Raw genomic sequence first — 57,595 nt, 5'->3', positions numbered from 1 at the left:
CGGGGCTGGGAAATTAATGACATCATTTTTCAGGTGTGAGTTAGTGTTGTAACACAATGTTCAACAAGTCATAGAATCACGTAGGCTATGCCTGTGTAGTCAAGATCATGACATCAATGACTAAAGTTGTCAGACTTCATTATAAATGACTCTCATGTCCCCACCCCCTCACTCTCTCTGTCTCTCTCTCTTACACACACACACACAAACAAATGACACACACACACACAGAGAGAGGCATGAACATTGTTCTTCATAATGAGGGATGACATCAATATTTTGTCTAAATGGGGTTATTTTCTGCTTATGTGTCCTTATTTCTACGCCAAACCCACCACTGGTGTGCGTGGCCAAAGAGCTCTATTTTCATGTCATCCAACAAATGTAAACGCCTGGAGTTTTCTAAACGGCACTGGTACTTGAATTGGAACCGGTGCTATGGTCAGATGACATGAAAATAAATCTCTTTGACCACACACCGGTGGTGGGTTTGGCATCGAAATAAGGATGCATAAGCAGAAAATAACCCCATACCTACTGTAAAATATGGTGGTGGATCAAATCAAAGTTTATTTGTCACGTGCGCCCGAATACAACAGATGTAGACCTTCTTTGATGTTATGGAACTATTTTGCTTCCACTGGTCCTGGGGCCTTTGTTAAGGTCAATGGCATCATGAACTTTACCCAGTACCAGGACATTTGACCCAAAAACATGGTTGTCTCTGTTAGGAGGCTGAAACTGGGCCACAAGACAATAACCCAAAGCACACATTACAATTCATAAAGAAATTGTTAATTGACCACAAAATCATAATCTTGCAATGGCCATCTCAGTCTCCGGACTTGAACCCCATTGGAAAAATGGGTTTGAACTGAAGAGGGCAGTCCATATGCGCAGACGAAGGATATCAAGGATCTGGACAGATTCTGTATGGAGGAATGGTCTAAGATCCCTCCCAATGTGTTCTCCAATATCATCAAAAAAATGTTAAAGGCTCAGTACCATTATCCTCGCAAGCTGATGTATTGAAACATGGGTTTTGACCAATATATTTTGACCCATATATTTTTGGGGAAAAATAGTATCACTTCTTAAACAAAATCTCTTTCTCTGAGCAATTGTATTAGTATAAAATAATATTATTGTGCTTTTTTTGTGCTAACAATATAGCTCAGTATTTGTAATATTTATTTTATACAATCGTTTTTGCTAATCTTTTTCAAGGGTACCAAAAATTTGGGACCTGACTGTATATCGTAAAAAAAAAAACTAAAAAAACACCCTTCATGCTGTATGTGTGTGTATTTGTGTCTGATAGACACAGGCCTTATTTGTAGGTTATGTAGGCTAGGTCAAGAAGAGGTTGAACAATGGCAGAAACGAAATGTTCTAGTTCTATAACTACAATGACACAATCGATTTTATTCAAGCTTTCACTGTTACATAATTTCAGCACAACGCTGGCTTGTAATAGGCCTACCTACCACTGTTATCACCGCCTCCCACCCCGTCGAATGACATTGGAGAATACCACTTTATACTGCACACGTGCTCAAAACGAAGCTTAATTTGCTGGCTGCCTTACAACATTTTGCTTGCCATTGGTCTGGAATGATGTCATCCACTGCACAGACCACAGACCCCACCTCCATACAGCACCGTCTGTCTTAGTGTCTTCCTCGCTCTCATTCACATATACATCCGAGAGCACATTGACACATGCACAAGCACTGACACTGGTGTGGTGTAAGCACTTTTTATAGTGGTGTTATTTTTTTAGTTTTTATTATCAATAATAGATGCTTAGTGTCGTAGGTCCTCTATTTTTATATGCAAGCTTATTCTTGCACGGAAAACGGATCCGCAAAATATGATAGGTCCTCCAGTGTAGAAGAGGATACCGTTAACCAAAGAAATGTCTGGACAACATCAATGAAAATGTAAATAATTATATTACACGGAGAGCATGAAGATACAACGGAATTGTCAATCCTAACGTAAGTGAGTTTATTTTAAACCTTTAACGGCGTAAAGTATCCTGACGAACAAGACTCATGCCTGATTTACAATTACTCTGAATATTATAGGCTATTGTTGACACATGAGGATCCAGCACTATGGCTACGTGTTACACACTTATGCATATAAGAAACACGCCAATGCGTTAGAATGCAGCCTGGTCTCACAGACTGGTCTCACAGACTAGACTCCAAACTAGTTTTCCCTTTCCTGAGACGCCGGACGCTATATATCCTTTTGACGCGACACTACGAATCAATTTGATTAAATTCACCTTCATTACTTAAGAACTGCCCAGCAGAGGATAATACCACCAACCCTCAATCTCTGCAGACTTTGCCAAAATAAGTTATATTATTTATCAGGACTGTGGGAGTGAAAGTGATACTAGATGATGATGATTCATTTTCCATGGCCTAATGCTGGAGTTGTGGGACATACATGCTACAAGGCCATAACCATTATTTCTTATGTATATTTTAAAACCATGGTTTTCTTATTAATTATTTACATGATGTGCGTTTTTGCAAGTCACTATTCAATACTAGTATGTATTCTAATTTTGGCTATTTTTATATAGCCTAGGTCTAATCATTTCAGCATATCTATATCCTATATGCGAACAAAGGGCAAACATAAAACGCCGCTCATGGAGAGGAGACTGCTTCTTCTTCCCTGTCATTCACAGAGAGACGGGACCCTAAGCGTAATGATGTGCGACAATGCGCAAAATAATTTCATTCCCGTATGATTCCACCTTATTAAAGTTATTGTCCTCCTCTGTTATTAGCAGTAAATGTATTATGTTTTTTTCCACCAATGCCCGTTGTTATTATTCTCCTTACCTTGCAGGCGCAGCATGCCGTTATTTGTCCACAGTAAACAGGGATAAATAGTATTGCAGGTAGGTCTTTGTGTGAACGTGTAGATAGGTGACCAGAGGTCACGGAAGGCTTCAAATAATTTCAGCAGTAGACTGATGTGCCACAACAGATGATACAGTGCATTCTGAAAGAATTCAGACCCCTTGACTTTTTCCACATTTTGTTGTTACAGCCTTATTCTAAAATTGATTAAATAGTTTTTTTTCCCACCTCATCAATCTACACACCATAATAACAAAGCAAAAACTTGTTTTTAGATTAAAATGTATTACAAAAAACTCCCGGAAATATCACATTTCCATAAATATTCTGACCCTTTACTCAGTACTTTGTTGAAGCACCTTGGGCAGCGATTACAGCCCTTGATGCACAGATAGTTTTAGGTCTCTCCAGAGATGTTAGAAATGGTTAGAGTCCGGGCTCTGCCTGGCCACTCAAGGACATTCAGGCACTTATCACGAAACCATTCCTGTGTTGTCTTGGCTGTGTGCATAGAGTCGTTGTCCTATTGGAAGGTGAACCTTCGCCCCAGTCTGAGGTCCTGAGTGCTCTGGAGCAGGTTTTCATCAAGGATCTCTCTGTACTTTGCTCCGTTCATCTTTCCCTCAATCCTGACTAGTCTCCCAGTCCCTGCTGCTGAAAAACATCCCCACAGCATGATGCTGCCACCACCATGCTTCACCGTAAAGATGGTGCTAGGTTTCCTCCAGGCGTGACGATTGGCATTCAGGCCAAAGAGTTCAATCTTGGTTTCATCAGACCAGAGAATCTTGTTTCTCATGGTCTGAGAGTCCTTTAGGTGCCTTTTGGCAAACTCTAAGCGGGCTGTCATGTGCCTTTTACTGAGGAGTGGCTTCCATCTGGCCACTCTACCATACAGGCCTGACTGGTGGAGTGCTGCAGAGATGGTTGTTCTTCTGGAAGTTTCCCCCATCTCCACAGAGGAACTCTGGAGCTTTGTCAGAGTAACCATCTGGTTCTTGGTCAACTCTCTGACCAAAGCCCTTCTCCCCCAATTACGCAGTTTGGCCGGGTGGTTCCAAACTTCTTCCATTTAAGAATGATGGAGGTCACTGTGTTCATGGGGACCTTCAATGAAGCAAAATGTTTTAGTACCCTTCCCCAGATCTGTGCCTCTACACAATCCTTTTTCTGAGCTCTACGGACAACTGTCAACTGTGGGACCCTATATATGACAGGTGTGTGCCTTTCCAAATCATATCCAATCAATTGAATTTACCACAGGTGGCCTCCAATTAAGTTGTAGAAACATCTCAAGGATGACCAATGGTCTGGCCACTCTACCATAAAGGCCTGATTGGTGGAGTGCTGCAGAGATGGTTGTCCTTCTGGAACTCTGTTATAGTGACCATTGAGTTCTTGGTCACTTCCCTGACCAAGGCCCTTCTCCCACGATTGCTCTGTTTGACCGGGCGGCCAGCCCTAGGAAGAGTCTTGTTGGTTCCAAACTTCTTCCATTTAAGATTGATGGAGGCCACTGTGTTCTTGGGGACCTTCAATGCTGCAGAAATGTTTTGGTACCCTTCCCCAGATCAGTGCCTCGACACTATCCTGTCTCGGAGCTCTACGGACAATTCCTTCAACCTCATGGCTTGGTTCTTGCTCTGACATGCACTGTCAACTGTGGGACCTTATAAGGACAGGTGTGTGCCTTTCCATCATGTCCAGTCAATAGAATTTTTCCATAGGTGGACTCCAATCAAGTTGTAGAAACATTTCAAGGATGATCAACGGAAACAGGATGCACCTGAGCTCAATTTCGAGTCTCATAGCAAAGGTTCGGAATACTAATGTAAATAAGGTATTTCTGTTTTTGTTTTTTTGTTTTTGCAAAGAAATCTCAAAATTGGTTTTCGCTTTGTCGTTATGGGGTATTGTGTGTAGATTGATGAGGAAAACATTTATTTAATCCATTTTATAATAAGGCTGTAACGTAACAACATGTGGAAAAAAGGGAAGGGGTCTGAATACTTTCTGAATGCACCGTATGTGGTGAAAGATCCTAAAAAGACAGACAGTGCCTTGTGAATCCAACATGGTCCTCTACTTCAGAGCGAGACTAATCATCAGGTCACCTCTCTACATTCACCTTTGTGACATTCAGGGACAGAATTTCAAAAATGTTCTAGCCATTCTATCGCCCTTAAAAATGATCACATAATGGTATAGCGGGTGGAAGTCTGTCTTCTGCACATCCGAAGCATTGTATCTATTAGAGGTAAGCCTATGATCTTATTCTGTAGCAAAAACATTACTTTTACACCCTTTATCAAGCCTCCACATTCAGAACATCTTTTCACACAATGTATGTAGGACTACTGGCTGCAATTGTAGATATGGTGACAGTAATGGTCAGAATGGCACTCATGAACAATGATGATGATGACAATGATCTCTAGAGGCATTGCTTGCTGCAAGCATTTGCTTAAGTATGTTTTTTGTGATTTGCACTGTGTTTTTGGTCTGACTGTTCTTTTGACAGTATGATTAAAAAGGACCAATACACCGCTACACTGTGTTGATGTATGTGCTGATGAGGTGTTTACAATGTGTGAGTGAAAAGTGATCAGAGTGATGTTGACTTCCACCATGACAAAACTGGGTCAATGTAACCCCACCCCCCTCCACCACAGGCTACGAAGGCAAGGCTGAAAAAGGGAAAAAGATGAGGATGCCATCACCAAGCTCTGTGCGTGGACGTATGCATGTGGAAAACGCAAGCATGGTGTGCTTTGTCTATGGGTCACTATGTGTGTTGCTTGGGAGTGAATAATCATTAGTGCCTTTTGCCATGTATCTTCCTCCTGTCTAGTCTGTGGTCTACCCTGTCACGTCATATTCTGTCTTTATATTGCTGTCCTCCCGTCTCTCTATTTCTCTCCCAACCTTTCTCTCTGTCTTGTTATCTCTCTGTACTGCCCTGTCCCAGAGAATCTTCTTTAATGCAACAAAAAAAGCTCATTAATGGGTTTTGTCATCGTAAGTAGCGCTTAGTAGATGACAAAAGTCTTTAGTACCAATGAGAATTAGGCATCAATTTTACTGTCTTTATTTAAAGGGTAGAATAACATGATAATAATAATACAATATCTAAAGCTTTGCCCAAAATGTCCTCTCTCCTCCAGTCTGTATTCAAGTATTTCATGACGAAGTGCTTATTTATAGGTTACGACACGTACATCGATGGTCATTCAGTGCCTGTGGCAGTAACAGCCAGCTCTCTAGTCTGTTTTGCTATGGTAAAGGGCCTTCTCTAACAGGGAGATATATTTGTCTTATTTATTTGGTTCTACCTCATTTCTTCAACCATTCGATTGAGCTAACTTCAATTTCAACAAAGTGTTCTTAAAACAGTGGTCTCTGCCCTGTTTTGGCAAAACCATAAAGGCTGTATTTTGGTCTTTTGGTTTTGATTTCATTACTGTCTGTTTGCTGTATTTTCTTTCTAAATCCAATGGATTATATATGTATATTAAATATGCTTCGCATATTCTTCTGATCGCTCACTACGGTGGTCGGCAGCAGTAGTCAAGTAATAGTCACGGGGATGTCTTCTTCTTGAATTCGAACTCTGCAACAATTTACATTAAATGGCTTTATTATGTGTTATCTATAAGGGAATAACACATGTAAATACCTTGTGTACTAGGTATGTATAGAGACTGTTTCATAGTATTGCCCAAAGAGCGTTTTGTTCAAGATAAAACCAAAAGCAAGAGCAAACGTGGGAATTGTCCATAACACCATACTCCATACTCCATACCTGTTGCAAGGTAGTTACATAGCTTGGTTGTTCCACTGGTCATTACTCTGGCGTAGGACAGATGTGATGTAAATGTGGCTTCAAATTCAAAAAATGTGATGATGTTGATGCCAACAGTAATTTGAAAATGTTTTCTGAATACAATCTTGACATTGTTTCTCTGTTTCTTTCTCCCCTATCTCTTACACACACACACAGCTTTGCGTAGACCCAGATGCCTCCACTCCCTCTTGACGAGCGCATAGTGGTTATTCAGCGCCCTAAAAACTTGGCCCTACCTGGGTCCTCCCCACAGCCCCACTCCCATATAACAGCCCATAGCAACAAACTTCTCTCCCGCCCTTCTCATCCCCACCCTCCTCAGTCTTACCCCAATCCTCCCTCCTCGAACTCACTGTCTTTGGAATGCAAGCGCAGATCATCATCCCGTCTGCAGAAAACCAAGGTCGACAAGGCCATTGTCTCAGAGGGTACCAGACACACCCCTAGCCACTGTCACAGCAACGGGACAGTGACTCTTGGCCCTAGACCACACCAACACACACATACCATCGACATCAAGTTATCTGTGAACAAAGGAACAAAAGGAGGGGGGCAGAGCAACTCTTTAGTTCGCAGTGGGAGTGTGAAGGGGAGCAAAAAAAGGGTTTCGTTGCGCTTGGATCCAGGATACGGGGAGAAAAACACTGGAGGAACATCAGGGAAGCCTGGAGGAGCAGCGCAGCAACTCCAAAACCATCCACAGAACCAGAGACAGGCCTCACCAGGCAGTCACCATCAGAATCATCTGGCTGTATCCCCGGGAGGAGTCTTAGAGTTTGTCCCATCTCAGAGACAGCAGTCCAAGTCCAGAAGAGAGAAGGTGCAGAACGTGTCCTCCAAAGTCTGCTCTGCCAGCTTCCCCCCCAGAGGTGCCCGGGAAGTGCCCTACGTGGGTAACAAAGAGAATTCCAAACTGGGACCTGTCCATCAAAACCCCAACCCCCACAGCCTGCCCGGCCACCACAACTCTGTCCCTGTGCCCCATGCCGCTGTTCTAAACTCCCACTACCCTGTCCCCCCTCCCTCCCACCACCCCCGTGCTCCTACCTCGTTTCAGCAACCCCTCAACCAGCCTCGTCCATCCCGCGGCAGGGACCATCGTCCTCAGATCCTCCACGGCCTACCCCTCTCTCCCTGTTCCTCCCGTGGGGGTTTCCCCAGCCCAGACCACACCTGTACCATCGACTTCTCACATCCCTTCAGCTGTGGCTGCTGGAAGCTGGTCCGCTGCAGGGGGGGCAGGGGACGTTCTGCTGGCTGCCAGAGGGGTAGGGGGAGTCCGTCTTCCTCTTTCTCCTGTGGCCACGGCCACGGGGTTGTAGGTGTGAACCACAGAGGGGGCGCAGCAATGGGATTAAGAACTCTTGGGGGATGTTTGTCCACAGCCTCCACCACCAACACCTCATCCTCCAACAGCACTGTGTCGGACTGCCGCACGGGCTTGCTCAGACCCCTGAGATGTGCCTCCTGCTCCGGGGAGGCTGGCGCCTTTGAGAGTCCTGCTGCATTCCGCAAAAAACTGGTGGGGGGATGTCTGCCCTGTACCCCACTATCCTCCTCAGCCCCACTGCGAGCCTTACAGAGTTGTGTGAGTGGCTGCAACCCCAAAGCCAGTCAGGCCGGCAGCTCTACCTGCAGCTATTGTAGCAGCGACCCTATAGTTGTCACCTTCAACCCCTGTCGGGGCGGCAAGCCCCCTGGGATGGGCAGGGGTGTAGGGGCAGGGCCCCCCATGGGAATATTCCCCGCTGATGATGATGATTACAGAGTGCGCACAATCTGGCCCGAGGACCTGGCGAAAAAGATGACCAGGTCTAAAACCCAACAGAACCAGCAGAGCTGTGCAGGGATGGCTATGGGAGTGGGGAAGACAAGTGTGGGTCAGAACCAAAACAGCAGCAACGGAACCAGCCCTGTCACCCTGGACTGTAGGAACCTATTGGAGTTCACCCGGAATCAGATAACAGACCACGCTGGCCGACGCCGTCTTCAGCAGGGCAAGATGGCCGTCCTAGATTTTATTGGGTCTGGGCCTGGGCGAGATCCAGACCAGGACTCCCTAAAGAGGCTCTGGAACAAAGGTGGGGAGTCAGGAAAGGTGGATGGCATGGGGCAGGAAGGCAATATTACATACCCTCGCACCCCTTCCCCCCGCACGCCCTCTCCCCAATCCCCTCCCTCCTTCTCACCCCCACCGTCAGCTCCCAGCACTCTCCTCAAACCCAAACCCAGACAAAGAGATGCAGACGGACGCCATTCCCTCCCCTCCGCCCAGTCCCTCCACCTGGTCCTAAACTCACTCAACAGAGAGCAGGACGAAGAGAGCGGCAGAGGTAAGGCCAAACATTATACACTGTTTTTTGTTTCAGTCTCTTAGGCTATACTTCTGCCGATTTTTGATGGGGGACTTTTTTGACACAGATAGTTACAGAAAAAAAATCCCCAATTGAGAGACCAGCTTTACTGTCTGACTGCATAAATTACAATTTTGGGGAGAAAATCTCTTTCATCCTATTCTTATTTTCTTGACTGTCTCTCTTTCTCTATGCTTCCCTCGCCTACCTTTTAAATCTACTTCCTTTCCTGCCAATCTCATTTGATATGTTATTCTAACATGTTGGTTGTTTAAAAGGAACCCGAGGATAATGACTTAATTATAGTCTGGGCTCCAGCGTAAAAAGGGACAGAGAGGAGCGAAATGGAGGGATGGTGATTGGAACGCAAAGAGAGCTGATAAGAGCGGGAGATTAGAATAGCTGAATTAATTAAAACAATTCCCGGGGAAATTGAGTCGCTGACACTGAACCCTGTCGGTGGGAGATTAAGCTGTTCTCATTTAAATGACAAAGCCCAAAAAGCTAAGATGTATTCTCTTTTCTTAATAGTTACATAACTGTAGCCTCCTCCACCCTGTTAAGTGACTGAAGGATCTGTTGATGACATACAGTATAGTATAAAGAATCACAAGTTTCAGAAGCTTTTTCATGTCTGTACGTTTCCCTCCTGTTAGGAGAACATGTATGAAATTATGAAAGCATTAGCAGTTCCTCAGAGCTGCAAACTTCTTTGCTCTGCAGGAGTAAAGTGAATGGCAATGATACTCCTACTCAACAAGAACCATAAATGAGATATATTGTACACTTTCATTGTCTCTCCGTCATTCACACATCTCTTCATAACTCTTTCTATCTCTGATGCTTGATTTCTTTTCTCTGTGTCTAACTCTGGTATACTTCAGGGTGAATGCCTGTCAGTGATCCAAATCAAATTAAATTGTCCTTTCTAACAGCAATCTCTCACTGTGTTGTGTTGTCCTCTCCCAGTGCACCTCACTCTGCCACTCTCCTCCTCGCTACCGGCTTCCTTGTCAGATGAGAATGGGATGACCCCTGATGTGGAGAATGCGGTGGTCAGCCCCATCCTACCCTTCCTCTTCCTGGGCAACGAGAGGGACGCCCAGGACCTGGACCTGCTGCTGCGTCTCAACATCGGCTACGTGGTCAACGTCACCACACACCTGCCCCTCTACCACCTCGGCTGCGGCCTGGTACGCTACAAACGGCTGCCGGCTACCGACAACAGCAAGCAGAACCTACGACAGTACTTTGAGGAGGTGTTTGAGTTCATCGGTGAGTTGAGCAGTATCTACCTAAGGGGTGTCAAACTCATTTTGCCCCAGGGACTGGTCTTCTATCTGTAGTTTGGGGAATATTCTATGCTCCCTGACTGTCTACCTTTCATTTCGGTGATTATTAGCAAGCCTGACACAATCAAGAAACTGTGTCGCCATCACTCATCCATATACAGTTGAAGTCGGAAGTTTACATACACTTAGGTTGAGTCATTAAAACTTGTTTTTCAATCACTCCACACGTTTCTTGTTAACAAACTGTAGTTTTGGCAAGTCGTTTAGGACATCTACTTTGTGCATGACACAAGTAATTTTTCCAACAATTGTTTACAGACAGATTATTTAACTTATTATTCACTGTATCATAATTCCAGTTGGTCAGAAGTTTACATACACTTAATTGACTGTGCCTTTAAACAACTTGAAAAATTCCAGAAAATGATGTCATGGCTTTAGAAGCTTCTGATAGGCTAATTGACATCATTTTAGTCAATTGGTGGTGTACCTGTGGATATATTTCAAGGCCAACCTTCAAACTCAGTGCCTCTTTGCTTGACATCATGGGAAAATCTAAAGAAATCAACCAAGTCCTCAGAAAACAAATTGTAAACGTCCACAAGTCTGGTACATTCTTGGGAGCAATATCCAAACACCTGAAGGAACCACGTTCATCTGTACAAACAATAGTACGCAAGTATAAACACCATGGGACCACGCAGCCGTCATAACGCTCAGGAAGGAGACGCATTCTGTCTCCGAGAGATGAACGTACTTTGGATCAAAAAGTGCAAATCAATCCCAGAACAACAGCAGGGGTCTTGTGAAGATGCTGGAGAAAACAGGTACAAAAGTATCTATATCCACAGTAAAACGGGTCCGATATTCGCATAGCCTGAAAGGCCACTCAGCAAGGAGAAGCCACTGCTCCAAAACCGCCATAAAAAAGCCAGACTACGGTTTGCAACTGCACATAGGGACAAAGTTCGTACTTTTTGGAGAAATGTCCTCTGGTCTGATGAAACAAAAATAGAAGTGTTTGGCCATTATGACCATCGTTATGTTGGGAGGAAAAAGAGGGAGACTTGCAAGCCGAAGAACACCATCCCAACCGTGAAGCACGGGGGTGGCAGCATCATGTTGTGGGGGTGCTTTGCTGCAGGAGGGACTGGTGCACTTCACAAAATAGATGGCATCATGAAGAAGTAAAATTATGTGGGTATATTGAAGCAACATCTCAAGACATCAGGAAGTTAAAGCTTGGTCGCAAATGGATCTTCCAAGTAGACAATGACCCCAAGCATACTTCCAAAGTTGTGGCAAAATAACTTAAGAACAACAAAGTCAAGGTATTGGAGTGGCCATCTCAAAGCCCTGACCTCCATCCTATAGAAATTTGTGGGCAGAACTGAATAAGCGTGTGCGAGCTAGGAGGCCTACAAACCTGACTCACTTACACCAGCTCTGTCAGGAGGAATGGGCCAAAATTCACCCAACTTATTGTGGGAAGCTTGTGGAAGGCTACCCGAAATGTTTGACCCAAGTTAAACAATTTAAAGGCAATTCTACCAAATACTAATTGAGTGTATGTAAACTTCTGACCCACTGGGAATGTGATGAAAGAAATAAAAGTTGAAATAAATCATTCTCTCTACTATTATTCTGACATTTCACATTCTTAAAATAAAGTGGTGATCCTAACTGACCTAAGAAGGAATTTTTACTGGGATTAAATGTCAGGAATTGTGAAAAACTGAGTTTAAATGTATTGGGCTAAGGTGTATGTAAACTTCCGACTTCAACTGTACTTACATGTTCATATTCTCGTTCACCCCTTTAGATTTGTGTGTATTAGGTAGTTGTTGGGGAATTGTTAGATTACTTGTTAGATATTACTGCACTGTCAGAACTAGAAGCACAAGCATTTCGCTACACTCGCATTAACATCTGCTAACCATGTGTATGTGACAAATAAAATTTGATTTGATTTGTATTGTAGGGTCCATTATAATTTCTCCAAAGTTTCGATTTGGTTTTAGTCATTTTAAAGTATATTGAGTTCGCCCCCCCAACACACATTTTGTTGTGCTACAGCCAAAATCAAACATTTATTAAATTGAAACTATTTTTTATCACCGGCCAATGCACAATACCCGATAATGTCAAAGTAGAGTTATGTTTTTCTAATTTTTTTTAAATTAATAAAAAATGTAAATCTATAGGGTCAATAAGTATTCAACACCTTTGTTATGGCAACCCTAAAGTTCAGGAGTAAAAGTTGCTTAACAAGTCACATAATAAGTTGCATGGACTCCCTCTGTGTGCAATAATAGTGTTTAACATTATTTTTTTATGACTACCTCAGACCAGGGAGGTTTACCAATGCCACGCAAAGAAGGGCACCTATTGGTAGATGGGTAAAAATAAAAAAAAGCAGACATTGAATATCCCTTTGAGCATGATGAAGTTATTAATTACATTTTAGGTGGTGTACACCCAGTCACTACAAAGATACAGGCGTAGAGGAAGGAAATCGTTGCCATAGAGGAAGGAAATCGCTCAGGGATTTCACCATGAGGCCAATGGTGACTTTAAAACAATTACAGAGTTTAATGGTTGTGATAGAAGAAAACTGAGGATGGATCAACAGCATTGTAGTTACTCCACAATACTAACCTAAGTGACAGAGTGAAAAGAAAGAAGCCTGTACAGAATAAAAAATATCCCAAAACATGCATCCTGTTTGCAACAAGGCAATAAAAAAAATGTGGCAAAGCAATTCACTTTTTGTCCTGAATATAAGGTGTTATGTTTGGGGCAAATCCAATACAGCACATTGCTGGGTACCACTTTCCATATTTTCAAGCATAGTGGCTGCATCATGTTATGGGTATGCTTGTCATCGATGAATTCACATTTCAGCAGGATATTAACCTAAAAATAAATCTACACTGGAGTTGCTTACCAAGAAGAGAGTGAATGTTCCTGAGTGGCCGAGTTACAGTTTTGACTTAAATCTACTTGAAAATCTATGGCAAGACCTGAAAATGGTTGTCTAGCAATGATCAACAACCAATTTGTCAGAACTTGAATAATTTTTAAAAGAACAATGGGCAAATGTTGCACAATCCAGGTGTGGAAAGCTCTTAGAGACTTACCCAAAAAGACTCAGCGCTGTAATCGCTGCCAAAGGTGCTTCTGCAAAGTATTGACTCAGGGGTGTGAATACTTATGTAAATGAGATATTTCTGTATTAAATTTTCAATAAATTTGCAAAAATATCTAAAAACATGTTTTCACTTTGTCATTGTAGGGTATTGTGTGTAGATGGGTGAGCATTTTTATTTATTTAATCCATTTTGAATTCTGTCTGCAACACAACAAAATGTGCAATAAGTCAAGGGGTGTGAATACTTTCTGAAGGCACTGTACATGTATAAACTGTAGATTTTTTTTAAAACTCAAAACACCCGCTGGCCGTATTGGACCCCTTTGCTGGACCGGATCCGGCCCGCGGGCCGTATGTTTGACACTCCTGATCTACCTTCATTTTCTATCGCATCCACTCTCCCCATTCCTGTCTTTCAGTCTTTATCTGTCTGAGCTTAGAAGTATTTTAGCACTGAGATAAGGAGAGGATCATGATGATTTGTATGTGAAGTCTTTCCTCTGATCTCGTTCTCCGAAGTTTTTGACTGGAGAGACATTTAGGGAGCTATAAATGGATCAAAAGGGAAGATGGGAGAACTGGAGAGTCAGATCCAGAAAAAGCTGTGGAATAGATGAATTCCAGTGATCATCCTTGACAGGAATCTGATAGCCACCTATTTTCATCCACAGAGGAGGCTCACCAGAGTGGGCGAGGAGTGTTGATTCACTGTCAAGCGGGCGTGTCCCGTTCGGCAACCATCGTCATCGCCTACCTGATGAAGCACACCCTTATGACCATGACTGATGCCTACAAGTATGTGCGTGGCCGTCGTCCTGTGGTGTCTCCCAACCTCAACTTCATGGGTCAGCTACTGGAGTTTGAGAGGGACCTCAACTCTGGGGTCACTCCTCGCATCCTGACCCCCAAACTCAGCGGCCTGGAGACCCAGGTCTGACAGCAGGATACGAGGAATGGAGGGGAGGAGGAAACCAGCATTGGGCCAGCCATAGTTTTGTGAAGGGGAAATGAAAGGTAGAGCGATAAAGAGGGGAATTCTAATTGACAGAGTGTCCCTATTGGCATAGATTATGAATAAAATATTGAAATAGTGCACTTTCTATAGATTATAGGATAAATCATTTGATTGGTTAACTCATAAATAGTCCCATTTTTGGTCAACCTAATCCTCATCCAATACCATTTGTAATTATGTGCCAAGTTTTTATATAATGCTTAGATATCATTATTTACCATGATCCACTGTAATCAGATGGCTCATTTGATGCTTGTGGTATAGAGCATTACAGAAGTTAAGGAAGTGCAATGAGTCCTGGTCTGACTCAAGGCTGTCATTTACAAAATCCATAATGCATGCAGAACCAAGAATAGAAACAACTATAGTGACACACCACCATTCAGCTATGACAACGAACACTATCCATAGCCCCAGAGAGGGCATTCCAATGCACTTTATCAATTTATCAATATGTTTGGTCGTTTCAACTGAAGTGGCCCAGTCCCCACTGGGTCGAAAATGTCTAAATTACATTAAATATATATATATATATATATACTGTATCTTGGGAGTTGTGCAATAGAGCAGCTTGTGGCTGGTGGAGGAGTGACCGAGGTTTAATATTGCCAATTCTTAGGAAAATGGGGTGAAACCAGAAACCTACAACTCAGTGAATGAAACCAGATCTGGTGCCAATAGAGGGATGGTCAAGAGCAACAATACACAGACAACACTGAACAGATTCAGCAGACTGTTATTGAACAGAACTTAGTCATGGATCTATCTATGTTGTCTTTCCAACAGACAATGGTTGAAAAGATTGAAAAAGATGAACACTGCAAAGTGTGTGCTTTAATTAAGACACACAACTGCACCAAGATGTTGTTCTTTGAGTGCCCTCCTTGTTTGTGGAATATTTCTTCTGAACATGTTTACTATTGCATATATACAAGTACAGAGTATTTATTTTTATTGATGTGTTTTGTCATATATTTTGTGTTCTTTATGTCACTGCTTATATTTTAACTTAAAGAATATACATTCTATACATGTATGTATTAAAATGTATCATTACTGAGAAGGAAGTCGAGGAAAAAGAGGGAATATAGAAAATACCCTTGATCATTTCTTGTAATTGGGAAACATACAGTAGTAATGAAAATCAGACTTGAAAGATAAGATAAAGGCAGCAGAGAGACAATACTTGTCAACTTGTCTTCCTTTCGTTTATGGCCTAGATAATTATTTTAAAAAATGGTTTGTTTAAACAATACGTTTTCAAAGCAGTTGATTTATATTAGACTTATTCAATGAAATCCTTTGATTGCCATACCGAGGACTTTGAGGTCCTTAGTCAAACTATTAGGTTGGGAATGAAAATATAATGCAATGTTCAACTATCCTAGTCTTTAGATAGTATCCAGGCCTTTATCTGCCTTGTCTGTCTGCCTGTTTGTCTGCTCATCTATCTTTATCCTCCACCCATCCTAGTCTTGAGTTAATTAGTTCTTCCTGATCCGTTTATTCCCTCAAGCTGTATTCAGCTATACCATGTTACTGTGTGTATACCATGTTACTGTGTGTATACCATGCTCAGGATAACAGAAAGGAGCAATCCTTTGTAGCAGACAGAATGATACCTCTCTTACTCTTATCTTCTGACGTGTTGTTGTATCCCTTCTTTTGCCCTCCAGTGTCTGCTTTGTGCTCCCATCTGCCTCTGTGGAGTTTGAATCTCTTTTACTACAATACTATGCATTGTTCTTGTTAAAAATATGGATTTGATCCGCGAAAACAATAACAAAGCTTTATCATTGAGTTCACTGTGAATCACACTCTTCCTGCATATTGTTTAGTTCTCAGCCTTGGTCCTTAAGGTTAAACCCATCCAACTTGTATTTAATATGGTGAGTTGTCAGTCGCCCCTTGAGCTCCTGTCTGTCAGACTGTGGCTCCTGCTCACTAGTTTTACATTTACTGATCCTTATCGCACAATTTATTCTGTGATGCCCAGCCAAGTTTGATCTATTACAGTCCTGCTATGTATCAAATTTTGATATAAACTGAACAAAAATATAAACGCAACATGCAACAATTCCATTCGATTTTATGGAATTACAGTTCATATGAGAAAATCTGTCAATTTAAATAAATTCATTAGGCATTAATCTATGGATTTCACACGACTGGGAATACCGATATGCATGGGGCAAACCACTCGCCAACACAACGCTATACACGTGGTCTGCGGTTGTGAGGCCAGTTGGACGTACTGCCAAATTCTCTAAAACAGCTTATGGTAGAGAAATTAACATTCAGTTATCTGGCAACAGCTCTGGTGGACATTCTTGCAGTCAGCATGCCAACTGCACGCTCCTTCAAAACGTGAGACGTCTATGGCATTGTGTTGTGTGACAAAACTGCACATTTTAGAGTGGCCTTTTATTGTCCCCAGCACAAGGTGCACCTGTGTAATGATCATGCTGTTTGATCAGATTCTTGATATGCCACACCTGTCAGGTTATCTTGGCAAAGAAGAAATGCTCACTAACAGGGCTGTAAAGAAAATTCGGCACAACATTTTTGAGAAATAAGGTTTTTGTGCATATGGAATATTTCTGGGATCTTTTATTTCAGCTCATGAAACATGGGACCAACACTTTACATTTTGCATTTATATTTTTGTTCGGTGTAGATTATATCAATGATCTCTAGTTGTTCCCACACACTATTTTCTGATTATTGATGATGACCCCTATAGATGGTGGTTTCATTTGATTTAGGTGCATTAAGGCCTAGTTTGTCCCCAACCTCATACCAAAGGGTTCAGTTTGATGAGGGAGCTCTGGGATTGGCTAGACAAAACCTAACTCGTGGGTGGGTGTTGCTGCTGTAAAAAATAACAGAATATATGTGTATTTAAAACTTGAACTTTTGTACTTGAGATTATGGCTTTCATATAAGTGTTCCCAAAGGATTAAGAGGTTCACTCTTAATCATCCTATTCCATAAGTGTTTAGCTGTGAAGGCATAATTTCCCACAACACATTTTGATTGAAAACTGCCAGTAGCCCCTTTTCCAGATTTATAAACACATTTGGTATAAATTGCAAGAAATCTGAAAACCAAGAATGCCTTTGGTTAAGATGTATATAGTTTGGTTATCCAAAGCAATGTAGCATCAATTCATATTAAATTTGCAGTTGAATAGTTTCTAAATACTTGATTGATTCTGGGATTTTTCTCCTGCCTACTTCGTAATTATGTGTTGATCTATATTTTTCTACATTTCCATTTGTTCATGACGTACACACATTTGTGTGTACCTGCATCTGAGTGAGTTTTTGACTGTGGATCTCAGTTTTGTATGAGTAAATGGTTCATCAGTGCTTCTTCCAGTCATCTCTACCAGGTATTTCCGAAATAATGACCTCCAGCTGCCCTCTGTCTTGCTCTGTATTATTCAATCACTCATCAGACCTCACTGAAGGTGTGCCGTGTGTCAACACACCATATTCCACTGTGACCTCCACAATTAGTTTATTTTCCTGCTGTTCTTTTCAATTTGATCTGAATGACATCATTCCAATGGGATCTATTGTGAATGAACCTTGTCAAAGTGATGCAAAGCGGGTGTCCACACAATTATATTGCATTCAACTTTTACTTTACAAAAAAAAGTTGGGTTTACCCAGCCCTCAAGCTGACCTCAGATGCTTCTCTGAGGAACAATTATTAGATTGTACATTAGATCAAGAGAAGAAAAAAGAAGTGTATAGGCTTCACTTTAATCTTTGATGGCTTCTTGAACATTCTCCCTTTAGTTCACGCAAGGCAAAGGGAAACAGTCTCAATATATAGGACTCGTGATGAGTAAAGAATCTTCCATTTGTAGTTTGCACATGAAAAGAAACGCAAACAATTTAAACAATTATTGCTTTGTTGTATGACTTCCTTGTAAATCTGTTAATTGATGAGTTGTGTGAATTTACATTTATTCGTGTATGTGTTTAAGGCTTGTTTTCTATTGTTCTCTAATTAGAGACATCCTCCTTTATAAATGATGAGGGTAATAAATGTCTATAAGATGTGGAAAACCTATCATTAGATCTGTAGTGTTTTTATCCTGTTGCTCCGCTTCCTTGGACATCAAAAGGTCAGTTCCGCCGGCCTCTAATGACACTGCTGTAACCCTCTCAGTTTTCCAACCCGTTGAACAACTGAGCAGATAATACTATTTTCATTTTGTAATAATTGGGTCCCCTTCCATGTATGTACAGTTTTATCTACTTGTAACTTTTATCAGTGATTCTTTGTATGGAGTGCACTGTGATTAATAAGATGCTGCTACACTACATGGCCAAAAGTATGTGGACACCTGCTTGCCGGACATCTCATTCCAAAATCATTGGCATTAATATGGAGTTTGTCCCCTTTTTTGCTGCTATAACAGCCTCCACACTTCTGGGAAGGCTTTCCACTAGATGTTGGAACATTGCTGCTAGGACTCGCTCCCATTCAGCCACAAGAGCATTAGTGAGGTCGGGGACTGATGTTGGGCTTGCAGTTGGCGTTCCAATTCATCCCAAAGGTGTTCGATGGGGTTGAGGTCAGGGCTCTGTTAAATTCTTCCACACCGATCTTGACAAACATTTATGTATGGACCTTGCTTTGTGCACGGGGCATTGTTATTCTGAAACCGGAAAGGGCCTTCCCCAAACGGTTGCCACAAAGTTGGAAGCACAGAATCGCCTAGAATGTCATTGTATGCTGTAGCGTTAAGATTGTAACTAAGGGGCCTAGCCCGAACCATGAAAAACAGCCTCAGACCATTATTCCTCCTCCACCAAACTTTACAGTTGGCACTGTGCATTGGGGCAGGTAGCATTCTCCTGGCATCCGCCAAACCCAGATTCGTCCGTAGGACGGCCAGATGGTGAAGCGTGATTCATCACTCAAGAGAATGCGTTTCCACTGCTCCAGAGTCCAATGGTGGCAAGCTTTACATCACTCCAGACGACGTTTGGCATTGCGCATGGTGATCTTAGGCTTGTGTGCGGCTTCTCGGTCATGGAAACCCATTTCATAAAACAATTCCTGTGCTGACGTTGCTTCCAGAGGCAGGTTGGAACTTGGACTAACTGACTTGTTGGAAGTCACGTTGAAAGTCACTGAGCTCTTCAGTAAGGCCATTCTACTGTCAATGTTTGTCTATGGAGATTGCATGGCTGTGTGCTCGATTTTACACACCTGTCAGCCACGAGTGTGGCTAAAATAGCCGAATCCACTCATTTGAGGGGGTGTCCACATACCTTTGTATACATAGTGTATGTTAGACAGGCATGATCAGAGTGTCACATTCAGTTGATGGAAGGTGGTAAATTTCACTAAGGACGACTGATACGAACTGGACATGCATGTTCTCAGTCCTGCTTATATTTCCTCTGATCAATTCAGATTGCGGTGTACCTGCTCAATGCCACGGTGCATGAGGCTGGATGTGTTGATTAATATCAGTATGGCCATGTGCACATGCATACAAACTGTGTGGTTTTCATCAAGTTCCTCGTTGACGATGCAGAGGGAGGATCTTTCTGTTTGAGAACATTCTAAACATTCCAACCTCTTCTGTCCTACACCTTACTTTGATAAAGAAACTGTAATATTGCTGTTCAACGGCAATAATATTCAGTGATATTAATACCAACAGTATTAATTAACAGTTGATTACATGATTACAATACTGTATGTTATACTGTATGTGTGTTTTACCCATTGTACATAAAGGACGGATGAGTGGAAGGTAGAGGATAATGATTCTTTACCCATGATTACACCCCTAAACATGTGCAGGACCAAAACAGACGGCTGGAATATAAAACCAACCACTGTGCAACATTTCTGGTAAATATGAAAAACCAGAACCGTTTATTGGAATAAATATTTTTACATACAAAACCATGTGAATCTTTTGTTTTTATTATGTTGTGACAAGACTTTCTAGTCTGACGTTTAATGGATGAATGGCACAGACTTGAAAAGTTCATATCGATTCATCCATTGTAGACTTTGTTGACTGGAAACATGCACAAGTGATATGTGTGTGCTGGAAGGTGCCATGAACCAACAAAAAAAGCGACCAATATAACGGCACATTAGTGAGTGATACTCTGAAGCAGAGGCTGCCGCTCTCTCCCCATCGACTGTTGGACTTTCAAGCCAGGAATGCCAGTTTGGAAATTATCGAACAGTTACATTATACAGTCAATGGGACTGTCAGATTGCCATTGATGATTCTGATTTTCACCCAACCCGGATGCACCCTGTCCATCATTACATAAGTGTTGGTTGGGAGGCAGGGTGGTGTGATTAGGCTCCCTGGGGGCAGATCAATCAGCAGCTCCACTCTAGGACTCACATCTACGGCATGTGGTCTGTGTGACAACAGCCTCTCCAGCCAACAATACTAGACAGGTACAGGCATAGTGAAACTGTCAAACACTTGATGTTGCCTTGCCCTGGACCTCTGTCCTTGATGAAACTTTGGTTCCATCACTGCATACAAACTGATGATTTTCAGGGACGAGAGGAAAGGGGCTGCAACAGGTTTCAGCGAGTGAAAGGGACAGGGAAAGGGGGAGGGATGGAGTGCCACAGACCAGCAAGGAATCAATGGGTAGAGAAATGATACTGATACTGGTGCTCCTCAATGCAGTTATCATGAAAGTGCTACAACTAAAGCCTTAGAGGGAGGGAGTTTTATTCAGGTTTGCACAATGTGTGTTTCATATAACCTATGACCTTCAGCTGCAACATTTTTTTCATCTGTAGGCTACTGTACTGATGTGTTATAGCTAATGTCCTCAAAAAGTACAATATATTATTATGAAGTTGCGCTTATTATGTCTAAATCCATCATTCAAATCATATAGTCAAGTACAATTCTGCAATCAGAACAAAGTAAATCCGAACGTAGATGTTCAACAACTAAGCTAAACAAAGGTTGTCTGTGATTTGTAAATACAGTGAGATCTTTTTTTACAATAATCCTCCTGCTTTGAGGAGTTTGACTGTTTGTGTATGTGGTGGGCAGTGGCCCTATATTTCAAAACCTCATGACAGACGTGCATTCACCTGTTGGTACAGTGTATTTAGATATCTTAGGCCTATGGGTGTGGTTTGCCTTCTACGTTGTTTGCGTCAATCAATAACTTGCATGCAAATGTGCACCTGTGGAGAACTCACATGCAGCGGCTCCCTTGCATGCAAATCGGTTTTCTTCAAGTTCGATGAGTGATAGTGTATATCTATTTATTGAACACAATGCCGACCAAAGCTAATAACTAACATCATTATTTTGATTCAAAGTTATAGGAAAGAATATGCACAATTTTGTTTTTCCTTTTCCTACCAAATGGATGAAGGCGCCATAATCTTTTTGAATCTTGGGATATTGATTTGTTGACTAGCCGATTATTGTAGTTTGATGGAGTTAATTTTCTCAATAAATAATTTAGATTAGGCTATGTATCATTAGGTTTTCGAACTACTAGAAGACATATACTGATGTATGCTCTCTACTCAGCATCATGTTTTCTCTGCCTCAGCCTACAGTAAATTATTTCCAAATGTATTCAATGTAACCTATATTTTATTTGTGATTGTTGATAATGTTTTGATTCATGGTGGCAGGCATAAGTTCACAATGACAGAATGTAGACGTAAAACTATGTGGTTAATAACCTTGAAATACGTATTACATGGGAATTATATATCATGGCTCACATCAACACCATTATCCCAGAAACCCTGGACCCACTCCAATTTGCATACCTCCCCAACAGATCCACAGATGATGCAATCTCTATTGCACCCTTTCACACCTGGACAAAAGGAACACCTATGTGAGAATGCTATTCATTGACTACAGCTCAGCATTCAACTCCATAGTTCCCTCAAAGCTCATCACTAAGCTAAGGTGTCACGGTTGTCGTTGGGAAAGGAGGACCAAAATGCAACAGGAATGTGGATGCTCATCTTTACGTTTATTGAAATAACGAAGTGAACACCAAAATAACAAAAGAACGAACTCACGATCAACGAAACAGTCTTGAAAGGCTTACTCACGCTAAACAAGAAACAGGCAAAACAAGAAACAATCTCCCACAAAATACAAACCCAAACACACCCTAATATATAGGACTCTCAATCAAAGGCAAAGAGACAACACCTGCCTTCAATTGAGAGTCCCAACCCCAATTAACTAAACATAGAAACAGATACACTAGAGTAAACATAGAAATACATGAATATGACACAGTGCCCAAAAACCCCGGAATACATAAATCAAATGCCCTTCTACAACAACCACCACCCCGAACCACATAAAACAAATACCCTCTGCCACGTCCTGACCAAACTACAATAACAATTAACCCTTATACTGGTCAGGACGTGACCCCCCCCCCCCAAAGGTGCAGACCCCGGACACACCTCATAAATAAACAAAACCCAAAACAACAACAAAATCCCCCTAAACTAAAGGGAGGGATGGGAGGGTGGCTGCCGTCACCGACGGCACTTGTGCTACACCCCCCCTCCCCAACCCACCTATGCAGGTGGTGGTTCAGGCTCCGGCCTACTGTCCTCCAGAATGCCGACCGACTTAATCCGATTCGGGCCGTAGGCAGACACCCCTCGTTCCAGATCGTAGGCTGACCTCCTCCTTTCCACACTGTAGGCAGACTCAATCATTAGACAGTTAATCACTTTAAGTTCTGAATTGTCAGGCTTACTCAGTTCAGGGTTGCTGCTAGACTCCCTTGGTTTCGGGTCATCGGCAGACTCCGGGCAGACGGGCCACTCTGGCTGATCCGGGCAGACGGGCCACTCTGGCTGATCCGGGCAGATGGGCCACTCTGGCTGATCCGGGCAGACGGGCCACTCTGGCTGATCCGGGCAGACGGGCCACTCTGGCTGATCCGGGCAGACGGACCACTCTGGCATCTCCGGGCAGACGGACCACTCTGGCATCTCCGGGCAGACGGACCACTCTGGCAGCTCCTGACTGACGGGCAGCACTGGTAGCTCCTGACTGACGGGCAGCTCTGGCGACTCCTGACTGACGGGCAGCTCTGGCGACTCCTGACTGAGCCGACGCACTGGAAGCCTGGTGCATGGTGCTGGTACTGGGGTTATCAGCCTGGGAACACGCACCTCCAGGCTAGTGCAGGGAGCGGGAACAGGACGAGTCGGACGGGGCTGACGCACTTGAAGCCTGGTGCGTGGTGCTGGTACTGGACGTGCCAGACTGGGAACACGCACCTCCAGGCTAGTGCGGGGAGCGGGAACAGGACAAGTCGGACTGGGCTGATGCACTTCCGGGTCCGCACGAGAGACAGGAACTGGAAACCCAGGGCTATGGAGGCGCACAGGCGGTCTTGATCTTACCTCCTGCACAACCCGTCCTGACTGGATGGAACTTGTAGCCCTGTACGAGCGGGGTGCTAGTACAGGGCGAACTGGGCTGTGCAGGGGCCTGATGGTTGCCGTGCGTAGAGCGGGAGTAGGGTAGCCTGGTCCTAGGAGGCATACCGGCGACCAGACGTGCTGCGCAGGCATCCTCCTACCAGGCTGGATGCCCACTCTAGCACGGCATCCGCGAGGGGCTGGAATAACTCGCACCGGACTGTGCGTGCGTATGGGCGAGATTGTGCGCACTTCAGAAAAACACGGCGCCCTCCACTCCATACGTTCCTCCATATAAACACGGGTAGCTGGCTTATGGCTCACCCTTGGCCCAGCCAAACTACCCGTGTGCCCCCCCCAAAAAAAACGTATACTGGTCAGGACGTGACATAAGGACCCTGGGACTAAACACCTCCCTCTGCAACTGGATCCTGTACTTCCTGATGGGCCGCCCCCCAGGTGGTAAGGGTAGGTAACAACACATTCGCCACGCTGATCCTCAACATGGGTGCCCCTCAGGGGTGCATGCTCAGTCCCCTCCTGTACTCCCTGTCAACTCATCACTGCATTGCCAGGCACGACTCCAACACCATCATTAAGTCTCCCGATAACACAACAGTGGTAGGCCTGATCACCAACAACGATGAGTCAGCCGATAGAGAGGAGGTCAGAGACCTGGCCGTGTGGTGCCAGGACAACAACCTCTCCCTTAACGTGATCAAGACAAAGTAGATGATTGTGGACGACAGGAAAAGGAGGACCGAGCACGCCCTCATTCTCATCGACAGGGCTGTAGCGGAGTGGGTCCAGAGTTTCAAGTTCCTTGGTGTCCACATCACCAACAAACTATCATGGTCCAAACACACCAAGACAGTCGTGAAGAGGGCACGTCAAAGCCTTTCCCCCTCTTGAGACTAAAAAAATTTGGCATGGGTCCTCAGACCCTTTATATGTCACTCCCTTAGGTTTCTTCCCCAGTCGTTAATGTTTCTGTATCCGTGTCATGTTGGTGCACTGTTTGTGTTTCTTGTTGTGTTCGTTTATTTATTAAATGTATTCACTCCCTGAACTTGCTTCCCGACATTCAGCGTACATCATTACAGAGAGTCAACTTATTGTACATACATTTGGAAGCTACACTCACGGGAATATGAATACTTTGTACATGAACGATCGCTCAATCGGAAAATAAATGCAATGTATATATTTACACATAGATATCTTTGTCGTCTCTCTGTTGAACTCGATGGTTCTATGGGAAGTGGTTGGATGTAAGTCTCTGGTTGTCCACCAGAGGTCACAATGTCCTTCTTAATTAGCTTCTTCTGTCTTGGAGTGTTCGTTAGGATAGATACCTCAGGTGTACCACGTGGTGGTGAGAGGGATCTGTCCTTCCCTCTCGTCTTTGGTCAAATGTCCTAGACTACTTTACATACACAGCTCTAGTCTTTACCTTCTTCACTCGTTGAGAGTTTCAGAGGGTCTTACCATTTTCAGCCTCCCCTCCACACTGTCTGGTGTTGTAGTGTTAACCATTTCACCGTGTCGGCCACGGCCTCACAAATCAAATCAAATTGTATTGGTCACATACACATGGTTTGCAAATGTTAATGTAAGTGTACTGAAATGCTTGTGCTTCTAGTTCCGACAGTGCAGTAATATCTAACAAGTAATTGAACAATTCCCCAACAACTACCTAATACACACAAATCTAAAGAGAGGAATAAGAATATGTACGTATAAATATATGGATGAACTTCATAGGCATGGTGCAATAGATGGTATAAGGTACAGTATATACATATGAGATGAGTAATGTAAGATATGTTAACATTATTAAGTGGCATTGTTTAAAGTGACTAGTGATGCTTTTATTAAAGTGGCCAGTGATATGAGTCTCTATGTAGGCAGCAGCCTCTCTGAGTTAGTGATTGCTGTTTAGCAGTCTGATGGCCTTGAGATAGAAGCTGTTTTTCAGTCTCTCGGTCCCAGCTTTGATGATGCACCTGTACTGATCTCGCCTTCTTGATGGTAGCGGCGTGAACAGGCAGTGGCTCGGGTGGTTGATGTCCTTGATAATCTTTTTGGCCTTCCTGTGACATTGGGTGCTGTAGGTGTCTTGGAGGGCAGGTAGTTTGCCCCCGGTGATGCGTTGTGCAGACCGCACCACCCTCTGGAGAGCCTTGCGGTTGAGGGCGGTGTAGTTGCCGTACCAGGCGGGGATACAGCCCAACAGGATGCTCTCGATTGTGCATCTGTAAAAGTTTGTCACGGTTTTAGGTGAAAAGCCAGATTTCTTCAGCCTCCTGAGGTTGAACAGGTGCTGTTGCGCCTTCTTCACTACACTGTCTGTGTGGGTGGACCATTTCAGTTTGTCTGTAATGTGTACGCCAAGGAACTAGGGGGGTGCTCCCTCTGCTGTTTCCTGAAGTCCACGATCATCTTCTTTGTTTGTTGATGTTGAGTGAGAGGTTGTTGATGGGGGTCACCTTGGGGGTCATGATAGGGGCTGCACCAAATGATTGATGTAGTATAATAATTTATTATGCTTATGTTGTATTAATAGAAGGGGAAGGGCTATAAGACCCTCCCCCACTACATTTATAGGGTCCTGGACCACAGATTAGCAATATATATGCATTAAGGTTTAATACTGTTCCACAGTTCTTTTCTAGTCTCTGCCTCCTATAAGAAACATTCTGAGCAGATGTGTGAGCCATTGCATTCAAAACAAGGTGTCTGTGAGAAAGCGCCTCAAGGCTAAAAGAGATACAAAGACATAGACCCCTGCAGGGGAGTAAATAGAGAAGAGACAAGTCAGACCCACCACTGTAAGCCACACGGGACTGGAAAATTACTGCTGAGCCCTTAGAAAACACTGGACTATTGTTTTCTCCTGCAAGTTTGTATAACTGTATATTACATCCCTAGGGGTTGACTGCAAGTATATTAAAGCAACTTTGACCTTTTTTATTTTGCAGAACTTACTCTGAAACATACGTGCTGTGTTTCCGTTGTCAACTTCTGTCTGCAATTGCATTTATAAAGGTTTGATTGATTTAATTAAAGAAGATATTATCTGATTGCTGATTTCACCAATAAGCCAATGATTGACAAGGAACAAGGAACCTACCCCGACATTGTTTTCCTAACACCACACTCCAAGTGCTCACACCTCCTCCCTGTAGGCTGTCTCGTCGTTGTTGGTTTTTCCTAGCCACCGTCCTTCTACACCTGCATTGCTTGCTGTTTGAGGTTTTAGGCTGGGTTTCTGTTCAGCACTTTGAGATATCAGCTGATGTAAGAAGGGCTATATAAATAAATTTGATTTGATTTGATTTAATCAAGCCCTCTACTGTTGTGTCGTCTGCAAACTTGATGATTGAGTTGGAGGCGTGCATGGCCACGCAGTCATGGGTGAACAGGGAGTACAGGAGAGGGCTGAGCACGCACCCTTGTGGGGCCCCAGTGTTGAGGGTCAGCAAAGTGGAGGTGTTGTTTCCTACCTTCACCACCTGGGGGCGGCCTGTCAGAAAGTCCAGGACCCAATTGCACAGGGCGGGGTTGAGACCCAGGGCCTCCAGCTTAATGATGAGCTTGGAGGGTACAATGGTGTTGAATGCTGAGCTGTAGTCAATGAACATCATTCTTACATGGGTATTCCTCTTGTCCAGATGGGATAGGGCAGTGTGCAGTGTGATGGCGATTGCGTCGTCTGTGGACCTATTGGGGCGGTATGCAAACTGAAGTGGGTCTAGGGTGGCAGGTAAGGTGGAGGTGATATGATCCTTGACTAGTCTCTCAAAGCACTTCATGATGACAGAAGTGAGTGCTACAGGGCGGTAGTCATTTAGTTCAGTTATCTTTGCCTTCTTGGGTACAGGAACAATGGTGGCCATCTTGAAGCATGTGGGGACAGCAGACTGGGATAGGGAGAGATTGAATATGTCCATAAACACACCAGCCAGCTGGTCTGCACATGCTCTGAGGACACGGCTAGGGATGCCGTCTGGGCCAGCAGCCTTGCGAGGGTTAGCATATTTAAATGTCTTACTCATGTCAGCCACGGAGAAGGAGGGGGGGATGCAGTCCTTGTTAGTGGGCTGCGACGGTGGCCCTCAAAGCGGGAAAAGAAGGTGTTTAGTTTGTCTGGAAGCGATACGTCGGTGTCCTTACGTGGCTGGTTTTCTTTTTGTAGTCCGTGATTTCCTGTAGACCCTGCCACATACGTCTCGTGTCTGAGCCATTGAATTGCAACTTCCCTTTGTCCCTATACCGACATTTCGCTTGTTTGATTGCCTTGCGGAGGGAATAACTACACTGTTTATATTCGTCCATATTCCCAGTCCTTTTTCCATGGTTAAATGCAGTGGTTCGCGCTTTCAGTTTTGCGCGAATGCCGCCCTCCATTCACGGTTTCTGGTTAGGGTAGATTTTAATAGTCACAGTGGGTCCAACATCTCCAATGCACTTCCTTATAAACTCACTCACAGAGTCAGCGTTTTCAGCGGATATAAAAAGTCTACACACCCCTGTTAAAATGCCAGGTTTTTGTGATGTAAAAGAATGAGACAAAGATAAATCATGTCAGAACTTTTTCTACTGTTAATGTGACCTATAATGTGAACAATTCAATTGAAAAACAAACTGAAATCTTCGAGGGGGAAAAATGAAAAATAAAAACCTTACAATAACCTGGTTGCATAAGTGTGCACACCCTCTTATAACTGGGGATGTGGCTGTGTTCAGAATTAACCAATCACATTCAAACTCATGTTAAATAGAAGTCATTACACACCTGCCATCATTTAAAGTGACTCTGATTAATCACAAATAAAGTTCAGCTGTTCTAGTAGGATTTTCCTGACATTTTCTTAGTTGCATCTCAGAGCAAAAGCCATGGTCCGCAGAGAGCTTCCAAAGCATCAGAGGGATCTCATTGTTGAAAGATATCAGTCAGGAGAAGGGTACAAAAGAATTTCCAAAGCATTACATATACCATGGAACACAGTGAAGACAGTCATCATCAAGTGGAGAAAATATGGCACCACAGAGACATTACCAAGAACTGGACGTCCCTCCAAAATTTATGAACAGACGAAAAGAAAACTGGTCAGGGAGACTTCCAAGAGGCCTACAGCAACATTAAAGGAACTGCAGGAATTTCTGGCAAGTACTGGCTGTGTGCTACATGTGACAACAATCTCCCGTATTCTTCATATGAATGGGCTATGGGGTAGGGTGGCAAGACGGAAGCCTTTTCTTACAATGAAAAACATCCAAGCCCGGCTGAAGTTTGCAAAAACAAACATCAAGTCCCTCAAAAGCATGTGGGAAAATGTGTTATGGTCTGATGGAACCAAGGTTGAACTTTTTGGCCATAATTCCAAAAGGTATGTTTGGCGCAAAAACAACACTGCACATCACCCGAAGAACACCATACTCACAGTGAAGCATGGTGGTGGCAGCATCATGCTTTGGGGCTGTTTTTCTTCAGCTGGAACCGGGGCCTTAGTCAGGGTGGGGAATTATGAACAGTTCCAAATACCAGGCAATTTTGGCACAAAACCTTCAGGCGTCCGTTAGAAAGCTGAAGATGAAGAGGAAGTTCACCTTTCAGCACGACAACGACCCAAAGCACACATCCAAATCCACGAAAGCATGGCTTCACCAGAAGAAGATTAACGTTTTGGAATGGCCCAGCCAGAGCCCAGACCTGAATCCAATTTAACATCTCTGGGGTGATCTGAAGAGGGCTGTGCACAGGAGATGTCCTCGCAATCTGACAGATTTGGAGTGCTTTTGCAAAGAAGAGTGGGCAAATATTGCCAAATCAAGATGTGCCATGCTAATAGACTCCTACCCAAAAAGACTGAGTGCTGTAATAAAATCAAAAGGTGCTTCAACAAAGTATTAGTTTAAGGGTGTGCACACTTTTTCAATTGAATTGTTCACGTTATAGGTCACATTAAAGGTGGAAAAAGTTCTGACATGATTTATCTTTGTCTCATTATTTTACATCACAAAAACCTGGCATTTTAACAGGGGTGTGTAGACTTTTTAAATCCACTGTAGATCGATGTTATTCTCTGAGGCTGTCCAGAACATTTCCCAGTCTGCGTGATCAAAACAATCTTGGAGCATGGATTCTGATTGGTCAGACAAGCCTTGAATGGTTCTAGTCACACATACATCCTGTTTGAGTTTCTGCCTATAAGACGGTAGGAGCAAGATGGAGTCATGGTCGTATTTGCCGAAGGGAGGGCGAGGGAGGGCCTTGTATGCATCACAGAAGTTAGAGTAGCAGTGATCAAGTTTATTGCCCGCGTGAGTGCTGCAATCAATATGCTGATAGAATTTAGGTAGCCTTGTTCTCAAATTTGCTTTGTTAAAATCCCCAGCTACAATAAATGCAGCCTCAGGATATATGGTTTCCAGTTTACATAGAGTCCAGTGAAGTTCCTTGAGGGCCGTCGTAGTGTCTGCTTGAGGGGGTATGTACACAGCTGTGACGATAACTGACGAGAATTCTCTTGGGAGATAATATAATATGGCCGGCATTTGATTGTAAGGAATTCTAGGTCGGGTGAGCAGAGGACATGAGTTCCTGTATGTTGTTATCATTACACCATGAGACATTAATCATGAAGCATACACCCCCGCCCTTATTCTTCCCAGAGAGGTGTTTATGTTTGTTTGCGTGACGCATGAAGAAGCCCGGTGGCTGAACCGACTACGACAATGTATCCCGAGGGAGCCTTGTTTCTTTGAAACAGAGAATGTTACAATCTCTCATGTCTCTCTGGAAGGCAACCCTTGCTCTAATTTTGTCTACCTTGTTGTCAAGAGACTGGACATTGGCGAGTAGTATAGTCGGAAGCGATGGGCGGTCTGCACGCCTACGGAGCCTGACCAGGATGTCGCGCTGTCTGCCTCTTCTGCGGCGACGTTGTTTTGGGTTGGCTTCTGGGATTAGATCCACTGTCCTGGGTGTTGGTCCGAACAAAGGATCCGCTTCGGGAAAGTCGTATTCCTGGTCGTAATGTTGTAAGTTGACGTCGCTCTTATATCCAATAGTCCGTCCTGGCTGTATGTAATAACATTAAGATTTAAGATTTTCTAGGCTAACAATGTAAGAAATAATACATAAAAAAACAAAATACTGCATAGTTTCCTAAGGACTCGAAGCGAGGCGACCATCTCTGTCGGCGCCATCTTGTTAGCCATCAAGTTCTCTGGTCTAATGTACATTTTGTTAGCGAGTCCTCTTAAGCACTCTGGCCTTGGAGGTCGTTTCGTCATGTTGACACGAACTCTGAGCTCACTTGGGCATGGCTGCTGACTGGGCACAAGTTTGCATGAAACACAATTCTCATTTTGAAGGCAAAAATCACATTGCTATCTTCATAACAGTATCATCTAATTTGTACAACATTTAGATGTAAATCTGATATATACCATGTGAAAGCTCTTAAAGATGTTTCCGTTATAACGTCTTTCTGATCATTTTAATGACAATCACAAAATAGACATACATTTTCCATATTCCATCTCTCATCATTGCCAACATTCGGATGTTGAAATATATTGTCCCAGTGTCCCTCGTTTGATGTTGAAGTTTTTGGCGGCAAGAGTCACTCTGTAACAAAGGGATTTTTACCTTCATGATACTGCAGGGCAAGAGAGAGAAAGTTAATAACCGGCTGTTAAGTCATAGAACTGGCCGAACTCCTCCCCCCTCTCCTCTCTTGTGGGAGAGAGGGGGAGTCTGGCTATCTATCAGCCATTGCCAGTTGATCTGGCACCTTTGTTCCTCACCAAGGGGAGAGAGTCATGACAGAAGTGATGTCAATAGTATATTTAGATATTGAAAAAGCATATGATACAATGTGGCGGTAAGGTCCACTGATTAAATTGAATGGAATTAGTGGGAGATTATAAACTGGGTGGTTCGAGCCCTGAATGCTGATTGGCTGACAGTCGTGGTATATGAGACCGTACACCACGGGTATGACAAAACATTTATTTTTACTGCTCTAATTACGTTGGTAACCAGTTTATAATAGCAATAAGCCACATCGGGGGTTTGTGTATTATTGCAGATATACAGTTGAAGTCAGAAGTTTACATACACTTAGGTTGGAGTCATTAAAACTAGTTTTTCAACCACTCCACACATTTATTGTTAACAAACTATAGTTTTGGCAAGTCGGTTAGGACATCTACTTTGTGCATGACACAAGTAATTTTTCCAGCAATTGTTTACAGACAGATTATTTCACTTATTATTCACTGTATCACAATTCCAGTGGGTCAGAAGTTAACATACACTAAGTTGACTGTGCCTTTAAACAGCTTGAAAATTCCAGAAAATGGTGTCATGGCTTTAGAAGCTTCTGATAGGCTAATTTACATCATTTGAGTCAATTGGAGGTGTACCTGTGAATGTATTTCAAGGCCTACCTTCAAACTCAGTGCCTCTTTGCTTGACATCATGGGAAAATCTAAAGAAATCAGCCAAGACCTCAGAAAAAACATTGTAGACCCCCTTTTTGGAGGAATGTCCTCTGGTCTGATGAAACAAAAATAGAACTGTTTGGCCATAATGACCATCGTTATGTTTGGAGGAAAAAGGGGGAGGCTTGCAAGCCGAAGAACACCGTCCCAACCGTGAAGCACGGGGGTGGCAGCATCATGCTGAAGGGGTGCTTTGCTGCAGGAGGGACTGGTGCACTTCACAAAGTAGATGGCATCATGAGGAAAGAACATTATGTGGATATATTGAAGCAACATTTCAAGACATCTGTCAGGAAGTTAAAGCTTGGTCGCAAATGGGTCTTCCAAATGGATAATGACCCCAAGCATATTTCCAAAGTTGTGGTAAAATGGCTTAAGGACAACAAAGTCAAGGTATTGGAGTGGCCATCACAAAGCCCTGAGCTCAATCCCAGCGAACATTTCTGGGCAGAACTGAAAAAGTGTGTGCGAGCAAGGAGGCCTACAAACCTGACTCAGTTACACCAGCTCTGTCAGGAGGAAGGGCCAAAATTCACCCAACTTATTATGGGAAGCTTGTGGAAGGCTACCCGAAACGTTTGACCCAAGTTAAACATATACCACACCCACTCAGGCATTATTGCTTAAATGTATAACTGGATTATGTATTTCTTTTTTGACCGAACCTTCCAGGTCAGGGTGGGATTGGAGATATCAAGAGAATATGACGTGGAAAATGGAACTCCACAGGTTGGTGCTATTATCATGGGGTTTCAAGTTATCTTTATCTAAATCTTGCTACATGTTGTTCACTAACAAAAATGTTAAGGAAGATGTCAATGTTCAATTATATGGAGAACGAATGGAAAGGGTAACAGAATTTAAGTATTTGGGGCTTTGGTTTGATGAAAAGCTGAGATGGAGGCGTCATATTACGTGTATTGAGACTAAATGTCAGACTAAATCTTTTCTGAATATTTATCGTACTTTGATGAGATCGTCCATAGATTATGGGTGCTTTGTAAATGGTTCTGCGGTTTTTACATTGCTGTTGTGCCTTGATAGGATGCAAGTGAGGGCACACAGGATGTGCGATGGTGAATTTAAAACTACACCGGTTGAGGCTTTACAACTGGGGAAATTCTCCTAGTTAAGCTAGCATGGCACACTGGGAAAGACTGAAGGGTAGGTGTTAAGCGGGCAGGTGTTAAGGAGTGCTGTTTGGCGGGTCATGTTTTGGAGGACGCATGACTCAACCTTTGCCTCTCCCAAGCCCATTGGGGAGTTGCAGCGATGAGACAAGATTGTAATTGGGAAGAAAAAGGGGGTAAAATACAAAAAAAGAGGGGTTTTGGCCCATAGATTAGACAAAGAGTATAGGAATATGCACTCAGAGAAATAGTTATAGGGCCATCTGTGGCAATAGGAAACGTGCCACCGTGGTTTTATACAAAACCACATGTTGATCTGAGCCTGACAGAAGTAAAGAAACAGTGGTGTGGAGAAGATAATGTAGGAACAATAGTGGACCAATATATTAGTAATCCGTTTTATTATTGTCTTGCGGTATATACAGATTGTTCAAAGGATCCCATGAATGGGAAGACAGGAGCAGGTGTATTTATTCCTGAGTTCGACATTAATCTATGCAAGAGATTAACAAATTATTTTTCTGTATATTCAACAGAAATGGTTGCGATGATTGTTGAATGGAGTGGATAGAGGAGGTGCAACATAGAAGAGTAGTAATATGTTGGGACTCTGCATCAGTTTTATGTAGTTAAAGATCTGGAAAGTCCGAACATGAGGATTTATGGTTAGAAATAATGATGCTGTTGTTGGGTTTACAAAGAAATGGTATTGAAATATATAGTAGATATAATAGCAAAAAGATCAGTGAAAAATAATATTGTGGATTTACAGGTGCAGTTGGGTGGAGGGGAAATGAAAACATTGATTCAGAAAAATGGGTTTGATTGCTGTCAGATAATGGGAACAGAAGGGAGGAGGTTATGTTGTGTAGGATGAGATTAGGGCATTAAATTAATCTTTGAAATTGATAGGGAAACATGATGCTGGATTGTATAATGGCTGTATGGTAGAGGAAACGGTTGAACATGTATTATTATTTTGTGAAATGTATGATGTAGAAAGGGAGAGGTTGTTTGACAGGGTCAGATAGGTTGGACGGGAATGGGGAGTGGTTGGTCTTTTGGGTGGGGGTAATGGGAGTAGTGAGGTTTGAAGGGAATTCTTTTATTTGATTAGAAATTCAGGGTTCGTTAAGAAGAGAGTGTAGTGGTATAGATAGGTAGTTGTCGGCCTCACACTCCAGTACAGTAAGTGGCGATGTATGCACCAGTCAGTTGGTTGTGATTCGTTAATAAAACTTAAAGAAGAAGAACGAGGTCAAATCATGACTTCAGTGCTCTTCAGGTCAGAGCTCAAGAAAGAGGCCCGAGTGAGAGATATACTGCTTGGATTCTTTACCTACGATAGAAATAAGCTGAAACAATGATGTAATTAATTTCATTATTCTTTTGGCCAAATTTCATATTCACAAATGTAAATTTACAAACAAAACACCACATTTTCTTACCTTACAAAAATACATTGAACTGTATTTCAAGACAATTAAATACTCTACTAACAAAAAAGCTGTTAGAATTATAAGTGTATGTATGTCCCTTAAGGTCCTTGTGTAATGTGATGTTGTACCCCCTAGCCCAATTGTCCTTTGTATATTATTTATATATACTTGTGTTCCCCCATGTACGTCCTGTATTGATTTGTTGTTAATAAAAATGTAAAGAAATAAAAAAGAAAGAGGCCCGAGTTCCTGACTTAGAATTCCAAGTTCGATGACCTTTCAAAACGGTTTTCCCAGTCGGAGCTTGTTCTTTTTTCCGAGTTCCCAGTTTACTTGAACGCACTGAAAGTATTTGCTTTCAAGAAACTGATAAATCGGTTAAAACATTTTTTTTAATGAGGTAAAATCATGACGTCAGTGCTCTTCAGGTCAGAAAGAGGCCCGAATTCCCGACTTGGAATTCCGAGTTTGATGATAGTTCAAAACGATTTTTCGCAATAGAAGCTTGTTATTTATTTTTTCACTTCCCAGTTTACTTGAACGCACGGAAGTCGGATTTTTTCGTTTTTTTTTTATTTTCGAATATCGATGTAGCATTCAAAACAAATGGGAACTCGGAACTGGGAATCTCCGACTTCAGTGTGTTCAAACAACTGGGAAAAATCGAATTGAACAGTCATCCAACTCGGAACTCGGGCCTATTTCCAGAGCTCCGATTTTCCGACCTGAAGATCACTGACGTTATGCTTTGACCTCGTATTTTTCCGAGTTCCCAGTTGTTTTGAACCAAGCATAAAACCAAGGATATGACGTTTCATATGACACCGGAAATAAATCCCAAAAGGTCTTAACAACAAGTCGTCCATTCATTTACAGTGTGATTGTATTGTTATTCACTCATACGTAAAGACTAGCTTAAAAACATTCGTTGGAGATTGCACCAAGATGGGGGTTGACTAGCAAGCATTTTGATTATAGTTAAACGTTTTCCCTCTGGCCAGCTAACGTTGTCGCTGGCACGTTAGTTGCACAGACCGGTAAATTGGTGGTACTTCTTTTAAACTAGTTAACGTTAGACAGCACTTTTAGTTGTACAGCACATAACAAGGAAGATGGGGTCGTCGAAGAAACACAAGGAGAAAGGCCGTGATAAGGATGCAGAAGAGCGTCACCGCGAACACAAAAAACACCGTCACAAGGACCGGGAGAGGGACAAGGAACGAAATGTTACCCGAGAGAGGGAGAAGAGGAAACGGTCCAGATCGAAGGAAAGGAGCGGACGGGGTTCCGAGAGAGAAGGTCGCAGTAAAGGCGAAAGGAGTACTGGGGAGCCTCGCGTAAAGAAAGAAAAAGTGGAGGCCGTATATGAAGAGAGTCCAGGTAAATGCACATGGCAGGCAAATATCCTGGCTTAAACAATTACATACATACATAATTAGAACCAATCAGTGCGCAAAACACTCATATGGTCTGCAGGTATGATATTAAAGATGCTATCTTTTCTCCTGTGTTTTTCACTTCAATTGTAATTTTCCTTTTAGGAATTGGACCACAGTCTGCAAGTGGAGATGCCTCACTTAGCATTGAAGAGACAAAGTAAGTGACAGACATTGAATGATGGTGCCCTGATGATGGTGTAAGTAAATTCGGAATAACTTTCTAATCTGTCTGTCTTTCTTTCTTAACAGCAAGCTGAGGGCCAAGCTTGGTCTGAAGCCTCTGGAAATGACTGACACAACTAAAGGTGAGAAACTTGAGCCATATGGTGTCTCTGGCAAACATGTAAAAGACTCCCTCAGCCCTCAAATTAAGTGGATACTCCTGATGTATCATGATGTATGATGAGTGGACACTTGCAGGGTGAGGGAAGAATTAATTAATTTTAAATGGACCGCCTTTGCCTGGAAATTTGTCACTCGTTAGGCCCACAGTTGTGTTTTCAGTCATCATGGAACCACCGGTAGTGTGTGTGTGTTTTATGAGCTACAGTTCATTATGATTGCATTTCATATCTTGGCTAGAAGACAACACATCAGCACACATTGAATGCTGGCCATCTGATGATATCAGGTAAATTGAAAATTACAATGTAGAAGTGTGATGTCAGGGAAAATAGTATGCACTAGCTAATGTTTCCAAAAGCTAACCAAACAAAATTACTTTTACGATATATGTTTGTGCATTAGTAACACAATTTCTAACTTATTTACATTTGTTTTTACTTACACTTGCATGTTGACTTTTCCATGTTGGTGTTCATTTTCGGATTACTTTACTTAGCGGATGTGGAATCATAGCAAATTGAATTATGGGGTGTTTCAGGCCCCGGAGTGAAAAGAATTGTACACTTGCAAACTTGATTAAAAAACGGGGGCCGACTTCCCTTGCTTGGCTAATTGTTTGGACCGGCGGCAAAGATGGCTGTGGGGATTCCCCCATGGGCATAAGGTGTGGGTAAGGGGAGGAGGGTGTGTCTTTTGTGTTTGAAATGCAGCCCATGCCTGTAGTAGTGAGGTCATGTGTGAAAGTGTGGCTGATCATGATTTGACTGGCTCACCCGTCTGCTGCCCCAGAGCTCGGTACGAAGGAGCAGCCAATGGTTGCGGAGACTATCAACCCTGTGTACATCAAACAGCAGAACGAGATGAGGGAGAAACTGGCGGCTATGAAGGAAAAGAGGCTTCTCAATAAGAAACTGGGGTAAGGTCTAACTGCAGGAAGGTTTTGGCTGCACATACTCCACCAACTTGCACTATATTGATAACTGATCTAATTAATTTTTTTAATTTTCTCACCCTCCACTGTTTTTTTCTTCTTCTTCAGGAAAGTGAAGACTTTAGCAGAGGGAGACTGGCTGGACGACACTGTAGCCTGGGTGGAGAGGAGCCGAAAGATGGCCAAAGAGAAAGAACTGGCAGAGAAGAGAGTGAGTAGGGAGGGAACCATGTGGGGAGGAGGAGGGCTGAGAGATGAAGTGAGATGCTTGTCTTAGTTATGATTTTGTACTCAGTGTTTGACTGGTTCCTTTTGATTTGCTTGCTTTCCCTATCAGGCCAAACTTCTACAGGAGATGGATGAGGAGTTTGGTGTGAGCAATCTGGTGGAGGAGGAGTTTGGCCAGACCAAGAAGGTAAAATCTGCCCTCTTGTGTTGAATATCTCATCTGCTCAACTTATGATTGTGAAGACACTGTCTTCTGGTTTGTGTATGAGTGCAGGCTAAATTTGAACAGCATTCAGTGAATCTGCCAGTTTCCCCCCTATGGAGTTTGAGACCTGTGACACCATGCTTGATGTCTTGGTTCTGTGCACACTGAGTCGTCGCGCTATCTGACGTTAGAGAATGCCTCTAGGTCTTATGTTGCTTATCTTTGTCATAGGCCGCTTACAGTTCTCGGGACCTAAAGGGTCTCACTGTGCAGCATCGGATGGAGTCATTTAACGAAGGGGAGACTGTCATTCTCACACTGCAAGACAAAGGTGAGAGGAGGTTGAAATGTTAACATTAACACAGAAATATATCAATGAAGACTGTGCTTACACCAGACCCTCATCAAACACTACTGTATATAGCCTGTCTTTTTAGTGTTGATTTTATTTCTTTAGTTACCTATTGTTCACCTAACACCTTTTTTGCACTATTGGTTAGTAAGTAAGCATTTCACTGTAAGGTCTACACCTGTTGTATTCGGCGCACGTGACAAATAAACTTTGATTTGATTTGAAACACCCACACATTTGGCCTTTGTCTCTCTTTCAGGTGTCCTTGAAGAGGAGGACGATGTACTTGTAAACGTGGGTCTAGTGGACAAAGAAAAGGCTGAAAAGAATGTGGAGTTGAAGAAGAAAAAGCCTGATTACAAAGCTTACGAAGAGGATGAGAGTGTCGATGACATGGTTACGGTAAGAAAAGAGAGTTCGTCTTCATTTCGGGAATTCTGTCATGTCGCTATCCTGCTTAACTCAATCTCACTGACCAATGTCCACCTCTGCACTTATTCTCTGCAGTTCAAGCCGCGCACTGTGCTGGGAAAGTATGATGAGGAGATTGATGGAGAGAAGAAGAAGAGTTTCCAGCTGAGCAAAGGGGGCTGTGCTGAGGGGGAAAGGGAACGGGAGCTCCAGGCCATCCGGGAGACCCTGAGGAACCAGGCCCAGTCTCTGGAGATGCCTGCTCTCGCTATTGCCTCAGAGTACTACACACCACAGGAGATGGTGAGGGTTGTGGGGAGGTGCTGCTCTGGAGAGGGCCTGGGAAAGCTGTCTTTTGGATACGTTTTCTCTCAGATTTCATGTGTAAATGTGTCTACTTTTGAATGCTGAGTGTGTGTTTTTTGGGGGGAGATTTGTTCACACACAATATGAGCTCTCATTAATGGTAGTTCACACAGATTCTTACTTCTTTTGTTGTTAAAGGTGGGCTTTAAGAAGACCAAGCAGCGCGTCAGGAAGATCAGGAAGAAGAAGGCGTTGCCTGACGAGCTCCAGCTAGACGACACGCGCAACACTGACTTCGGCTCCAGGTTCTGCTCCTCTCCGCTTCAAGTGGAATATGACAGATGAGCCATCTTAGTTTCAGTCTGACTCTTTCTCTGTCTCTCCTTCAGGGTTCGGGGTCGGGGTCGCAGGCAGTTGGATGAGGGCCAGGAGGTGTCAAAAGAGGGTGTCATCATACCGGGACTAGATGTACCCCAACAGTCTGATGACATCAGGATGGCGGACATGGACATCAGTGATGATGGTGAGGGAGACATCTGTTAGTGGTTTAGTGATGAGCTAAACAAATGTATGATTCACTCATGCCTGGTTTTGTTTAATATTATGACAACGCTTACGCTTTGCTCTTCCTTCAGAGGACTTCACCCCCACTGAGCCGACTGTGCTGGAGGAGGACGAGGCAGAGCAAGATCTGCAGAAGCAGCTGGAGAAGCAGAGGAAGCTCAAACAGAAGCAGCTGGAGAAGCAGAGGAAGCTCAAACAGAAGCAGCTGCTCCAAGACTCTGGGGAAAAGGTGTGAGCATTCTGTTCAGAAATGTTCCTCTTTACTTTACTTAAAATATCACTGTGGCCAAAGATTCTATCCGGTGTGTTGATCCCTCATTTGACGACTGAAAACCTCAATAAAATTACCATCAAATCTGTTGTGCTATTTAGTCACCAATAAATGGTTAAACATTGTTCTCACTCTCTTGTGCTTCAGGTGGCAGAGCAGGTCCCATGGCTTGCAAGAGTGGACGGCAGTGACGACGAAGACAACAAGAACAACCTGAACATTGTATTTAACGCCACCTCTGAGTTCTGCAGAACTCTGGGTGACATCCCCACCTACGGCCTGTCAGGAAACAGAGAGGACCAGGAGGATATCATGGTGGGTACATTGTAAGAGATGTGATATAGCTAATTGTTTAAAAAAACAAATAGATATATCATTAGAATTGGCTCATAAACAAGGAAACTATTACAATTGTATGCTCAGTAGAGAGACTTGACATATCCATGAGCTCTGTGTGTTTGCACTCGAACACTCTATGGTTTGTCTGTATCAACTGTATCCTTCTGTTTATAGGATTTCGAACAGGAGGCGGAGAGAGATGGGGCCGGAGGATCAGACTCGGATGAGGATGAGAACGTTGGCTGGAGCATCGTCAACGTGGATGAGGAACAGAAGCAGCCTGATGTGAGTGGCATCCTCCTGCCTTGTTGTCTCTTCCATTTTCCCAAGCATTTACCAGTAGTGCTGATTGGAGTCCCCAGGTGGGTCATTTACAGAATAACGTACTATGATTAGGGCTGTGGCGATCATTTCATATTGTCGGCTGGTGATTGTCATGCAAAGAACTGACGGTGTCAGTAATTGACCATTGACGTAAGCACGTTTAGCATCCACTGATGCAGACTTTTGGAACATCTACATTTTAGTCGAATAAATCCATTTACTATAGCCTACAACATCACAATAAATGCATTATTTATTTTAGACCGGTCTAAAGAAACATGATGAAAATGTAGTGTATTTCAGAAGAACAGAATAGCCTACTCTGAATTGTCCTTTATGTTAGGCCCTGATCTGGCTATGACATATGGGTGGGCTACACTAGTTCATTGAGCAGACAGGATTTGCTTAGAATTCCGTGGCTTTCTTTTATAGTATGAGGAATACAATTGAACATAGCTCAATCAAATAGAGAGGATATTTTCTACAAACGATTTCCGAGGGAGTGCGCTATTCTGTGTTGAGTGGTTAACAAGGAAACAGGTCCTCCTATATGCTTAATTTAGAGTTATTTATGCAACTTTAGTTGTGATTAGGTTATGTTTAGATTTTTTTATACATTCTAAGTCTGCATGATGCGACTAATGACTTGAAAAACATCACATGAAAGGCATGAGCTCTGCTCTGTTTCTTCTGCAGGCTGCACATACCATCAGTCTGATTCCCAATTTGGCTAGCACTTGATAATATTCTCACCCATCGGACTGTTCTTAATTTAATGTGGTCTTTACATATAGCCTACTAATAAAATGTGTAGAATTATTTTAGATTTGGAATGGCCCCCCTAAAAAAACAATCTGTATCCTGCACTCGAATAGCGAATGGAAGTTACATGCTTTATTTTTTTTTATATACGAGCATAGGCAGCACATCCATAAGGCTAGAGGAAGCTATACTGTCCTTAAAGTAAATGTAATTAAATTGCCAAAATTATATAGCCTAAATAACCTTCTCTGTTTAAGATGAGGGATAATTGTATTTATTTGTTTGAGCATGGCCTTATTTCTTTTACAGCATATTGGATGACTGTCATTCATATTTCATTCACCCAGCTCAATGTAACATCCATAGGTTTAGGCTACTACATGGTACTCAGATTCTCCCTTTACCCATCGTGAGGTTGCTACAAGCTAGCCTATGAAGGAAAGTTTACAACATAGGTGCACAGGTCGAGAGAGAGAAATTAGAGTAATCAAGGTGACAGACGGTGTCACATTCAATACCACCTTGCCTGCATCTAGCTGATATAGGGTGTAATCATTAGTCCAACAGTTGCAAACGAGAGTTTGTATTGAACAAATTCAGCTATGTTTTTCCCCGTTTGCTTCCGTTTTAAGAAACGTTTTTCAACAGAATCGGCAGAATGAATACACCCCTGGTCACACGCGAACACCGTTCACTTTCATAGCAGCCACAGCATGATCACATAATTCCTAATTCTACATGCTCTCCTCTTTTCACCTTTTTTTCCTTTGCTTGTGGACTTCATTGCACAACAAATCAGCTGTCTGTGACCAGGCGCAAAACTTTCCAAGTCAAACCTTCATATCATAACCGTTACACACAGGCTACATCGTTGTCCCCATAATAGCTAACGTCATAGTCAACATAGCTGCTAGAACTAACGCATTCGTAAACCTGCTACAATCATGCAGTAGTGCATAGTCAGCAAGCAGCAAGCGGTTACACAGCCAGGCCCCGGTGGCAATACATTTATAAAACCAAAAGCTTACCTTGACTTGGAATAATTCCAGTGTTGGATAGCCATAGCCAGCTTGCTGACATACCATCCCTCTCTGAGTAGGATAACTAACTAGCTTCATTCGCTTGTTAGTGGGAAAAAAATGAAATATAGAACTAATTAATTTCTTCAAAACTGTTCAACTATTGTCTCTTTGAGACAACTACTCACTGCATTTTATGCACTGCTAGCTATCTGTAGCTTATGATTTCAGTACTAGATTCATTCTCAGATCCTTTGATTGGGTGGAAAACATGTCAGTTCATGCTGCAAGAGCTCTGAATGGTTGAAGGACATCCTCTGGAAGTTGTCATAATTACTGTGTAAGTAAGTCTATGGAAGGGGGTGAGAACCTTGAGCCTTCTAGATTTTGTGATTTAAGTCGATGTACCCAGAGGAGGACTGAAACTAGCTGTCCTCTGGCTATACCATAGTGCTACCCTACAGAGTGCTGTTGAGGATACTATAGACCTTCATAGCAAAATAGTGTTTTAATCAATAGTGTTTTAATATAGTTTTATCTAAAAAGGGTAACTTTTAAAAATATGTATGTTTCACTATTTTTATGAAATTCACTGAGGAGGATGGTCTTCCCCTTCCTCTGAGGAGCCTCCACTAGTCTATACAGAAATAAATAAAATAATTCAAAATAGGCTACCAAAGCATGATTTGGCCACAGAGGATCATTAGCTTCTTTCCAAAAAATAAGTTGTGGATTGTTTTAAGTCTCATTGCCTACAGTCGGAAAGAAAGGCAGTGCACGCAATATGGGCAGATTGAGTTGTGACTGTCTGTGAGAAGTAGAGGCCAAGCCAGTCATATAGCAATATTTCAAAATGCAATCGCAGGAAAATGGTTGTTTGGAAAGAGAAGACAATGAAAATACTCATGTCTTGTTTTTTTGTTATAAAAATTATCAACTCTGGCTATACTGCGTTTCGCTCAATTATCTTATTGGCACCAGCAGAAAGCCTTGCAATATCCCTGGAGAGTGCACTCTGCACATATTCACTACTCATCATTGTTGTCAGTGCTACTTAAGTTTGTTTCTGGACAATAATTTCCTCCTCCAGTTTAGATGGACGTCATTTCCTATGTGTCTCCCCTTCTCGTAGGCCTATTATATAAACAACGTCGTTTTTATTCATCTGTTCGTCAGTATCAGCACAGTAGGTTACCCTGTAATTTGTCATATTAAAAAAGATTCTGCTAATGTCTCCAGTCGTATGAAGTGTAGTAGAATTGCATGAAATGTGTCTATAAAAGGCCACATTTTTCCCATGCAAAGAAAGACGCGTATCTGATATAGCCCAGGCCTACTCTACTCTATATGCGCTCAACCATGCATTGAACAGTGTTCTTTTTGAGAACAGTGATTGGATAGTCATCATTTAGGCTAATAATATAAAAATCTACTCATCACATTACGAAGTCTATCTTACATAAGTCTGCAAATGCGATGATGCATGAAATGCTTCATAATAAAGGTACATTTCACCATAAAAATGCATCTTCCCCAAACTTAACTCAAGCGCTGCATATGTATGCCAGGTAGACTACACCGGTTGTAAAGTGTATTAATGTGCTTCATTTTAAGAGTTGAGCAATAAATATAGCAGCACGAGAAAGCTAGGATCACACGCGATTACGCAATGACTGGGCTTACAAGAGGCTCTGTAGGCTATGTGCTCCCCAACCGTATTCCAGTGGTCCTAGGCCCATAGGCTACGTTTGGAGTTATTTGGCCACTTCAGTTGTGATATATAATGTATATAGGCTACATGTGGGCGACTATGATCGGGGAAAGTAATAAATAAGACTCTTGCCTTAGAACAGAGAATGCTGGGGATCATTCACAAGTGATCATATTGTCACTCATCAGACTATTCTCAATTTAATCTTGTCTTCACAAATACTAAATAATAAGTGAAATTATACTGAACAAAAATATACACGCAACATGCAGCAATTTCAAAGATTTTACTGAGTTACAGTTCATATAAGAAAATCTGTCAAATGTAAATAAATTCATTATGCCCTAATCTATAGATTTGACATGACTGGGCAGGGGTGCAGCCAGGCCCACCCACTGGGGAGCCAGGTCCAGCCAATCACAATGAGTTTTCCCCCCACAAAAGGGCTTTATTACAGACAAATACTCCTCAGTTGTGAAATAAATATAGGTGGCCTAGTTTATAGGAAGATGATGGGATTCTCTTTTTAAGAAGCAATCAACTCTGTTTTCTCACGAAGTTGCGTAGCCTATAGAAATGTTGAGCAACATGAGCTCATGGGCTCTCATGAAGTGTTTGATTAGATTTTAGATGGCATTTGCATTGATGTCAGAGTGATTAGAGGGACAATAGAGCGCTGAGTAATGGACAGTTAGGACCTGATGTAGGGGCAATAGAGCGCTGAGTACCAGGCCATTAGCGACTAGCCGTTAGCAAGTTTGGTAGGCTACTAATGACCATCAGCGGTATCAGTGTGCAGTTTTGGAAAAGCCTCGTTACCTTATGTGGTATTTGACTGCGGCCTTGACTCGTGACCACTGGTGTGGCGGTAATATGGTCACCGTAACAGCCCTAACCATGATGACCCATAAAAATAAACAAGGCTTTCCCACCTGAACTACTGAGGTGAAAATGTGAGTCAGCTGTATGTGCGTTACTCACCTCTTGCTTCCATCTCATAGTTCTCCACAGCATCGACCACCATCCTGGATGAAGAACCCATTGTCAGTTCTGGGCTGGCTGCCGCCTTGGCGCTGTGCAAGAATAAGGGTAAGAGATTGGAGTAGCCCCACTGACAGTATTTGCTTAGTAAAGGACTGTCATGTAATGTTTCTGGTCTATTCCTCTCGTCTCTCTCCTTTTCAATCTTCATCATTTCTTTCATACTCTCCTTCTCTCCCTTAGGTCTCTTGGACACTCAAATGCAGAAGATATCCCGTGTCCGTGCTCCTACCGGTGCCCTGCCCAATGATAACTACAGCATTGAGGACAAGATGTGAGTTCCCTGTGCTTTGTGTGCTTATATGCTGCCTTAATAATTGCTGTTTGCTCACAGACATTGCAAAAGTTACATCATAAATAAAGTGGCACGTTTTGTGTGTTACATGTTTTTAGCGCAGTGCCTCGTTAAATTGCGGCTGTAAAATGGAGTCCTAACTGTAATGTATGAAAACCCTTTAGCCTCTCCATTTGATAACTCTCTGGCCTTGTTTCTCCAATTCTCTAGGACTATAGATGACAAGTACAGTCGGAGGGAGGAATATAGAGGCTTCACCCAGGACTTCAAGGAGAAGGACGCCTATAAGCCTGACGTCAAGATTGAGTATGTGGATGAATCTGGACGGAAGCTCACTCCCAAAGAGGTAGATGATTTAATCTTCCCTAAACATCATTGACATACACAATGTTGCTTTTGTCAAATGTGTCAACTGCTGTTTTGACGTAGGTAAAGTGTGCTCATCGAGAATATTGCACAATAATCCTATTCCTTTTCTAGGCTTTCCGGCAGCTCTCACATCGGTTCCATGGGAAGGGGTCTGGCAAGATGAAGACTGAGAGGAGGATGAAAAAGCTGGAAGAGGAAGCGGTATGTCTAACCTTGCTCACTCAAAGATTATTTTAGGACGCTTTTGAAGTGGCAAGCCCTACTTGGTAGGACTGAAATCAGTATTTTTCTCTCATTTAAGTTAAAATCTTGGTTTATCTGAAACTTTTCATCTAAACTTGCATATGGCTTTCAATTGAATAACACACTTTATTTTCCAGGCCTTACAAGACCATTCAGGTTGCAGGGCTTGCCCAGTTTGACTCCTTGACCTAGCAAGCCTCTAGTCTAGACCTGGGACGATAACCGAAAATTATCCCTACCGATCACTTATCGCAGGCATTTTGCTGATATTTCATTACAATATGTAGCCTATACTAGAGACGTGATGTTTTGGAATGAAATCAGTTTGCTAATATGGGTGATTGTTAATTGGACAATTGATGGCTACAACCATCAAACTAGTAGTTTAAATTATCATAAATAAATCTGTGGTGCAGATTAATGTTCTAAGATTATAGTTCTATTTATCCCTAACGCATCAATTCAGGCAATTTATCGCCCTATGGATTTTTGTCCATATGGCCCAGCTCTACTTTAGTCTAGTCCGTGGTTTGACCGAATGTGTATTTAAATTGATCCCCCCCCACCTGTCTCTCTTATCAGCTGCTGAAGAAGATGAGCAGTAGTGATACCCCTCTAGGAACGGTTGCTTTGCTTCAGGAGAAACAGAAGTCACAAAAAACACCTTACATTGTTCTGAGTGGGAGTGGGAAGAGCATGAATGCGTGAGTATTTTACAAAGCCCCTTTCTTTCGCCCTGCCTTAGATGTATGTAGTTCTAGTCTAATTACAGTGGCGCTGTTTGAGAATGACAGAGCAGCTCAGAATATTTCATTTCAGTATTTCATTTAAAGGAGAATGTGACCTGCATAGAGTATGTACCTAATTATTACTCACACTGCTGTCTGTTTCCCTTTCAATATGTTTTGCCTGTAATCCTCCTCTTTCCTCAGAAACAACATCACCAAATAGATGTGGTTGAGAAGAGGTATCTGACCAGTGAGGATGCGGGCTGTGCACCATTAGACACACAAACACAGACGTTTTAAGTTTATTTTCCTTGTTGAATAAAATCAAGTAGCTGCATATTGCTGTTTGTGTGTGTAAAGAAAGTAGAGTTTTTGCTTTTGACCCTGGATTTATGTAAACAATGATTGTTATTTACATACAGTAAAGATTTGACATGACTTCTTGTTCCTTTTTTATTTACCTAATTTATTTGTTTGCGAGGCAAATTAAGCCATTGAAATTGCAAGGTACTGAAGTTAGGGCAGCATTGTATGTAGGTTATTTCATGTGGGGTGGCAGGGTAGCCTAGTGGTTAGAGCGTTGGACTAGTAACTGAAAGGTTGCAAGTTCGAATCCCCAAGCTGACGTGGTACAAATCTGTCGTTCTGCCCCTGAACAGGCAGTTAACCCACTGTTCCTAGGCCGTCATTGAAAATAAGAATTTGTTCTTAACTGACTTGCCTAGTTAAATAAAGGTTTAAAAAAAAGCTAAGGTTTAATATGTATCCTCTCTGTCTCTCCCACTTTAACACACTTGTACAGCACACAACACATGCACTGACTCTTTCTCAATTATCTAAAACCTCTCTCCAGTTGATGTCACATGTTCCCGGAATAAATTATTTCAAAGATTTTGGTAGAAATAACAAGGCATTGATTCATTATTGACAGATACCATTAACCAAAATCTTTATGTAAGTCACACAGACATACACACGCATTCCCAAATGGGCCCCTTGCGTTGGACTAGTAACTGAAAGGTTGCCAGTTCAAATCCCCAAGCTGATGTGGTACAAATCTGTCGTTCTGCCCCTGAACAGGCAGTTAACCCACTGTTCCTAGACCCAGACCCTACCCTCTATGCACTTGTGGAGATCAATGAGAATTTGACAACACCAATAAAATATAGAGAAGATATCAACAATGTGTCTTTATCTTTTGAAAGCTGAATATTAAACATCGAAATGCTCTTGAGATAAATTTGGAAGATGATTATTAGAAGTAGACCTAAATTACACATGGGAAAGTGGCAAGTTCACATTTACTGAAACAAGAGTTTTTGATTAAATGTGGGTGGCAAAATGATATAACGGAAGCGGAAATAACATAACGGCGGGATAAGGAAGTGTTATCGGAATTTATGAAAACCATTTATCACATACACAGCCAGTGCGGTAACTACCGTTTACTCTACGTGGTTGGAAAGGGTCACGAAACTGCTTACGACAAGAAACAAGGTAGTTTATACACCGCTACTCGAATAGTTGTAATATTCTAAACTTCTACGCTTGCTTTAAATCTGATTGGTGGCACGGGAGACTAGCTATAACATATCCATAGAAGCAGACCGCACACGTAAGATTCGTTAGCTCAGGCTAGTTAGCTAGCTAGCACACAATCACCATTAGCAAACATTGAATAGTCATGTGAGTTTCAGTTCAATTGTCTGATCCAAACACTTTTTGCTACGTAGCTAGAAGCTAGTTATTTCTGCCTTAGCAAGCTTTTTATCACACCCAATTGTTATGTTAGCTGGTTACACTTTTGCTTGCTAAATGGCTAACTAGTTAGCTCAAGTGAAGCTGTTGGGCGCGGAGTTTGAGAGCTCCAAAAATGGTGCTCCTACTGTGGCTATGTATATTAGCAAACTCACAATGTAGCTTTGCGTGCATTACACTGTGGTCCGGGTTAAGTTAGCATACAAGAAGTATTTGTTGCCCACAAAGAACATGGAAAGGTTTCAGTTTTGAACTTGTAAGACACTGAGGTCATGATAGGGCACTCCCAATATGTTTTATGCAAATTGTGGCACTGCTGTTTGTCATGTTCACCCGGTATGTCCTGTTTTAATATACGTTAGTTACAGCTAGCAACACCATATATTGGTGTAGATCAAGTGTGTGCCTCAACTGTTTAAAATCAAGAAGTAGTAGATTAAAGGTGCAATAACCTCCAATTGTAGTGAATTACTTCATTTTCTATTCTGTTCGATGTGTGAAGGTACTCTAGGTGAACACTGACAGAAAGCAGCCATGTCGTCAACATCCCAGAAACACAAAGAGTTTGTGGCAGAACCCATGGGGGAGAAGTTAGTCAATGCACTTGCTGGCATTGGAGAGGTGCTTGGCAAGAGACTGGAGGAGAAGGGCTTCGACAAGGTGATGCAGAGTTTACTTAACTTTGGAACTTTAATCAATCAATTGAATATTTTTATAAATGCCCATTTTTATATCAGCAGATGTCACAAAGTGCTTATACAGAAACCCAGCCTAAAATCCAAAGAGCAAACAATGCAGATGGGCATGGTGGCTAGGGTTAAACTCTCTAAAATAAAGGAACCTGGGGTGGCCTGTCCTCTTCTGGCTGTGCCGGTGGACATGAGAGATACTGGAACTTTGTTTTGTATATTCATTTTACCTGGTGGTTAGTGTGTCATTCATGTTCTCTTTTTTCCCCCCTCAATTCTCACTCGCCAACTCTCATAGGCTTACGTGGTCCTGGGTCAGTTCCTAGTGCTGAAGAAGGATGAGGAGCTATTCCGGGACTGGCTGAAAGATACATGCGGGGCCAATGTCAAACAGCAGGGCGATTGCTACGGCTGCCTGCGTGAGTGGTGCGATTCTTTCCTGTAGAGAAGCTATTTTCTCCCGTTTCAGTTCTTCCCCATTTCTAAATCCCAAACATCCATTTACCTCTACTGTGGTCTCACATCAACTTACACCTCATATGGACTCTCACTGCACATGAGGAAGTTAAGCAAAGTCGGACGTCGTAACACCCAGTTATTTTGAACTATAGACTTATAGACTTAGGAATGCTTTTAAATCAGTAAGACATACTTTGCTGCAGTCATCCATGGGGTTGTTACACCCAACTGTGTAGCTCTGTAATGCTGACCTTTTCTATGATTAAAATCTTTGGCTGCGCAGAAATGTTGGGAATGAGCTCATTTTGGTTTTCCTGCCATGTGTTATTTCAATTTGTTCTGTCTGTCAAAGGAAATAACTTTTATCGACACGGTCCCTTCACATAAAAGGTATAACTAATGTTTGTACTCATCTCCAACTGACTGTTTGCCCTTGCATTTATTTAAATTAACTTATAATAGGATTTTAAACCATTTTAGATACCACATAGCTTTAACATCTGTAGTTAAAATGTCAAGATGTTACTGTTCATTTTGACAAAACAGAGTTCACAGGAAACACTAAGGTGTAATTGCTCAATGTTATCTTGTTTGTTTTTGTCAAAGTTGAAGAGATGCCTCAATGTTGTAATACAATTTTTTTTGTCCGCGATCTACTTAAGAAGTTAGCTACCACAAATCACCTAATTTTCACACACAAATGAAAGCCTAAAGTAAACCCACGAAAAGGAGCACGGTTGTTCCAGGAAGTAATTTCTAAGCATGCTTGTGTTGCTTGCTAGCATTTTAATTGCTGAATTATGGTTTTTCTGAAACACTGGTTCATGTTTTTGTGTTTGACTGTGAAAGCATATTTTAGTTTTTATATTTTTCTTTTGAAATGAACAAAACCAACTGCAAGATCTGGACAATTCTGGGTTTGTTTTGTTTCTGCCATTTTTGGGGGGGAAATAAAATCACAAATGAAATGCAAACTTGTTTTTGGTGACAGTGTTTATTTTAATCTTTGATTAGCAACATCTCCTTTTATTCTGAGCTCTTTATTTTTAAGAAATATAAACAGTGAAGGTCTACATTGTAGTACTAATCTTAAGAGTGATAATATTCCTAAGCAACCTTAAAGACTGGTCTGGAAATGAATAACAATTTATGAAATGTACCTCTTAGTTAATAGCATTGTCATAAAGGCATAACTTTATTATTAGGCACCCACTTGACAAATGAAACCGCTTTTATCATTTATCCAGGCTGTATCACAACCGGCTGTGATTGGGAGTCCCATAGGGCGGCGCACAATTGGCCCAGCGTTGGCCGTTGTAGGCCACCATTGTAAATAAGAATTTGTTCTTAACTGACTTGCCTAGTTAAATAAAAAATCATCATTGATAATTTTATGGGAACCTCTCTTATTAGATCACTGATCCTGTGTTAAGGCAGCTTACCACTTGTACACAGCAGTGGAATTATTTGGGTCAGTGTGTATTGCCTTGTCCTCTTAATACCCTCTTACTGGGTGGCAGGTAGCCTAGTGCTTAGAGCGTTGGGCCAGTAACCAAAAGGTTGCTAGATCAAATCCCCAAGGTAAAAATCTGTCGTTCTGCCCCTGAACAAGGCAGTTAACCCACTGTTCCTAGGCCGTCATTGTAAATAAGAATTTGTTCTTAACTGACTTGCCTAGTTAAATGAAGATTTAATTACCAATCCAATGGCACCTACATTACTGCAACAAAGCTAAAAAAGTGACATCCAGGACTGTCTATCGCACACAAACTATTTAACAAAGGCTGATTAGGGCAGGCAATGGATATTTACCATGAAGTGTGTATTAAAAGTTCCAAATAGTTCCAATTTGTGTAGTCACCCCTCTCCATCATCCATCTTGCCTATTGAGTTGATTTGAGAAATGAGCTATGGCTATGAGCTATTTAATGTTGCATAATGTATTTACAGTATATCCACTTGTATGTTTTTCTTCAATTCAAGATTCTGTTAGCTTTGTTGGTGTATTTTAGATGTGTGTTTGTTTTGAAAGGCTATCATCATGACTCCTTATATATTAATGGTTACGTATTTGCGTTTATGTAAATGTACATTTTTGTCTGGACAGTGTTTTTCTCAACCATCCTGTGGATTGTCTCAAAGGAGTGCACAGAAGAGCTTCTTCTCCCTGAATGGGTTCTCCGAGGTGGGCACAGGTGTGATGAGGGGGTCCTCAATGGCGTGGGTATCACAGTATGCCATCAGGTCTGCAGCCGCCTTTGATACCTGAGGGTGGCAAGTAGTGGTAATCAAGACTGGAAATAAAGGTGTGGGCATTCACCAAAGGCATTAAGGCATGCGCAATGTGCCCCCTCAGTTTCAATGGGCATGATGCCTCTGCCTACGCTTACCTTGATCCTGCAAAAACTGGCTTCAATCTTCAATTGCTCCACCAGCTTCCTGGCTTGGCCGACACTCATGGTGCTGTTAACTGGGGTGTCTCCTTTCATCCTGTCAAGAGAGCCAAGAATAAATATGGCATATGATTGACACAAACACATTCAATTATTTGTTTCAGAAAAAAGAGCACTGACAGCTGGAAAGGCAGATGTACATCATGGTGCGTCACATTAAAACATGGCACTGTATTCATTCTAGGTAGCTTACATTTCTATGGATTCTTATCAGTGAAAATATATGAATCACTGACTGCATCCAATTCCACTCCCTCCTAAATTTGACACACATTTTTAGCTCATTTACTTCAATATTCCTCTGCTCTCCTTCCTCCTCTGTCTATCTCCAGGGACCAATGGTGTAATTTACTACTTCCTTGCCACTCAGGGCTCCCGAGTGGTGCAGCAGTCTAAGGCACTGCATTTCACTGCTAGAGGTGTCACTACAGAACCTGGTTCGATTCCAGGCTGTATCACAGCCGGACGTGATCGGGAGTCCCATAGGGCAGCGCACAATTTGCCCAGCATCGGGTTAGGGGAAGGTTTGGCCGAGGTAGGCCGTCATTGTAAAATAAGAATTTGTTCTTAACTGACTTGCCTAGATAAAGGTTAAATTCAAAAATAAAAATAAGCTCTCTGCCCAAGAAAAACAATATCTCATCTAGATATAATAAAAATCTCTATAATACAGGGATGTTTTTATACTGAACAAAAATATAAATGCAACATGTTGGTCCCATGATCCCGAGCTGAAATGAAAGATCCCAGAAATGTTCCATATGCACAAAAATATTATTTCTCTCAAATTTTATGCACAAATTTGTTTGCATCTCTGTTTGTGAGCATTTCTCCTTTGCTAAGATAATCGATCCACCTGACAGTTGTGGCATATCAAGAAATTAAACAGCACCTTGTGCTGGGGACAATGAAAGGCTACTCTAAAATGTGCAGTTTTGTCACACAACACAATGCCACAGATGTCTCAAGTTTTGAGGGAGTGTACAGTTGGCATGCTGACTGCAGGAATGTCCACCAGAGTTGTTGCCAGAGAATTGAATGTTAATTTCTCTACCATAAGCCGCCACCAAAGTCGTTTTAGAGAATTTGGCAGTACGTCCAACCGGCCTCACAACCGCAGACCACGTGTAACCACGCCATCCCAGGACCTCCACATCCGGCTTCTTCACTTGCGGGATCGTCTGAGACCAGCCACCCGGACAGCTGATGAAACTGAGGAGTATTTCTGTCTGTAATAAAGCCCTTTTTTGTGGAAAAACAAATTCTGATTGCCTGGGCATGGCTATCCAGTGGATGGGCCTATGTCCTCCCAGGCCCACCCATGTCTGCGCCCCTGCCCAGTCATGTGAAATCCATAGATTAGGGCTTAATGAATTTATTTCAATTTACTGATTTCCTTATATGAACTGTAACATCCAGGACCTTTATACTAGGCGGTGTCAGAGGAAGGCCCAAAAAATTGCAAAGTCTCCAGTCAGCCAAGTCATAGACTGTTCTCTCTGCTACCACACGGCCAGCGATACCAGAGTGCCAAGTCTAGGTTCAAAAGGCTCCTTAACAGCTTCTACCCCCAAGCCATAAGACCGCTGAACAATTAATCAAATGGCCACCCAGACTATTTACATTGACCATGTTAGTCACGTTACCCCTACCTACATGTACAAATTACCTGGACTAACCTGTACCCCCTGTATATAACCTCGTTATTTTATTGTGTTACATTTTACTTTATTTTATTTAGTAAATATTTTCGTAACTATTTCTTGAACTGCATTGTTGGTTAAGGGCTTGTAAGTAAGCATTTCACAGAAATACTGTTGTATTCGGCGCATGTGACAAATAAAATGTAATTTGATTTGAACTCAGTAAAATCGTTTAAATTGTTGCATGCATCTTCACAAGCTGTAGGGCAATTCATAATGTGTACATGGATGATTTGTTTAATTGTCAGTGTACAATTTATTTGCTATACAGATAGTGATCTTAAGTCGGTTAAAGATGCAATCTCATACTTTTGTAAAATTTCAGCCAGTAGTTTTGAAAGTGGTGCTCACGAGCCAAACGTGGTCCCCGTTTTTTGTGTACTACGTCATCCAATTGTGTACTACGTCATCCATTTCGTATGATATGTTACGATTTTTGCCATTTGTATGATATCATACGAATGTAGCATTTCGTGGGATATGTTACGAATCCAATTCGTGCAATATGTTATAAATTTGGATCCCGGAGGGCATCTTTAAAATGTGTATATGTACTGGGTGAAAGATAAGTGCTTTTTATAGAATATGTGGACCACCAAGAGTACAATACACGTATGTTCAGAGAGCATGTATGATTTTCTCTACCATTACCACTCTAGCTGTAATCTATGAATAATGTAAAATAGGTTATATTCTATTAATTCTATCATGAGCTTGTCTGTCATTATGGGTTCAAGCAGACAGCACTATGATCCCAATGGCAGAACAATCTCTAGAGTGTATAGAAACAGCCCCTTATTCTTGTTGAAAACAAATAGTTTTAGGTCAGGATAATGGGATTTTGTAGATATATTTGATATGGACAGTTATTTATGGGACCTCGTTTGACAGGAACACACCAATTGAATGTCTCAAGCAGCCAGAAAACTGGGCCAAATGCACAAATGCCTCAACACAAAGATCTAGATGTATGTGAATATGATCAAATCACATCAACATCAAATATGCGAAGGATATAAGCACACCACTGCCTGGTTAATACAAATCAAGTTGAAGTGACAGTACACCACTGCCTGGTTAATACAAATCAAGTTGAAGTGACAGCACACCACTGCCTGGTTAAAACAAATCAAGTTGAAGTGACAGTACACCACTGCCTGGTTAATACAAATCAAGTTGAAGTGACAGCACACCACTGCCTGGTTAATACAAATCAAGTTGAAGTGACAGTACACCACTGCCTGGTTAATACAAATCAAGTTGAAGTGACAGTACACCACTGCCTGGTTAATACAAATCAAGTTGAAGTGACAGCACACCACTGCCTGGTTAATACAAATCAAGTTGAAGTGACAATACGCAGAGAAAGTTCAACAGGAAACAAATAATGAATGGACAAGAAGTGTGAGGAGAAATCGATAACTGGAGAAAGAGAGAGGCAAAAACACCAGTCCATTCTGGGCCTCTCCCGCTCCTCTGATTATTCCTTTCCTTCATCACCTCCTTGTCATCCTCTCCCTTACCCTTGTTGTATTCCTCTTCAGGTGCTTTCTCTCCCTCCACTTCTCCCGCTCTCTCTCCCTCTATCTGCCCGTGTTAGGGATTTTAGTGTAGCTGAACCCCACCCCTCATGTATGCTACACCGTTCTGGTAAACAGTCCTGTGCTCTGAAATTCTGTTATAATGAACATCAGACTCCAAGTACATGCATAAGAACCCCCTCTGCAGTGAGTGGAACCTTCCGGGCAAAGGGAGGAGGGCTCCATTGGAATCGATTTTCTGCGAGCTGGATCATACCATCTCTACATGAAAAGAAAGGGGAATGAGGCGGATATGGAGTCTCACAGACAAAATCGTTGACATAACAAAAGATGAACATGGTGTTGTGTCCAGGCCAAATGCAATATTCACAATCATTGATTTGCACTGTTAGAATTTATATTATTTATTAGTTACTCTCTACCTCTCTCTTCTGTTGCCATGGGAACTGCTGCAGTCTCTGGGCTCTTTGACTTTTACATTCTATCATCATACTGCCCTCAATGGTCTCTCCCACCTTGGCAAGCGATATTTGTAGTCCCCCCTACCAACGCTGCCCATCACTTGCCCCTTCTTTTCTCCACCCTTCCTCCCTTTCCCATCACGCCTCTCATGTTACAGTCTCTATCTCAATCTATTCAATTGGAGAGAATAGAAGATGTGAACAAGGACAATGGCATGGATAATATTTCTTATGTTTCTTATGATGAACATATTAATAAGAATTTCTATGAGCTGTTAAGCATAGGCTATGGTTTTGACCACGTTATCTTCCCTAATCGAATCTATCTTATCTTTCTCATTTGAAATGTCTACATCCATTCTCATACAAAACAATTTTCATGGGTTACATACTGATGGTGTGAAATGATATCAACTTCAACCTCTGTGCACCCTTTGCACATGAACGAGTCGGTTTGCTCTTGAAGTTTGTCCTCTCTTCCGTATCTTATTTGCAGTTTGGCTGTAGTTTTTGCATTTTTAGAAAGTAGCTAGCCAGCTACAATAAATAGAAGTGTGTATCATAAATATTATACGATGTTTAACTTTGAATAATGACAATTATGTGTATGTACATTATTTATCTGTAGTGCTTTAGGTACTATAGACGAAAAGGTGACTTTAAGGATGTTGCACATTTCGATGCATTCTTGCCGATCACTTGCACTTGTCTTGCGCGAGTTAGCCATTTTTTTGCATGTAGCTGACTATAACGTTAGCTTGCTACCTTTATAGGTGTATTGCTATAAAGGTTTTAATATGTCAACTGAATTCTATATCATATAAAATAAATGACATTCTGTCTAAATTTTACATTTACATTTACGTCATTTAGCAGACGCTCTTATCCAGAGCGACTTACAAATTGGTGCATTCACCTTATGATATCCAGTGGAATAACCACTTTACAATAGTACATCTATATCTCTTTTTTTTGGGGGGGGGTTAGAAGGATTACTTTTCCTATCCCAGGTATTCCTTAAAGAGGTGGGGTTTCAGGTGTCTCCGGAAGGTGGTGATTGACTCCGCTGTCCTGGCGTCGTGAGGGAGCTTGTTCCACCATTGGGGTGGCAGAGCAGCGAACAGTTTTGACTGGGCTGAGCGGGAACTGTGCTTCCGCAGAGGTAGGGAGGCGAGCAGGCCAGAGGTGGATGAATGCAGTGCCCTTCTTTGGGTGTAGGGACTGATCAGAGCCTGAAGGTACGGAGGTGCCATTCCCCTCACAGCTCCATAGGCAAGCACCATGGTTTTGTAGCAGATGCGAGCTTCAACTGGAAGCCAGTGTAGTGTGCGGAGGAGCGGGGTGACGTGTGAGAACTTGGGAAGGTTGAACACCAGACGGGCTGCGCCGTTCTGGATGAGTTGTAAGGGTTTAATGGAACAGGCAGGGAGCCCCACCAACAGCGAGTTGCAGTAATCCAGACGGGAGATGACAAGTGCCTGGATTAGGACCTGCGCCGCTTCCTGTGTAAGGCAGGGTCGTACTCTGCGAATGTTGTAGAGCATGAACCTACAGGATCGGGTCACCGC

General features: G+C 42.4%; 4 protein-coding genes across 9 annotated transcripts; 3 read left to right on the top strand and 1 right to left on the bottom strand.

The window, feature by feature from the left end:
• The first annotated feature begins 1,709 nt into the window (after positions 1-1,709).
• si:dkey-175m17.7 (uncharacterized) lies at positions 1,710-16,866 on the top strand. 6 transcript variants are annotated; one of them, XM_014196438.2, is made up of 6 exons: positions 1,710-2,000; positions 2,875-2,926; positions 5,561-5,616; positions 6,889-9,065; positions 10,056-10,361; positions 14,201-16,866. In XM_014196438.2, exons 4-6 carry the CDS (start codon positions 6,905-6,907, stop codon positions 14,464-14,466), a joined length of 2,733 nt encoding a protein of 910 aa, XP_014051913.1. In that variant the 5' UTR covers positions 1,710-2,000; positions 2,875-2,926; positions 5,561-5,616; positions 6,889-6,904; the 3' UTR covers positions 14,467-16,866. The 6 variants fall into 6 exon arrangements, 5 of the variants coding, with proteins under 5 accessions (XP_014051913.1, XP_014051912.1, XP_014051915.1 ...); XM_014196437.2 differs by having other exon boundaries at positions 5,561-5,652; XR_001328378.2 differs by lacking the exons at positions 2,875-2,926; positions 5,561-5,616 and having other exon boundaries at positions 14,201-14,543; positions 15,164-16,866.
• Positions 16,867-35,903: 19,037 nt separating this feature from the next.
• On the top strand, positions 35,904-47,401 carry sart1 (spliceosome associated factor 1, recruiter of U4/U6.U5 tri-snRNP). The gene is made up of 20 exons (XM_014196432.2): positions 35,904-36,460; positions 36,622-36,676; positions 36,769-36,824; positions 37,654-37,780; positions 37,904-38,006; positions 38,133-38,210; positions 38,460-38,559; positions 38,840-38,982; positions 39,088-39,294; positions 39,496-39,602; positions 39,687-39,820; positions 39,933-40,090; positions 40,280-40,447; positions 40,646-40,756; positions 45,289-45,376; positions 45,512-45,602; positions 45,834-45,969; positions 46,104-46,193; positions 46,818-46,939; positions 47,168-47,401. Exons 1-20 carry the CDS (start codon positions 36,193-36,195, stop codon positions 47,184-47,186), a joined length of 2,361 nt encoding a protein of 786 aa, XP_014051907.1. The 5' UTR covers positions 35,904-36,192; the 3' UTR covers positions 47,187-47,401.
• A 916-nt stretch (positions 47,402-48,317) lies between these two features.
• banf1 (BAF nuclear assembly factor 1) lies at positions 48,318-50,843 on the top strand. Its single transcript, XM_014196433.2, has 3 exons — positions 48,318-48,460; positions 49,224-49,381; positions 49,709-50,843. The coding sequence occupies exons 2-3, from the start codon at positions 49,256-49,258 to the stop codon at positions 49,853-49,855; spliced, it is 273 nt and encodes a 90-aa protein (XP_014051908.1). The 5' UTR covers positions 48,318-48,460; positions 49,224-49,255; the 3' UTR covers positions 49,856-50,843.
• A 1-nt stretch (position 50,844) lies between these two features.
• On the bottom strand, positions 50,845-55,823 carry LOC106603148 (guanine nucleotide-binding protein G(I)/G(S)/G(O) subunit gamma-3). Its single transcript, XM_014196434.2, has 3 exons — positions 55,549-55,823; positions 52,260-52,359; positions 50,845-52,134 (listed from the first exon to the last, which is right to left on the bottom strand). Exons 2-3 carry the CDS (start codon positions 52,356-52,358, stop codon positions 52,006-52,008), a joined length of 228 nt encoding a protein of 75 aa, XP_014051909.1. The 5' UTR covers position 52,359; positions 55,549-55,823; the 3' UTR covers positions 50,845-52,005.
• Positions 55,824-57,595: the final 1,772 nt, after the last annotated feature.

Source organism: Salmo salar, chromosome ssa04 (genome assembly GCF_905237065.1).
Source record: "Salmo salar chromosome ssa04, Ssal_v3.1, whole genome shotgun sequence".
In the NCBI taxonomy this organism is placed as follows: domain Eukaryota; kingdom Metazoa; phylum Chordata; class Actinopteri; order Salmoniformes; family Salmonidae; genus Salmo; species Salmo salar.
The sequence above is the reverse complement of the archived record's forward strand: the minus strand, read 5'-3'. Positions and strand labels throughout refer to the sequence as shown.

What these genes read in the sequence shown, in the direction of transcription:
- banf1 (XM_014196433.2), top strand. Translation starts at nt 49,256, where the DNA reads ATGTCGTCAACATCCCAGAAACACAAAGAGTTTGTGGCAGAACCCATG. An exon ending in AGGAGAAGGGCTTCGACAAG is followed by an intron (nt 49,382 to 49,708) that starts GTGATGCAGAGT and finishes CAACTCTCATAG; the next exon opens with GCTTACGTGGTCCTGGGTCA.
- LOC106603148 (XM_014196434.2), bottom strand. Translation starts at nt 52,358, where the DNA reads ATGAAAGGAGACACCCCAGTTAACAGCACCATGAGTGTCGGCCAAGCC. An exon ending in CCAGTTTTTGCAGGATCAAG is followed by an intron (nt 52,135 to 52,259) that starts GTAAGCGTAGGC and finishes TGCCACCCTCAG; the next exon opens with GTATCAAAGGCGGCTGCAGA.
- si:dkey-175m17.7 (XM_014196435.2), top strand. Translation starts at nt 6,905, where the DNA reads ATGCCTCCACTCCCTCTTGACGAGCGCATAGTGGTTATTCAGCGCCCT. An exon ending in GGACGAAGAGAGCGGCAGAG is followed by an intron (nt 9,066 to 10,055) that starts GTAAGGCCAAAC and finishes GTCCTCTCCCAG; the next exon opens with TGCACCTCACTCTGCCACTC. An exon ending in GGAGGTGTTTGAGTTCATCG is followed by an intron (nt 10,362 to 14,200) that starts GTGAGTTGAGCA and finishes TTTCATCCACAG; the next exon opens with AGGAGGCTCACCAGAGTGGG.
- sart1 (XM_014196432.2), top strand. Translation starts at nt 36,193, where the DNA reads ATGGGGTCGTCGAAGAAACACAAGGAGAAAGGCCGTGATAAGGATGCA. An exon ending in GTGTCGATGACATGGTTACG is followed by an intron (nt 38,983 to 39,087) that starts GTAAGAAAAGAG and finishes TATTCTCTGCAG; the next exon opens with TTCAAGCCGCGCACTGTGCT. An exon ending in ACTACACACCACAGGAGATG is followed by an intron (nt 39,295 to 39,495) that starts GTGAGGGTTGTG and finishes TTGTTGTTAAAG; the next exon opens with GTGGGCTTTAAGAAGACCAA.